This window comes from Megascapheus bottae, unplaced genomic scaffold (assembly GCF_031878675.1).
Source record: "Megascapheus bottae isolate mThoBot1 unplaced genomic scaffold, mThoBot2.hap1 HAP1_SCAFFOLD_50, whole genome shotgun sequence".
NCBI lineage: Eukaryota > Metazoa > Chordata > Mammalia > Rodentia > Geomyidae > Megascapheus > Megascapheus bottae.
In genome coordinates, this window is record NW_028327837.1 from 2,428,083 (window position 1) to 2,500,171 (window position 72,089).

General features: G+C 40.1%; 3 pseudogenes; 2 read left to right on the forward strand and 1 right to left on the reverse strand.

Annotated features, from left to right (window-relative positions):
• Window positions 1–33,989: 33,989 nt before the first annotated feature.
• On the forward strand, window positions 33,990–34,984 carry LOC150039070 (RWD domain-containing protein 3-like; annotated as a pseudogene).
• Window positions 34,985–35,558: 574 nt separating this feature from the next.
• On the forward strand, window positions 35,559–36,381 carry LOC150039071 (fibroblast growth factor 3 pseudogene; annotated as a pseudogene).
• Window positions 36,382–61,417: 25,036 nt separating this feature from the next.
• LOC150039072 (AP-1 complex subunit sigma-3 pseudogene) lies at window positions 61,418–61,791 on the reverse strand (annotated as a pseudogene).
• Between the last annotated feature and the right edge of the window lie 10,298 nt (window positions 61,792–72,089).

Genomic DNA, 72,089 nt, shown 5'->3' on the forward strand with positions numbered 1-72,089 from the left:
ATCTTCACTCACAAAGCCAACAGCTGCAAGAGAAAACCAACGGTGTAAATTCAGAAAGCAAAATATACAATGCTTGCCTCTGCAGAGAACTGCACCCATGGTCAATTCGTTCTTAGGAACTTAATGAATTCTCTGTCCCCATTTCCCTCACTCCTTCTCCTTTTTCCTTGGGCACACAATGGACCTGATGCACTGTCTGTGCTCTTCAATGAATTCAGAGAAGTGCTCGGATGATTCCCTCATTGTCAATAAGCAATTTGGGCATTTACATTTGAACTTACCTAAGCAGTCCAGACTTGAGACCTCAGTTAAGCCCTTTAAATCTGATTTTCAAGTTCCATTTACAGTGAATTGTGAATAGAGAACACATACACACATACACACTATATATACATATATATATACATATATATATATATATATATATATATATATATATATGGCATGCTGACTGCATCCCTGAGCAGGAATCAGTTGGAAATGCCACACTAGCAGACACACACACACACACACACACACACACACATGCACCTCAATGTCATTGGAGACACTAAACAAATACAGTTTTGCTTTAAGATTAGATAGACAATTGGATAAGCACAAATCAATTTTTTTAACTGTAATCTGATAATGTTCTTGGCTACAGGATCCTAAAGACAAACCAACATTGGGATTCCACAATTGAAGCTTCATCACCAGCATCAGAAGTCAGAGACCAGCTGCAAGTCTTATATCATCACTTAACAATAACAATACTCAATTTCTCCAGCATGTACAATCGACCATGAGATACTTCTGCAGACCGGATTCTACACCTAAGGTATGGAGTATAACCATAAGCCACAGTGATAGAAAAAATATTTAAGCCTAGAAGGCAGGTTTAAAATTTCTCTCTCCTGGACATAGATTCCTTGCCAACATAACACAATGTAACATAACATAGTATAAGGATGAAAATAACCTCTTACTTTCTGGAATTATCTCCTCTTCTTTGTCAAATAAGGATAGCTAGAACAAGATCTTAAACAGAAATGTATTTGAAGAAAAAGAAAAGAATTGTTCCTGGGGTAACAAATCTAAGCTGAGACTACCTCCAGCAACTGAAAATATTTCTCAGGCATAATGTATTTAATAATTTCAATTCCTCACATAAAATTGAGAATAACACAAAAAGATATTCAATATACATCACACCTGTTGGTGTAGTTCTTCATCCTATAATTTTATTGGAGGTAAAGTTTAGAGTAGATCAAAACCACATTCGAATGGACAGTCCCAGATGAAGAACCAAAGAATAACTCTTTTCAAGTCACCAAACACCCCTGAACTCCCGCAATCCTTCTGACCAAGAGTATGAAACTGATGACTATAAAAAACTGATATAATAAAAAACATGAAATATGTTGTATATGTTATTAGGTATCATTTCCATGACATTGTGAATATCACTTTTGTGAAATAATACTAGTAACAACAAAAAGCTAGAACAGCAATAAGAAAGAACTGTTTTATAGAGAAGGATCACTTCCCATCTACTCTGTTACCACAGGTTTATGGTATTGTCCACCAACAAGCCACCCAATAAGCATTTACTCTATCTCTACAACATATAGAACCTGTGTCAGGTCAGTACAGAAAATCTCCTTCCTCTATTGCCTCCAGAGAATTAAAGAAAACAGTCGTTATCTATTATAACAATCAAATAGATTAAATGCACAGGGAGAAGTAGGTATACTCTAATAGCTAGAATACCGAATCAAAATATCTAATCCCTTGGAAAGAAGACCATCAGAAAGATCCCATGAGATGTATAGCTCTAACTTGTAAGAAGCTTCTATTTCAAAGGATTTTTGTTAATATTGTTTCATATGCACTTCCAGAGAAAAATATCATTCTAGGTTGGAGAAAGGGTGAAAGAAGCTAACAGAGGTTTACGTGAGACTTTGTAATTCCTTTTACATGGCCGTTGTTTATTTGCTATAAACCCAAGCCTACATTTGTCAGATCTTGCTATGCTAGAATGGTATAATTACTGTGCAAAGCATCTCAGAGACCAGTGTCACACTTAATATTCCCATTAATTTTAAATGGTAGTCCTTGGTACATATGTGAGGCAATTGGTGTCATATTTTAATTAGGCTTGCCCAACACCATCTGAAATTAATAATAGCTTGAATTACCAGTGTAATTTATAAATTAACAGTGCTGCAGCATTAGGAAATAAATTAGTTCTGGACAGCTGTTTCTGGATGGAGCATCAGTGTCATAGCAGTGATTGGTAAGACCGTAGGTCTCCATAGGCTCTGTGGCACATCACCAAAGTAGAGAAATGAAAAGACATAGGGTTCTATTGGTCTCTCTTTCTTCTCCAGAACAAGTTCATGCATTTCGTCATTCTACCATCCAAGGATGCACTGTGGTCATCAGTGGTGAGCTCGCTCTGTAGATATTCAAAAGGAGAAGCAACTTGGGAGCTAGAGTCACCAGCTAAAATGCAAGCACATAGGTGTGCTCATAATTCACCAAATGGAAAACTCACCCAAGTTTCCTTCAGGGACACCAGTGAATGAATTCACTGGTAATGTAACCGAATTTTTGCCAAGGAATCTGTGAGGAAAGGAATATGAGTTTCTGTTGAACTAGATTTCTACTACCAGAAGGAGGGGATTTACATTCATGACCCTATGCAAAACATCAATGTGGCTGGATTCTCTACTACATCCCTTTAGGGCAAATGTACAATTATAAAGAAACCACAGTGACTTCATCACGCACCACATTCTGGTTACAATGGTTACTGAAGGGAAGAGTAATATGTGTAAATGACTAAATTGCTCTGTGATTTTTCAGTTGTAAATGTTGTTATTCTTGCCTATCTCTTAGCACACAGCTTTCTTCTACTAAAAGCATACATAAAGAAAGCAGAAATTAATAGGATACACAAGGAAATGTAAACTTTGAACCATCAGAATGAACTTCCTCTCAGTACCACTTACAATAAACATCTTGCCAACATCATTAATCTCAAATCTGAAGGGCTTGTGGTGTGTGTGTGTGTGTGTGTGTGTGTGTGTGTGTGTGTGTGTGTGTGTGTGTGTTGTTACTAAGGCTTGAAATCAGGTCCTGGACACTGAGCCTTCAGCTTTTTCACTCAAGGCTTGCTCTGTAACGCTTGAGCCACAGCTCCACTTCCAGCTTTTGGATGATTACTTGGAGAGAAGTGTCAGACTTTCCTTTTCTAGTTGGCCTCAAACTGCAATTCATAGATCTCAGCTTCTTTAGTTGCAAGAAATACAGTCATGAGTCACTGGATCCCAGCTAGAAATAGGGAAGTTTTAGAGTTAACAAATCAAGGACAGGTTTCATCTTACCACATCTGTGCTCTTCCTATGAAACGATCGACAATTTATCATCAGGATGAAGAACTTACAAAGAGTATTGGGAGGGGAGGAAACAGCTGACCTGATTATACTTTAGAAATTGCTCCAGGATTCTTATTAAGAGACACAAGTAGAGAAAAGGCATAGCACTTGATAAAGCTCAATGAAAAGAAACTCTTCACGGTCAATGGCTCCTCAGTTATAAGTCTGCTTTTTCTTCTTAAAAGGAAACACATCTTTGGGTGAAAATGACACTCATCTTCCTAAAATATCACCTCCTCTTTCTTCATGTTACACCTCTTCATTCACCATAAGCAGCTCTTCTTTTTTCTTTTTTTTGTAACATCAAGCACAGAATCCATCCCCTTATTATCAAAATCCTCTATAAATGATCCCCAATATGCATCCCAAGTTCATTTAACACCAGTGCTGTGAAGAAAGCAACAGGTCATTACTTTAAAGAGCCAAAATTTGAGACCCTATAATCTTGTCTCATGAAAGAGGAGTTACCTTAACTCTTCACACCATGCATTTCTTTATCTGCAGAACTCAGATTAATATCCTGTGATTGTAGTGTTGTCACTGACAAGAGACAGATAGGGAGAGGCAGTTGGTAGGTTTTCAGATGGTGTCGGTCAATTCAATTACAGTGATGGTAGCCACAGATACTGTAAAGTGGCTCATAAGTTCTGCTGTTTTAATGATGTTCCTCATAATGATTTTGATTCCATTTCACAAGTTGTTCTTATCTACCACAGTATCTTTCTCTAAGAAAATTAGAATTATGTTTCACTATTTTTCCCCTATTGTTGAGGGGGAGGGTTAGTGGGGCTTGAACTCAGGACCTGAGTGCTGTAGCTAAGTCTTTTTGTTAGACTGCTTCTCAGTCACAGTGCCACCTATAGCTTTTTTTTTTTCTGTGAGTCATGGGGCTTGAACTCAACCTGGGCACTGTCCCTGAGCTCTTCAACTATAGGCTAATGCCCCATTAATTGGAGATAAGAGTCTTTTATTCTTTTGTGAACCTTGATTCTCAGATCTCAGCCTCCTGAGTAGCTAGGATTACAGGCCTGAAGCACCACCCTTAGCTCCACTTATAGTTTTTAGATGATTAATGACAGATAAGAGTTTCATGGATTTTCCTGTCTGAGCTGGCTTTGAACCTTGATTCTCTAATCTGACTCCTGAATATCTAAAATTATAAATGTGAACCAGAGGTGCCTGGCTACATATTATCTTTAAAATCACAAAAGTACTAAAGTGAAGAGCATAATATTAAGAAACATTAATGGTTATAATTCTGACTTCATAGTTGGTACATTAAGCTATGTAAACACACAACATCAGTGCTTGTTTAAGGTTTTCATTACTGGAGGAATGATACGCTGGTATCTACTCACTCAGAATCTCCAGTGATGAGGAATTTTTGTGATCTTACCAGGAAATTCTTGTGTGTAGTCAAGTTTAGGGTCTAGTGATTTAGCTCAATCTTATTTTACTTGTGGGAATTAAAGCTTAGGAGAGCAGACTCTGGTCATAGATTTCTTAAAAGATTGACTCTGAATAGGTTACATTCACTTTTACAAAGTAAAGAGGCAGTGTTGCTCACTAGCTGTCATATGGCTCTACATTTCAGTTAATGTCACTTCTGATGACCATCTTGAGCATGTTATTCATTTCTGGCTGAAACAATATCCTTTTTGGCATGTGTTGATGGTTAATGACTGTAATCCTAGCTACTCAGGAGGCTGACATGAGAGGGTCATGGTTCAAAGCCAGAGCCAGGGCAGGAAAGTCCATAAGGCTCATATCTCCAAGAAACTTCCAGAACAAGCCAAGTAGAGCTGTGAATCCTGTGGTAGAGCACACTAGCTTTGAGTGAGAAAGCTCAGGGACAACACCCAGGCCCCGAGTTCAAACCCAGGACTGTCCTTGGGCTTCATCAAGGCTAGATCTCTACCACTTGAGCCTCAGAACCATTTCCAGCTTTTTCTATGTATGTGGAACCAAGGACTCAAACCTGGGTCTTAGTGCATGATAGGCAAGCACTTTACTACTAGGCCAAACTCCAGGCCCCCCTATTATTTTAACAGGCAATATCTGTATTTTTTGTGATGGTAAGAATTGAGCCCAGGATCTTGTACATGCTAGGCCAGCACTCTATCCTTGATCTATATCCCCAGAAAGACTTTCTTTAAATTTGTGATTAAAATCAAAGATTTACTGAATATCACAGTTTGTTTTTAATCTTGGGGACAATTATTTCCTCAGGGGAATGAAATTTTCATTTAAAAATGTAGATCAATGAGAATGTATGATTTATCTAACAGACATTGATTTTATGGCCAACTTTTCAAGAGCATGGGACTATTTTGTGAATGGAAGATGACAAACAAAACAATGAAATGAAACAAGCTGTTCATGTGATCACATCTGCCCCCCGAGCCTTATAGGAGTCCCTTATTGTCCATAGTGTTTAGCTCAGTGGCTTATGAGCAAAGGATGAAATAAACCAAGTTTCTGAGCTCATAGATGGGACATTGAAAATTTTTATCACTGAAAATAATAATAGCCCCAATGATCATTTTTATCATACCCAAGAATAAACTTGTCAGTAAAACAGCTGTAGCTATTAAAGAGGATGCAGATGTCTCTTTGCTTAATATTTTTCTGGCATATATACCAGCTGACATAAAAATCGATGGACCTCAGAAATTGAAAAATAAAATATGCAACATAGAATCCCAGAATCTGAAAGTTGGTAGAATATTGTGTGTGCGCACGCACGCAGTGTGTGATGTATGTGTATGACCTTTTATATTGCTTAGGCCTAGCACTCTAGCACTTCAACCACAGCTCCAGTTCTGGCTTTTTCTTGGGGTGGATGGTAATTAATTGGAAATTAGATTTTTATGGGTTTTCTTGGACTCTCCTGCCCAGGTTGTTTCTGATCCATATCCCCAAATCTCAGCCTCCTGAGTAGCTAGGGTTACTGGTATGAGCCACTGGCATCCAGGGGCTTTCATAAAAAATATGCTTTCATTGTAAAGGTAAAGCACAGAGTTAAATAAATGAGGTAACAAGTACATTTCTTTCAGAACAGCTACCTCTTCCCTCATATTCTCCCAGTTCCTTCCCTCGTGATTCCCTTGTCCTCAAGTTATATAGTTCATTTTCAACATAATGTCTAGCAAGTATCACTGTTGCATTAGTTCACTCTTTTTTTTGCATTTGTATTTTATTTTATTGTCGGGATAATGTGTAGAGGGACAACAGTTACATTCGTCAGGTAATAGATACATTGCTTCTCGAACCTTGATACCTCTTCTCATGTTTTTGTCCCACTTTCTCTCTCCCTACCCCCCATCATCTTTTTTTCTCCCTTCCCTTCCCTATTTCAAATAAACATATATACAATATACCAGGTAATAAAGTCAGATACAATAACCACACAAGATTAACAATAAAGGGAAAATGAGAAAAAAATAACTTCACATAGTACATTAAGAACATTAATCACAAACATAAACCTCTTGTTTCCATAACGTAGGGTTCATTTCATTTAGTCTCATCCTGTTGGTCATAGGGCTTGAACTCTGGAACTGAGCACTTGTCCTTGAGCTCTTCAGCTCAAGGCTAGTGCTCTACCTCTTGAAGCCACAGCACCATTTCTGGTTTTCTGGTAGTTAATTAGAGATAAAAAGTCTCCTAGATTTCCATGCCTGGGCCTAACTTTGAACTGTGATCCTCAGATCTCAGTCTATGGAGTAGCTAGGATTGCAGGCTAGTTTACTGTTTGTCACACCATTTCTGTGCTTCCCCTTACCCTCCTCAAAACAGATAAACTTTAATAAGACAAAACATACAGAAATCAATGGTGACAAAAAGTAAAATAATAGCAACAAATAAAAGCCTGTCTTCCTTTTTTAAGATTTAATTCAACTACTGTGTTAAGCAGTACCAGTCTATAACTAGACCAACACTGAAGCCATTGAGTCAGTCTCTGTATCTGCCTCTGATTTCCAGTCAGTTTGTATCCAGAAGAGTTTCAGGCACATGGTTTTCCAGATCAGATCAGATGGTTGCCCTTTTGCCTAGGGGATAACTGATGAGCATGTATCCTTCGGTATTTAAAATGGAGGAAGCATATGCTGGGATATGAGTGATAGAACAATGAGTAGAGGCATAATTATGGATTGCCTCAGGAGCCTGAGGTACTGTTTTGTGCTATAATGAAGAAAGAAATTAGAGTAAGAAACTAGAGACATTTGTACAAAAGGCTTTAGGGATGAAGAATATTGTAGGGATTTAGAATGAATGTCTGTCTGTGCACAGGGGAAGCCGTACTGCCAAGGGCTGGCACAGTGCTATAAGAAGATGACACAGATTTTGCCTGGTGCGGTTAAAGATGGGTCATGTCAGTCATGTGACCCACAGAACAATCACAAAACGTTTCCAACCCAAGAGTTAACAGACCCTAGAAAGAAAGAGTGCACATTTTCTCTCACATGTGACTGTTAGATGGAAATTCTGAACATAGCACACCATCTATAGGGTCATATGCACATCTACAAATACATAACTAAAGTACGGCATTTTCAGGAGAGGCTTGTAATAGTGTAACCCTTTCAATCAATTAACTTGTCCTTTAACAAAAGGAATGCCAGGAGATTCACACATGTGTTGCCAGATGGGGAACTATTCAAGGGCAGGAATGGGGGAGGCAGAAACATGGAACTCCTTTGAATAACTTATGATTTAATAAAATGACACCAGGAATCTGGAATATGTATTACCAGGAGGGCGAAGAGGGGGGGCAAATGAATGGAGAGAAGAAGGGAGCTCAAATGTAGTCATAATAGTCAATGCATATGTGAAAATGGAACTAAGACCTTAGGGGATGGGTGGGAGAACAATGAGAGTGATAACAGCAATTGAGATGCATGGTACTCATAACTTAATGCACTGAATTTGAACCTCTTTGTACAGCTATGGAGAGATGATTTTAACAATTTCTAGATAACTATCAATGGTAACATGTGTTTCTGCAACCTTCTACTGATGTTGAATTATCTACACATAACAGCTTCAGACAGTCTGACATGAGTCTGGAACAAAATGACTGAAGAGACTCTAAGTCCATATTCCTTGGCTGTATGTGATATTGTCACGCGTTCTCAATCTTACCCCTTTAGCCCGTGAAGTGAACTAGCTGACAGCTCACTTCTCCATGTGCCTGATTCTGTGTGAATTGACCACAGCATCACATCATCTCACACAGTTGCTGTGAGTCTCAAATGAGCAAACACATGTACACTTCTTCAGACACAACACCCCTCAAGAAATGCCAGCTATCGGGACTATCCATTTTACAGCACTGATCTAAGTTTAAGCACATTTCACTATTCATAAGATTTCGAGCAAGGAAATCTCAACCCAGAAATGAAAAGATAATGAGATCTTCACTTTGCTGGTAGCAAAGAATGTAATAATAATAAACTTTACAGAAGGATTCATCATATATCCTTTAATTACAAATTTCTACTGCTTTCCCTTAAAATGGCATTTGAGTTACAAGAATTATAATTTCTCCGGATCATTTCTTCTTAAAAGAGTAAATATAGTTGTGTAACATAAGAACTGCTTAGGATTCAAGAAACGGTCCTAACTTCACAAATAAGAATATAAGGTTACAGGGCCTGGAGTTTGGCCTAGTGGTAGAGTGCTAGCCTAGCATGTATGAAGACCCTGGTTCGATTCCTCAGCACTACATACATAGAAAAAAGCCAGAAGTGGTGTTGTGGATAAAGTGGTAGAGCTCTAACCTTGAGAAAACCCAAGGACAGTGCTCAGGCCCAGAGCCTAAGCCCAGGACTGACAAAAAAAAGAATATAAGGTTATACATGTTAAACATGCAAACTCATGCTTGCACACACATGCATATCCATCTGTCTATTTGTGTATGTGTGTACACAAATTTACTTTAAATACAAATAGCTGGGCTGGTAGAAAAAGAGAACTTCTGTCCTAATTTTAAAAAGATTTTTCATAGAAAATGTTCTGCAAAACCCAAACCTACTTTCCCCTATCGTAAACTGAAGTATCAGCTGATGAGATGATTATATTTCCCATCAATCACAGGGGTCATCTTTGAGAAATGAGGCAGGCTGAATTGTACTAAGTGATGGGCTTCCATTCTTCACATGGAGTCTTTCTGAAACAGGTTATTGTTGGTTATCTGTGAGCCAGGATGTAATATAATAGAATGTGCATGTAGAAATGTCTCTGAATGATTTCCCTCATGCCACTCTGAGTTTTCTATTTCCTTTGGAGTTCTCTTATGCCTAGGATTTCTCTTATCTCTCATTATTTACACAATACCCTTTCTTATTGGCTGTGTAGAAATTGGTGTCCATGCATCTTTTCCCAGCATTCTGGAAGCTGAAGCAGGAAGATTACAAATTCAAGACTACCATGGACTACAAAGTGAGACCCTGTCTCCAAAGAATAAAAGAATTAGTGGTGAATGAATTCTCCATATTTTCAGAACTTGTTGTGTTTTTTTTAATCACATCCTGCAACAGGATCACACTGTCAAAAATTGATCAGAATTCACTAGAACCTATGTCTAAGATACAAACGCAAACAAGTAATCTCCAAATGAACCAAATCAGCATGACTTTATCATAAAGCAAGAAACATAATTAGATAAAAAATAAACTGATGATAATAAAAATAAGATTATATAAACTGATGATATATCTCTATATATTTGTATAGATATAGATATTACACACTTAGAATATTCCTTGGTGTACATTAAACAAAACTTACATGGTAGGAACTGAATATATGCATTTTCTGTTTGAATAAGCATACATATATAAATATAATGTTTTATAGCTAAAAAGAAAAAAGGAAAGAATGCTCCCTTAATTATTTTTGATCAGGAAATATTCTGGCAATATTTACTACCTTCATAAAGAAAAGCTACTACAGTCATGAGATACTGTACTCCCTGTGCATTTCCTGGGCCAATGTCTTTTCTAATGGCAAGGCTCTGGTTTTTATTGGCCACTTGGGTCTGGGGGCTTGGTGCTTTACTGCTGGGGGCCTTTACAGGAGTGCCAGGGGCTCAGTTATGCACGAGGGCCTTCTATTATGAGTGATGATCTGAAAGTCAGAGAGCTCACAGCTGGATATTTGGAGTTCACAGCTTGATGTCTGGAACTCGGATATTTGCAGTTGTGCAGCTGATGGCTGCTAAAATAAAATAAATAAATAAAATCATCCTTTGATTTGTAAACTCAGCTAATTTGCTCTGAAAGACATTGATAGGGGATAAATATAGAAGCCCATGGTGTCACGTTACCTCAGACTCCTGGCATTTACTTCCTCTTCTTTGGATGATCTAGAGATATAAGCCAATTTTGAGTGACAAGGGATGTGAAGAATTGAATTGTGTGCTCATATTAATTTAAGGAAGATGCTCTGTTTACTTAAGATGCTCCTCAAGGGTGAGTACTCCCCTGTCCAGGTGGTGAATGTGCTCAGGTGAACTCCACATCCAGTACCTACCCTGACTCCCAGACCACAGGGAATTACATGACTTAGGAAGACAATGTGTAGAGCACCTATTCCTTATCTGATCATTGTAGAGTTGTAACTTGAGGGGCATGTGGGGGGGCGGGTATTCCCTCAGAGTCAATTCTACAGCTTATCACAAAGAGATACAAGATTCATACACACCTTGTTAGGGTCCTTTAGATCGTGCCCCAGTGGTGATCCAGGACCAAACCACGCCACTTCAGGACAAAGAAAGTCCTCAAGGATGTGGGCCACAGAGGGAGAAGAATGTAACCTCAGTGTTAAGTCACAGCCATATGTATGCTTTGTGAAGTCTCAGCCTTATGCATAATTCCTTGAATAGTTTGTGGAAGGTGGCAAGACATTTATAAACCATCCTTTAGATAGATAGACTTGTATACCTGGGGAATGTTCATTCATATCAAGAGAGAAAGACATGGATTATGTAAAACTCTCTCCATGCCCAAGGAGTCCCATGCCAATGATCCAGGGCCATTTTATACATGGAGAGGAGGGAAATGTGTCTGGTCTCCTTTCCTACTCTCAGAAGTAGAATTGAATACAAACTGTACTGAAGAGTCCCATTTATTGATTACCATTCCAAGCAGAATCTCCATGACATTGGACCTCTTGGGAAGGCAGAAAGAGCAAAGCTGGGATTAGGTCAAATGTACATTTAAGAAGGTCAAATGGATACAGTGCAGTAAAATTCTGAGAGAAGCGGGACCCTATAATGTCTTATCTATATTTGAGATAGAAATACCACCCATCGGGGCCAGGAGTTTGGCCTAGTGGTAGAGTGCTTGCCTAGCATGCACAAAGACCCGGGTTCGATTCCTCGGTACCACATACATAGAAAAAAGCTGGAAGTGGTGCTGAGGCTCAAGTGGTAGAGCTCTAGCCTTGAGAAAGTCCAAGGACAGTGCTCAGGCCCTGAGCTCAAGCCCAGGACTTGCAAAAAAAAAATACCACCCATGCATTTCTGGATGAGGACAATACATACCAGCCTATGTGCATCCAAGAAAAGATGGAGAAAGCATACAGAAGTATACATAGACAAGCAGGAGGGGTATAGAAGTATGGGCATCTAAATCCAGAAAGAAACACATACATGACAATTGATCAAAACATCTTGTATTTGTAAACTGCTGTGTTAAATGGACTCCATTGTACATCTACCTAAAGATAAAATTAATAGTACTTCAGGCCAAATTGTACCATTTTAAACCTGTGCATGACACAGTTCACCAGCTGCCAATCCCTTACTTCTCTGTTCTTAGTTCCATTGGACACAGGTGGAATTCTAACCACATGAGCACATGAGATATACTTTTTTTTAAAGGAAGCGTGTATGGAAAAGAAACTCTGATTTACTTTTATGAGATATACTATTAATGTCCCACTTGTATATCTCTTTATTCACAAAAATTCTATATGGATGCATACACATCTGGGTCACAGATAGAAAGCAACACATTCAAAACAAAAAAAGCACAATGGGGAATGATGGTATACACCTGTAATCCTAGCTCTTCACAAGACTAAGATCTTGAAGATTAAAGTTCTAATGTATTCCATGCACAAGACCACAAGACCCCATCTCCAATTATTCATCAAACAGAGTTATGGATTTAAGTGGTAGAATGCAGATGAGTAAGCTCAAGGGCCCGAGTTCAAACCATAGTAACTGTAAAACCAAGCCACATCAAAACAAAGCAAAACAACAGAACAAAAAACAATGAGACTTATAGTTAAAACAACAACAACAACAAAACCAAGGTAACCATGATGATCTTTCTGAACACTGATTGTGGCTATTTGGCTATTTTTCTTAAAAAATTAAGTACCCTTTAGTACATTGCTATCTCTCCATTCCCTCACTGTGAAACACTGCTATTCTTCTAATACTCATAGTCTGGGTTTAAGAATTATGCAAGACAGTTTCTGAAATGTGCAAATTATACAAAAAGAAATGTGCAAATATTTGGCTCATGGAAGATAACTAATGCTAGGGGAAAAACACCTGTGGAGGTTTTAATTAAGACATTTCATGAGATCCACTATTCTCCTTCCTCCATCTCCAATCCTCCCTTGGAAATTCTGTCGTTGCATTGCAAGTTAGAAGCCTACATTTCTTAATTTCCACTGTCTTATCTCAGTAAGGGCTGCTATAATCTGGGTCTATAACAGCTTGAAAAACTCTTATGTATGGTCTTTAAATACTACAGGCCAGATCCATTCTCCTGCTGACAAATTTGCTTTTTTTTTTCCACCTCCCAGTTTCTGCTGATCTCTGCTGGTGGTGGCTGTCAATATTCTCCTAACATGAAATGAAGCATCACCTCTGATGTCTGTCTTCTCCTTACTCTTCACCTTCAAATAACATATTCTTTATCCCGACCACCCCCCCTTAACCTTCCCATTGCACTTTTTTCCTTACCACTGTTAACTGTCTGGATTCAAGCTCTTATGATCTATTGTGGACTACTACAACAGCCTCTTCTTTGTGCTCCATTTCTCTGCTTTAGTTATTTCTTTTTATTGACCAAACAATTGCCAAATATAAAAACCAGTCTCCCCATGGCATAAATCCTCCCTCCATTTTATATTCCTCTTGGGTGGATATGCTGCATCAAAGATCCAGATCCACTCGTGGGGAATAGGCTTCCTTCAATACCAAATCCAGCCTTCCCATAAACCCCAGGTGCACAAGCAACAATCTTAAAATACTGGGTTGATTATTTATCTGTGACCCCGAAGCTTTTCCTCATTTGTCTGAAATTTGATATCAACATTTTCCCATTAAAATATATACACAGTCTTCAGAATTATGTGCAGTTAGGTGCTAGTGGTCATGCCTATAATCCTAGTTACTTAGGAGGCTCACATCTGAGGAATGAGGTTTAAAGATAGCTGAGATAGACAAATCTAAGAGACATTGATCTTCATTTAAGCAGCAAAAAGCCATATGTGGAGGCATGGTTCAAGTGTCAACCCATGTGAGTGTTTGAAGCACTGAGACAATCTGAAAACTGGGACACCTGTCTTGATCATCAAGCTCACCTAACTGTTCTTTGCACATTTGTTTTCTTGGTTTTTAATGTGTTAGTCACACAAAATTGCTGTGGACTACATTCAAAAATGGAAGTGATGATTCATGTAATTGTAATCACTCTGTATATCACTTTTACAATAACAATAAATTTAAAAAATAAAAATTTAAAAGTCGCTACTGGTCATTCTCACCTATAATCCTAGCTACTCAAGAGGCCGAGTTCTAAAGATCACATCTCAAAGCCAGCCTAAGAGGGATAGACCTTGAGACACTGTTCTCTACTCAGAAAAAATGGGAATTGGCACTATAGCTCATGACACTAGTCTTGAGCAGAAAGGAAGCTCAGGGACAGAGCACAGGACCAGAAAACAAAAACAAATGGCAAGGACGACAGAAAAAGAAGTGAATCTTTTTTATCCTATATATACAATGTTTACATCTGTGGTTAGCCCAGAGATGGCATCAAATGATTTTAAAGGGACAAACTGAATGGGTGAACAATGAATGAGCCAACTATGATTTTAAGAGCTAATGAAATTGCGATAATTGAGTATTTAGAACCTTCTTTGCTCACTCTTAATAAAACAGCAGGCATCTACTTTTTAAGATTTTTTTCATTCCTTGTATGTGCTTATGTACGTGTGTGTGCGTCTGTGTCTGTGTGTAATTAAGGTCTGGACACATGAAAAGAACTCTCAAAGTCTCCTGAGGTTAAATACTTTTACTCCGCATTTCCCAATGGTGTTTAAATAAAGCCTTCATCAAGCTAGGCCTGGAGTGATTAAGAAATTAAAAAAAAATAGCAGGTTTGGCTAGCTCCACAAATATCCTTAGCTGAAAGCTCTTGTGGCTCATGTCCCTGCTTCCCCCGGATGAGTTAGAATGCCATGTGTCCTAATCAGAAATGTCTCAGAGAGTTTCCATATGTCATCAACTGCCCTCCATCCAATTGAATGTTTCCTGACCAGGATCATCTTGGTGATTCAGCTCTGTCTACACGTAATTAGTAAGGGAACGATTACAGGGGGGAGGGGAATGTGATTAGGCTCATCACCTTCCTGAGACAAAAGTTTTTCTAACATGAAATAGACCGCTACAGAAGGGATAGCCTCAGCCAGGAATGCACACATTACACATGCTGTGAAATGTAGCACTGTGCAAGAAATTATGGCTGGAGGGGGGAGGCGTTCATAAGAGAATGGGGAAATACCTAACTGGGTCAAATAAGGCAATGTCATCCTGGAAGATCATTTTCACGCTGAGCACATCCAACACTTACCAAAATATGTTTGTACCTGACTTGTGCAGAGACCAAGGACATCTGAACTTCCAGGTATGTATTCCCATGACTTTCCTGTCCTTCCTTGCTTCTTAGGATCCAGGAGCTGAGTCTGTGCTGTGTTTTCCATTTTCTTCATTCTTAATCACTCTATTTAATTTTCATTAATGTCCATTTCTCATATATATATATATATATATATATTCAAACTCAGTAACTCTGCCTTTCCCACAATTCTAAGAGATGATATTAAGGACACATTTATTTGATTAGCACCCAAGGAGTGAACAAACAATTTTTACTAATGGATTTGAAGTTATTTTTTTTTTAATTTCAGTTAGCTTAGTTTAGCTTTGTTTTCTTTATTTACTTCTGTCCTAACTTTCAGCCTCAGGAGACCAATTGTTACATCTAAGATTTGACTGTCACTCACTGTGGTGCAATGGAGGAGTGGACAAAAGTGGATAAGAGCTCATGAGTCAGCCAAAGGAGATGGGAGGTCATAAGAGTGGAGAAGAAAAGAGAGGCGAGGAGAGAAGAGAGAATGATAAGCCAGAAATCAGAAAAGGCTTCAAAACCTACATGTCAGATAAAAGTAAAAGTCAAGGAGTGAGTGAAGTCAAATGGTGACTGAATGCAATGTTCAAGTTGCTTAAGTGAATCAGAAGCTTGCTCCCACGACTGTTCTCATGAAAGCTCAAAGTCATTGACAAGCCTCTGGACTCAATTAGCCATAATCACTCTTGAATAACACCTAAGAGGGCCTGCCTCAACATCACTGTAGCATCTTATAATGCCCTGAAGATTCTGGCACTGGATTGAATATTCTTCTCCAAGGGAGTGAATCTTTTGAATAGAGTCAGAAAACTATTTTAGGTTATATAGATCCATGTAGTTCAGTAGCAGCTACTGAATATTTTCAATACCCTACCTAAACAGACACAGAAAATAAAGAAGAGAAAGAATGTGTCTATATTTCAGTAAAGTTATGTGCACACTGAAATTTCATTTGCCTGTAACTCTAATATGTAATGTCTCAACAGACACTTATTACTGTTGAAGATTCAGTTCCAGGACCTCCTGAGGATAAAATTATGTATAGATTTCCAAATATCTTACGGAAATGGCATGTTATTTACATAAAATCTATGCAGGTTCTCTTGTATATTTTGTTTCTGATTAGCTGTATTAGTAGAACAATGAGTTTTCGTTGTTACATAACCACGTAAGTATAAAATGTGCTTTGATTCAAGTCATCCACTTTATTACTGTTCTTTATCCTCTATATTTTCTTAAATGATTTGTAGATTACTTATAATGGTTATACTTATTGTTTAGAGAATGATAAGACAATCTATGTGATGATTTATACAGGTAGTTTTATAAATGCTTTACATCATGGATGGTTGAATCTGGAGATAATGAACCTAAAGACACAGAAGGCTGACTACACTCTTTTTCTGACTGATATTTACCTATCCCAAAAAGTCAAAACTAATGCCTAGCTTACAAGTCATTGCACAAGCTGTAGTTCTCTAACTTTTGTTTCTTTATCTTCTCCAGTTCCTGGAAGATCTCTGACCCCCACAGTCAAGCTGGATATGAGTGTATAGTAAAAACAGCTTATGATCATGCTTTTTAAAGACTACATACCATTTATTTTTATTTTTTAGCACTTTTTCATATATTTATTATTGTAATTAATAGAAGGGTTACATGATATTTGCCAGATAGATGGTGCATTAATTCCCATACATTGATACTTGGTTTTGAATCAAACTTGTATATGCCATCTGTTTTAAATGCTACTATCTTTAGTCCATACCTTTCTAATTTGAAACAGTTTTTCATCTTTACATTTTTGTTCTTTGCTATCCAGCTGCCTATTCTTCCCCATTCCAAGACAGGCCTGGTTCCTGGCTTACCATTATTCTCAGTGAACTCATTGTCTGGAAGCATCAAACATCTGATTCCTATATCCTTGAACTCCTTATCTCCATGACTTTTCCTACTGCTTTCTTCACTGACTTTGTTCACATGTAGGGCCAGGCCCTGCTACAAACTGTGCTACCTCTACAGTCAAGAATCTGAGCATCTCATTCTACCCATGGTATTCTGTTTTTCCAGCATATTTGCTCTGATTGAATGACCTCAAATTCATAGACCCAACAATTTTTTATTGTATTTTTACCGTCAATCCTTCTGTTGTTGTTGTTGTTGTTGCTTTGTGGTGGTGGTGGTGGTAGTGGACCTGGTGGTGGTCTGCGTGTGTGTGTGTATATGTGTGTGTGTGTGTACGTGTATACACATGTATGTATGCCAGTACTACTAGAGCTTGAACTAAGAGCTTGACTTTTTGGTGATTAACTCGAGGTGCGCTGGTTACACCCTTTCCTAAGGCTGGAATCCAATTGCGATCCTCTATTCTCAGCCTTCCAAGTAGCTAGGTTACAGATGTGAGGTACTACCTTACCTCTCTTTTGGTAAATTCTACCTATTTTATCATTTCAATGTATAACAAGGAAACACCTTCAATCCTACTTCTGTTTCTTTGTTACTCTATGTAAAGAATTCTTGATCCTTCCTTCTGTTAAAAAGACAGGTTTTTGTGTTTTTTTTTTCAATTCAGTACATTCCTTTCCTTCTCATCTTTCTTAATGTCTCACTTTTTCAAACTTGGCATCCTACCAACCTCCTTGTTTCTCCTATCTGGACACCAGGATTTCTGGATTGGATCATCTCTGTGAATGTCCTTTTCTCCTCTGTCTGTCTCAACACTACTCTGTTTCACGATTCCAGTATTTCACAGCTGCTTCTCACCACCAAGCTTCTTGAAATGACTGTCAAAAATGTGCTATTTCAAATGATTAAGCCCATGTTCATAGTTCAACCACTACAACCTAGTACTATGTGTTCACACCTTTCCATTGGATCCATCCACATCAAGTTCAACAAATGACTTCTGAGTTGCCAAATGGATTGCATACACCTTAGTATTTTCTTTTCTTTTCTTTTTTTTTGGTGAGTTATGGGGCTTGAACTTGGCCCGGGCACTGTCCTGAGCTCTTCAGCACAAGGCTACCCTTGAGCCAAGCCCCACTTCCTATTTTCTAGAGGTTAATTGGAGATAAGGGTCTCAGGTCCTTTTGTGCTAGAGCTGGCTTTGAACCTTGATCCTCAGATCTCAGCCTCCTGAGTAGCTAGGATTACAGGCGTGAGCCACCACTCTAGGATATATCTTAGTATTTTCTTAAAAGAGTTCTCTGTAGCAATTTACAAAGTTGGCAACTAATTCCCTTAAGTGACCTTCTCTTAGCTTTGAATTTCAAAAATGTCCTAATTGTCATCTGCCTCTGTGGTTATTTCTTCAAAATTTTCCTATTTTGTCCAAGTTCTATATGTTGAGATTCTTCAGAGCTAAGTGCTAGATAGTCCTTTTTTTCAATGTTCAGTCATTTCCTAGGCATTATCATTTATTTTTTAGCTTTGAACATCCAGATATATGGCAGCAACTTTTACTTTTATTTCTCTACTACAATTAAACTCACATTCATATATGTAATGGCTGACACATCTTGTCAGTTGGATGCTTCAAAGTATCCTGATTTTGATTTGTTTAACACAGACATCTTGGTATTCCTCTTCAAACATTCTCCTTTGGTCATCTTCTTCTTTTTCTCTCTTCCTATCAATTCCATTGGTCAAGCAAAATCTGTGGGAATGACTCTTAATAACCCTTACCTTGCAATATCAAGTCCATTTTCCAAGAATAAGAAATTATACCTTTAAAGTAGATCTTGAATCTGTCCCACTTTTGCCTCCAGTTAAACTTATCTAGTCTTAATGGACTGCTGGAATATAACCTATTGAATTTCTAAATTAGAAACCTTGTTTATGGATACCTCTTTGGTTTATGCCATACCTACATTAAGTAGATATTGGCAAGAATGTTGTATGCAGCATGATTTAAGTTGGTATTGTTTCTGTATCATTTTGTTCTGTATCCTATTCCTTCATATATTTTCCATATTTTGATTTTTGACCTGATGGAAATACCTTACAAATCCTCATAAAGGTTATATTATCTTTGGTTCCCGATTTTGCTCCTACTATCACCCTGGACACACACACCTTTTGCTGTTGGTTGTGCCCTGGAAGTCACAGGTTAGATTTGATCTCTTAGGTGATCCCTCCACAGCATTCCTAGTCTTCCAGGAACAACAGTCAAAACCTACTCACTGTAAGTCTGAATTACTTGTGCTTTATTCTCTGCTAGCACTTACTGCATTGTATTGCAATGCTGTGGTCATTTATCTCCCTCTTCCAACTGAACAGCATTAAAAGCAGATCATATTTCTGCATTTGTGATATATGGTCCTCGCAGTATATAGTTGCTAAATGAATAAATTAATAATGAATAAAAGTAAAGTTGATAAAGTTTCCTGCTCTCCATAAATTTAGTTTCCTAAGTCAATATTAATTATTTGTCTATGCTTTTATAGGCAAGGATGATTAAAGCAATTAATTCAGTATTCAAATACATATTCAGAGCCCACAAAATAGAGAATAATATCTTCATTAAATCCTTGGTAACATATACACATACATATATAATATGTTTACATACACACACACACACACACACACACACACACACACGAATCTGGAGTGGGCTCTTCTGTTACTTCTAAGTCCCAGCTGTGATACCTGTGATTTAGCAATAGCAGGGAGTTGGGGGGCATCTGCTTACGGACACTACCCAGAGTTGCATGTGTATGGTGATATTAATAATTAAAAACCTAACTCGGTTCATTTGATTGTACTTATTGAAAATTCTCTGCAGGACTACTTGCAGTATCAGTTACAATGGAGCAAATACAACACTTTCCATTTTCTTACTCATTAAGACTGGGAAAAATACAAGAAGAAATTATCCCAAGGTTGTGAAAAACAGATGATAGCAGGCAGGTCAAGTAAGAAGTGAGATGAAAATGTGAAGAACAGGCCATATGACAGGAAGTTCATTAGTTATTTTTGAATATTTCTTCCTATCTTTTTGGGCTTAGGCATGGAGTAGCCAGAACCTTGAAACCATATATTAAAATGCCCAAAGAAACATACTCCAAGATTCATTTTCTGATTAACCTGATACTGAGAAAAGGGAAACTTTCCAGGCTAGATGCCAATGGCTTATGACTGTAATCCTAGCTACTCAGCAAGCTGAGATCTGAGGATCACAGTTTGAAAACAGCCCCAGCTGTAAAGCCCATGAGACTCTTTATCTTCAATAAACTACCCAGAAAAAAAGCTGGTAGTAGCTCTGTGGTTCAATTGGTAGAGTGCTAGTCTTGAGCAAAAGAAGATCATGTACAGTAATCAAACCCCAGGACCAGGTAAATAAAAAGGGGGAAGGGGCTTTTCAAGATGGTAAATGTTGGGAATGCTGTGTGTTTATATTTATTTTTTCCTTAGTTGAAGCCAAAAAGATGCCTCAAGCTTGAAAAGAAAATCCTTCTATATGAAGGCCTCCTTACTGTCAAAACTGTGCAGTTTACTACCTACCTTTTTTTTTTGACCGCAGTTCCTTAGAATTAGAGTCAATCATGAGAAATTAATGTCTTCAAAGTAGCAGGGGTTAGGGTAAGGGGATTAATAGAGTTCTTTGCTAAGCACAGAGAAGGTACAATTTAAAGTTCCATGTCATCTGAGGAGTGGGAGGAACCATAGACATAAATAAAGGTGTCCTAGAAAGGCATTTCCTATAGCTCATAGAAAGCCCAGAATTCACCTTTGAACATGTATGGAACTAACTCAAACATCTGGGCACACACTTGGAACACCGAACTCCAGTGCCAACCTGATCTGCTCCCACCCCCTACCCTCAGTATGCCCACTTGGAAACCACATGAAAGCTTGGAAGGTAGAGCCCTTAATTTTTTGACTGAGATGAGGGTCTCAATCTTTCCTAGGCAGACCTTGATTCTCTTGAATTCTGCCTCCTGAGTAGTTTGGATTATAGGTGAAAGCCACCACTCCAGGCCCCATTTGACTTTCTCTAAGGACTAATGAATCTTCACTGGATTTCTTCTGAGCCAGTCAGATGTTGTACTCAGAGCTGTGGACAGGACAAGAGACACACCTCTGCCTTCTTAGCATTCCCAGTCTCAGGGGAGAGAGAAATCATAGCAAGTCCACACCTAAGCACAGTGGTTTAGGATAGTTGTGAAAGCTGAGTAGGAAGAAGGGTTCTGATGGAGTTGATGGGGGACAGATAATGCACATAAATAGCCAGGGGAATCCCGTTCCAGGCAGAAGGAAAGGACAAGGCAAAGCATGCAGGTGTGACTACAACTGGGAAATTCCAGGGACTGATGAGATCCCCGTGGCCTCCACAATGTCTCTGTCTCCACAGTTCCCAGGGCTCTAGGGAATCTCTGCACAAGAACCTGACTGATTGGTCTAGAGGAGAGAAGGATTCTGGATTCTGCTCTTCAATCAGAGGGAGTCTAGTTGCCTATGAGAGGGGTGCACTGATGGAGAGGGAGACTTCCTCTTCTTTTGGTCAGGATTGGTTTCTTCTGATGAGAGTGGGGGTAAGGTGGGGAGGAGCCAGCCAGACCTTAGAGAGCCCTTGAGGAAGTGGCACATGTGAATGGATAAGAAAACCAAGGGTGGAAGGTGCCTTCAATCCACAGGGACAAGCCACTTCCTCCAGAAAGGACCATGGCTAGTAGGTTTTACTCAGACTCTGATGGTTTCTTAGTAAGTAACTGTACACAAGGATCTCCAGGCATTGGTCAATTTTCCCATTAATGGGAACACAAGGCCCCCAAGACTGAGGACAGCTGTCCAAATCCAATGATGCCTTCAGTACATAAAGGAATCAAAGATGGCTCCATTTTTTTCTAGTGTGTACGTGGTAGAGATGATAAGACAGCAACAAGAGCCAAGCTGGGCAAACTCCATGTCAAACCGTGAAATTTCTGCTACCAGGCAAGGAGATGAGTCAAATGGAGCTAAAGATCTGCTGGTTGACATCTATGAATGAAGACTGTATAGCCAGGAAATACAGCATGTTCACTATTCACTCACTCTGGAATGTTTCCTTTTTAGCTCAGATACCTCCCCAGGAAGACAAAGGGCCAGCATTACAATCTGACACACCTCCTTCCTTGCTGGTGTCCTGGGCTCCACTCTGCCTTGTCCTCTCAGTCCCATCCTGAAGGGAGCTTTTGTCTCCAGACAGGTTCCATGCATCCCCTCTCCCAACCTTTTAGAAGGATTGTTTCCCCCACAGAGAAGGAGCAAATTCAGAAAGCAAAAAGGCTAGTAGGCTTCTGGACAGTCAATAACACTGGTTAGTTTTTTTTTTACATTCATTCATCAGCTCTTAATTGGTGTCTGCTGAGTGTCAGACACCCAGCTAAAGGGTAATTAAAAGGCAAAATCACTTATTTTGTTTTTTACAAAGTTGATCATCTCTGGGGGGTGACTGATGAGTAAGAAGATACTGAGGATGTAATAAACACTTCCCAGAACCAATCAGATGGGGTGGGTGGGGGGCAGGGAACATTAGCAGGCCACCTGCTAATGGATATGGATTTGGGCTCAGTTCTAGGAGCCACATTGGACCTTCTCAAACCCTGGAATAGAAAAAACTTCCGAAGTGAAAGGCGAGGAACCGTGACAGCAGGACAGAACAATAAAGAGAGGCTGAGGGCAAGTTCTGGCAGCCCACCATTCCTTTAGGTTGACTGGAGACCAGTCTGCTCCAGGAAGAGAGGTAGAGGTCCAGCCAGGGGGCAGTGTTCAGGGCTTGGCATAGCCTGGCTCCATCCTGGTTCATACTAATAGGCAAGCCCAGAAATGGTGCGTGTCCCAAAAGTAGAAACAGGGCTGACTAAGCAAGAGATATCCATGGCATTAGTTCTAGTTATGGAGCCCGGGATTCCAAATATGGGCTCTGGTTCTTGCAGGAGGGATGAGATCTACATCTTGGAACCCAGCACAAGATGAGGATCCACACTGCAGCAAAGAAAGCCTATGGCACTTGCTCAGAATGGGCTTTGGGGACAGCAGACACAGCATGCCATGCAGATGAGCCAGGCAAAGTAGCATAGGGTCAGCACTTTCACCCAAGGTCTAACTGCGCAGATCTGTGGGTTATGGGAGCCTCAGAAGGACTGGCTAGAAACCTGGAGTGGTCAGGGAAGAGGCAGTAGCAGACACATTGTTTCTTGCTCCTCTCCAGTGTGGTCTGTCCCAGATCCTCTGTCTGATCTCATTACAACAGCGCATGAATGGAAATGGCCTCTCATCCACCAACAACTTTCTCAATGTCCTTGGCATATGTGATGCAGGGTAGCATGCAAGATAGCCACAGCAGGCATCTGCCCAGGGCAGAGATAAAGAGCCCTTCCCAGGCCCCATCTTCATCAGGCCATGAGGGCCAGCTTAGCCACAGCCCTACCCCTCTCTCAAAGCTGTGATTCCCCAGGGCAGCAGGTGAGAGGCCCTGTACCCCCAATAACTGGTTTATTTCAGGTCAAAAGCCTTTCCCTCCCAGTATCTCTGGTGTTCTCTTCGCAGCCTGGACCCTGGAAGGCCGTGGAAGGCCCTGGTTACATCCAACGCTCTCAGCACGTCCATTACTTTCGGCTCAGATCACCTTCCTATAAGCTGGTCTTGGATGGGTTGCTGGGTGTGTTCATCTAATCGGCCCTTTCCCCACCTCTGTAATTACTGTAATCTATAACAATAATTATAGTTCATTTTAGTTTAGTGCCACTTATCTAAATGGGGATTTGCAGTAGGAGATTGCCAATAGAAATAAACCCTTGGGCCAGGCAGTGGGGCGGGGGTGATGAGGGGGTGAATGGGCACACCTCCGAGGCCTTTGCTCCTCCATTGGCATGTTCTCTTCTGCCCTGGCATGTAGCATGCCTAAAGGTGGATGCGCCCTGAGCCACTGGGAAAGAGGAAAAGATGTCATATCCACTGGAAGGTTCAGTGACTTGCGTGGCAGCATCAGTTTGAACCCCAAACCCAAAGCAGAGGAGGCAAAAGCCCCTCCCCCTCATGCCTCCCTCCCCTCACCATAGCTATCTCCACTCCAGCAGTTGGGTGGTAACACTCTTTGAGAGCAGGTTGGACATCCTCTCAACATAGTTTTCAATGCCAAATGCAATCGCTGGCATATGGTAGGTGTCTAATGGGTGTTTGGGGAACACTATAAAATTGACCTACAAAGAGATCATGTCATTTTGTGTGGACATTGATTTAGGTACCTTGGTACACATGAATCAAGATTCTCTGCCTCTATAATTTAGGAACAGTATTTGCTTAGAAGAATGATCTATGTAAAAATCACGAGTCTTATACAGTATAATGTAGTTATATGTGTGCCAAGGTTATATGTGTGCATGACATCTATGTGTGTGTGCTTGCATGCACGTGCCCACATGTGCGTGTGCAGTATTTGGTACTGTGTATGTGCTCGTGTGTGTGTATACATGTGCCTTGTATCACATATGCTATGTGTGCATTGTATACTAGTTTGCAAGTTTGATTTTCTCAGTCATTTTGGGACCAGCCTTAAGGCAGTAGCTTATCTACAATGTAGAGAGCATCATGGTCTCTTGGAGATTGTTTGACTGAGGTTTACAGGCAGCACTGATGTGGAAGGAGAGCTAGAACTGCAATACAAGGAGGTGCTCCATTGATAATCACCTGGAACATTATCATGATTGCCCCAGATAACGTTTCACTTTTCTTCTCTCACAGAGTGCGCCCGTGCGCGCGCATGCGCGCGCGCGCATACACACACATACACACACACACACACACACACACACACACACACACACACAAAGTAGACATTTCCATATCCTACCTATCTCTCTATCTCTCTATTATGGGAGAACCCCATAATCTGGGACAGACAAACGAGTACTTCTGCTTGTGTCTGATCATTCCCTGCATAACTAACCCATGCAGCCCTAGAACTGGCACTGAAAGACTGCTGTGAATGTGTCCACTCAGGAGATAGAAGATGGCACATTGTCAAGTTCCTAGGCAGCCCTGAGCCCTCTGCTCTACTCTTGCTACTACTCTAAGTTCTGATCTCTAGAACAGTTTCCTTGGCCCGTATCTTCTGTTCTCTCTGGAGATCATTAGCCTCTAAAAACATGTATAAGGTAGACATACATGCTTATGGGCTTGTGGATTGGTTATATATTCAGAATATAATAGACAGAGACAGACACAAGTATACTACATATGCAAATAGATGAATCCTGAATTTTCTTTTCTTTTCCACCAGCATTGGGGCTTGAACTCATAGCCTGGTTTCTACCTCAACTTTATCTCAAAAGGGTCAAAAGCGTGCTGCTCTCCCATTTGAGCCACAGCTCTACTGCCTGTTTTTCGGAGGTTACTTGGAAATAAGAATCCCATAGACAGTTTTCTATTCAGGTTGGCTTTGAACTATGAATCTCAAATCTCAACCTTCTGAGTAGCTAGGATGATATGTGTCACTGGGCTCCCAGACTTTCATTTAAAAAAAAAATAAACCAGTCTTGGGGCTTGAACTCAGGGCCTGGGAACTGTGCCTGAGCTTCTTTTACTCAAGGCTAGCACTCTATCACTTGAGCCACAGAGACACTTCTGGCATTTTCCATTTATGTGGTACTAAGGAATTGAACCCATGGTTTCATGCATGGTAGGCAAGTTCTCTACCACTGAATCCACATTCCTAGCCCCCTACATTCTTGAATAGCTATCTGAGATGCTTCGAGCAGCTTAATCTGTATGCTATCTTCTTTGCTACAAATTCCATCAGTTCCTTTTCTATCAGAAACAACTTGTTTTGAAAATCTCCCAGGGTAGAGAGCAGGTATCTCCCAGCCCCCTCCTGGACCAACAGGAACTTCACACATCCATTGCTCCTGTTCCTCCAATGCCTTCCCTCTGCCCTAATGTCTGGGAACCTTCTGAACTTGAACAGCCAACCATTCACCATTCTTTGCTTGTGGGATTGTCCAGTCATTTTCCAAGCTGTTTCTTTCCAGGTGATGTTGGCAGATTTGGCTAAAGCAAACTTGTGTTGCCTGAGACTTTGTAATTATTTTCAGAGTAAAATGGCTGGGCCTGATTTCCTGTCACAATGCATCACAACCCAGCTTGTAGAGATCAAGGGGCCTCTGCTGGATCTTAGCCCCATCTGCTTCATGCTTCCTGGTTAGCCCATCTGCAGTTTCTACATCCACACACCACAGTATTTCTTCTCAACCAAAGATAGCAATCTAATGACATGGCAAGACTCTTCAGTGATCTGGTAGAGGAAGATCTGTTTTGAAGGATAAAATATCACTGGGTAGCTTCAATGATTAGAACAGAAGTGTTGCATCTGTCTTTCTCATCCCACCTTTCCAGAGGAACAGAACACAATTAAGACAATTACTGAGCTTATAGGACACCCAGTCCCTTCCAAATGTGGTACAAGTATACAAGGAATTCGATTGGGGGGATTCAGGGAGGCTTTGAATCATTAAGGACAGGTCAGTGAGCCCTTCCTGTGGGCAGAGTCCATGCTCCTTCAGCTGCATGTGGTATACAGTTTAGACCTCTACCTTACAGGTAGAGCCTCCCTCAACCTACCCTAGAAGCAAGTTTTCCTGTGTGTGTGTGTGTGTGTGTGTGTGTGTGTGTGTGTGTGTGTGTGTGTGTCTGTGTCTGTGTCTGTGTCTGTGTTTTGTGTCTCGTTGTGGGGCTTGAACTCAAGGTCTGGGCACTGTCCTGAGCTCTTTTGCTCAAGGCTTGTGCTCTATCACTTTGAACCACAGTTCCAACTCCAGTTTTCTAGTGGTTAATTGGAGATAAGGGTCTTATGGACTTTCTCATGTGGGTTGGCTTTGAACCATGATCCTCAGATCTCAGCTTCAGGAGAAATTGATGGCTGGTGATGTATTCCCTATATTAATTTCAATATGATGATAGATTTGCTTCTCCTTCAAACTTAAGATTCAGATAGAGAGAGAGAAAATTTAGCCAGAACTTTCTTATAAAGAAGAGCAACACTTTAGAAGAAGAAAAAATGGTGGTATTACAGATAGTGTTTTAAATTGTGACAATGAATTTGCCTATTCTCATAAAATTCCCCTGTAGTTATACAAGAGAGAATGATTTTTAATAGTCTAGTTCTGAGCGGGGTATGGTGGTATATTTTAGTTGTCCCAGAAACCTTGGAAACCTGAGATGGGAATATCAGTTGAGCCTAGCTGTTTCAAACAGTCTGGACAACACAGCCAGAGTGTAAAATACATGCACATACACACAACTGAGCCAGCAAGTGAGATATAGAGAGAGAGGGAGGAGATGGGGGAGAGAAAATATCATAATTCTTACTGTATTTGTGGGCTGTCTTTTTGAGTTGTTCAAAGTCAACTATAGTCTAACAATAGTAATAAAAACTCCAGAAAATTCATAAATTTTATTTCTTTAATTATTTCTTTTTGTATGGTGCTGAGGATCAATTGTGGAGCCTGTAGATGCAAGGTGAATGCTCTCATGCTGAGTTATACGTAATTTAAAGCTCCCATAATTTTTTTCTATTTTTTGGCAGTCCTGGAGGTTAGGACTTGAGCCCTGACCTTGGACTTTTCTCAAGGCTAGAGCTCTACCACTTGAGCCTCAGCACCTCTTCCAGCTTTTTCCTATGTGTGTGGTACTGAGGAATCAAACACCGGTCTTCCTTCATGCTAGGCAAGCACTCTACCACTAGGCCCAATTCCCAGCCCTCCCACAAATTTTTAGTTACTCACTACTCTGAGTAGGATGAGGATTACATCTAACACCTGCCTTTCACCTTGCCTATGTCCAGCTGTGGGCCTCACCAACCACTGACTGCCTCTTAGAGATAAATTCCATACTTGTTCATTTTCAAGACCAACCGTTGGATTCTGAGTGAAAATTTCCTAGCAGCTTGCTTACATTCGGACTTTTGGATGTGAAAAAATTCATGCATTGGAAAACCCATAGATAAACAGGAGTGTGATTAGCATAGGGAAGAACAGATTTCAATAAAATGAGGAAATAGATGAAATGGGATGTGTCAGAAGGCAAAGGATCCTTCCTGCTACAAAGGAAAAAGGGGGAGGGGCTGTGGAGGCTGCCCAAAGCCTATAGCTAACATTCAACTTCAAGAGGGGCATGCATTTGAATTGCTCAATAAAACTGAATGTAAGGGACCTGGAGCATGGCCTAATGGTAGAGTGCTTGCCTCCCATGCACAAATTCATGTGTTCTATTCCTTAGCACCACATACACAGAAAAAGCTGGAAGTGGTATTGTGGCTCAAGGGTAGGCCTTGAGAAAGACCAAGGATAGTGCCCAGGCCCTGAGTTCAAGCCCAGGACTGGCAAAAAAAAGGAATGTAAATTAGGCAGCATCCAAGAGAGAATGGGAACTCTATATGTCTTGGCTCAGTGATGGAGTAGGGAGAGATGTCCATGTGTGAAGTGCCCCTGTGGCTCAAGTGGCAGATCACTAGCCTTGAGCAAAATGTGTCCAAGGAGGCACCCAGGCTAGAGCTCTACCACTCTCTAGCTCTACTCCTGGGTCTTCGTGCATGCTAGGCAAGCACTCCACCACTAGGCCACAATTCTAACTCACCAAATAATGGATTTTATTATGATATTTCCACCCGTGCACAAGAGAACTGTGTTCTTATTCACATTCTCATCCTGGTTCCTATACACCTTCCTATCCTTCCCTCTGCTTAGGCCTTTTTTATTTGGATGTTTGATTACTTGTACATATGGGTCTAGACTCCAAATGTAAGAGAAAACATGTGGTGGTCACAAGTCTGACACATTTTCCTTGGCTTTTCTGATGTCCACTTCCTCTCATTTTCTTGGAACTAACACACTTTTATTCTCATAGATGACTGAACAATACTCCATTGTGTGTGTGTGTGTGTGTGTGTGTGTGTGTGTGTGTGTGTGTATTTTTTCCTCCCTCCGTTCATCTGTTGGCAGAAACTTGAGTGGCCACATAAATCTTTACTGTTATAATAGTGCCACAGTAAACATGAGTGTCCAGTTCTCAACAATACTGAATTTATACTGTCTGTGACGTGTTTCACTAATTAGGTAGGAAATTTGAACAGGTTCACCATACCTCTCTCATTTGGGAAGCTCCAACATTACGTTGTTGGAAGAGACATGTTGATTTCTCAGGAACCGTTCCGAATCCCAAACTGCTCTTCATAGGAGGAAATGGAATGAATCTCCTGCCCTCCAGTTTTGGCTTTTAAATATTAATTTTTTCCACTTTTTAAAACTTACAAAATAGTTCCTGTTGCTTCCTCCCTTCCTCCCTCCCTCCCTTCCTCCCTTCCTTCCTTCCTTCCTTCCTTCCTTCCTTCCTTCTTTCCTTCCTTCCTTCTGCCCTACTTCCCTCCCTCCCTCTCTCTTCTCTCCCTCCCCTCTTTTTCTCGCTCTTACTCTCTGACTCCTCCCTTTCTCTTTTGCTGTCAGTACTGGGACTTGAACTCACCGCTACTGGCTCTTACTTATGTCAGAGTTGGCCCTTCTCACTTGAGTTGTGTGTCTACTTCCGACTTGTTGGTGGTTACATTTAGACTTTCCTGCCTGGGCTGTCTTGAGCCATGATCCTGAGGTATCAGCCTCCTCAGTAGCTAGGATTTCCCTTGTAAGCCTCCAGCGATTGTTGATACCAGTGTGAGGGCCTGACAGTGGTATGTACTTTCACCAGCCCTCCTGACCTCCCATTTCACTTTGTGCTTTCTCTGCCTTCCTGTGAGCTCACTTGGACCATGTGAGAAAGTCCAGTTCTCCTCTTAGGTTGGGTTACTGTGGCTGAGATTGACGGTGTGGCAAGCTGGCCTAGAGGTGTCCTGTGCTGTTCTTCATCATTGCACTGAATGGTGTTGGGTCATCTGCTTGAGCACTGATATCTGTAGTTTCCCAAACCCCAATCCCACCGAGGTATGATATTGCTCTCCTATTAAAAGCAATCACTCATAACCCTAGCCACTGATGATGGTGTGAACGGAACCTGAATGTCAATTTAGACTGGAAAGTTTGAGGGTCCATCTCCAATTCATCAGCAAAATGCTGGACTGGAGTCATAATTTAAGTGGGAGAGTACCTGCTGTGAGCACAGAACTCTCTCTCTCTCTCTCTCTCTCTCTCTCTCTCTCTCTCTCTCTCCTCTCTCTCTCTCTCACACACACACACACACACACTCACTCACTCACGCAAACAAAAGAGGGAAGAAGGAAAGGTCTGGTGTGGTGGACTCCTCTGTGAGAGGCCTGTAGACATTCTGGTCAGCTTTCTCTGGGGATGAAGCACTGGAGATGACTGGTATCCCATGATGCCATCTTGCCTTCTCCATGCTGGGATCACTTGCTTAGCCCTCTCAGAAAGCACCATGTGATCTCCAAGTACACTGCTCATCTGTCTCTGACCACAACTCCTGGAGCTCACAGCATAGGTTTGATTTTCCTGAAAGGCCAGATCCATGATCCTTCCCCTGGGACTCAGAGAAGACATTTAATTATTTGCAAACCTCAAGTTTCTTCTATAAAATGAAGCTAATCATATCTCATACATTATAGAGATGATCTGAGAGATGAGATGAAATCAAACATTCTAAACATGTAGCTAGGTCCTAGATCTTGTATGCTCTGCCTCCCAAGTGCTGGTATAACAGACCTGTACAATCACACTTGCAACTAAGTTTTTCCTTTGCTTTCTTCACCTTCCAGGTACTGAACTCAGGACCTTGGGCATGTTCCTCTACCAATCCTCAGTACTGGGGTATTTTAGGAGGAAGGGAGGAAATTAGGTCACGGTGAGCATGCCCTTAAATGGCATAGTGGGGATGATAGTCTCTGTGTGCCCTCTCTCCCTCTCCCCCCCCCTCTCTCTGTCTCTCTCTGTCTCTCTCCCCACCCCCCAGCCACTGAGTTACACAGGCCTCCTCTTCTATCACATGTTCCAGTTGATATACATTGCTCAAAACAATATAGCCAAGAGATATGTTTGGATGAGGCAATGTAAACCTTTTCTTCTTTTCAGTGGATTGTCTCAACTATTTTGTAACAGACAGCTGACTCTCCAGGTGAAGTGAGATTTTCTTTGTATTGTGTAACCCAGGTACACAGTGATGAGAAACCCAAAGGAAAAACTCTGACTGTAAATCTGTCACATTTTCTGTTGATGCCATAGTTTTAGATGTTTAAATATTCATGTGTTTGGCAAATACATTAGAACCAGAGTGATAAATGGAACTGTATAGAAGGTTACCTGTGATGTTAAAAGGGTCCTCAGTGATTAACAACTGTGCATTAGTAATTCTGACGATGACATGCCGTTAAGTTTCATACTGTTTCTCTCTTCCCTCTTGTTCGACTATAACAGTAGGTCCATGGCATTAAAAAGAGCAGAGGAGAATGCAGATCAATAATGATTGGCTTACAGGGAATTGGAAGTCCAGAAACTATATATCTTTAACATTTGATTTTTCTTTTAGCAGGAAATGGGTTTATTATTTTAACTGTGTGGTAGCAGCTAAGATTTTCTAGTTTTTTTTTTTTTTGCCAATCCTAGGTCTTGAACTCAGGGCCTGAGCACTGCCCTTGGGTTTTTTCCTCAAGACTAGCATTCAACCACTTGAGCCACAGCACCACTTCTGGCTTTTTCTTATGTATGTGGTACAAGAGGAATCGAATCCGGGTCTTCATGCATGTTAAGCAAGCACTCTACCACTAAGCCAAACACCCAGCCGAGTTTATAGTTTTTAAAAACACATATATAGCCAGGTGCTGGTGGCTGCTGCTCCAATCCTAGCTACTCAGGAGGCTGCAGCTTGAACTCAGGGCCTGTGTACTGTCCTTGGGTTTTCTTAAGGCTAGAGGTCTACCACTTGAACCACAACACCACTTAGAGATTTTCTTTTTCTTTCTCTCTCTCTCTCTCTCTCTCTCTCTCTCTCTCTCTCTCTCTCTCTCTCTTTCTTTCCTTCCTTCTTTCTTTCCTTCTTTTGTGGTGTGTCATTAGACTTGAAGTCTGGGCCTGGGCATTGCCCCTGAGCTCTTTTTCAGCTCAAGGCTATCACCCTACCGCTTGAGCCTCAGCACCATTTCTGATTTTCTAGTTGTTAACTGGAGATAAGAGTCTCACGGACTTTACTGCCCCGGCTGGCTTTTATGTGCAATCCTTAGATCTCAGCCTCCCGAGTGGATGGTATTACAGCTGTGAGCCACTGTGCTGGGCTATTATGACTTTCTGTGTAGGTGGTACAAGGAATCAAAACTGGGGCCTTCGTGCATGCTAGGCAAGTACTCTACTAATAGTCCACATTCCTGGCCACACAAATCATTTTTATAGGGAAATCTTGGTTTTTGAATAGAAAGAAAAGATGTTATAGGATTTTCTAATCCAATGTTTCATTTATCATTGTTTGATGGATTTTTCCCAGTAGAATATTTCACTTGTGATGTTTTTCTGAACTTCATTGTGTTGATATAGTATGGCTTATTTTCTGTCTTCTTTCACCCATCATGATGCCATAAGCACTCAATGCATATGATAGTATTAATAACCCTATTAACGGCTAATATTTGTCAAGTGTTTCCTCTCTATGGATCAGGCAGTATTTAACTAGTCACATAATATGCTATAGCTTACAACAGCCAATGAGGTAAATCTATTACAAATGCCATATATCACACAATAATGGAAAGAAAAGTTTCAAGAACTTACCAAGTACTAGACAGAAGTGAGTAACAAAGCAGGGATTTGCACCCAGGCAACTTAAACCCAGACTCTAAGCCTCCTAGTTGCTGTAAATCCTGCTCAGCCCAATTATTCCTAAGCCATGCAGCTTCATAGAAGCCATGCAGTTCTCATAGAAGGCACTGAGGATTTTGGGGAATAGAATATTGTCCTATTAATCTTTACATATCCATAACTTAGTGAAATGTACAGCTCATATCAAGAATTTAGTACGTATTTTTCAAAAGTGAATTAATTTCTGATTTGGGCATAAAACATTGGGAAAACATCACAGAATGCTGTACTGACTCAATAAAATTTAAGTGGCGTCCACAGTATTTTCTACGATTTTTCTCACTCTACTAGTAACTTGCATTCCCCATCAAATAGTGGAATTAGGAAGTCCCATGCTGTGGTTCATGTGATAATCTACTAAGCAGGAGGCTGGGATATGGAGGATGAGAGATTCAAGGTCAGGCAGAAAGTTCTGTGAGTTTGTCTCCAAAGTGGCCAGCCAAAACTGGGATATATGGCTCAAGTATTAGAGTGTCAGCCAAGCAAGCAAGTCAAGAGAGCATGAGGTCCTGAGTTCAAACATTAATGAAATAGCCAGCAAAATTAGGATATATGGCTCAAGTATTAGAGTGTCAGCAAAGCAAGCAGGTCAAGAGAGCATGAGGTCCTGAGTTCAAACATTAATGAAATAGCCAGCAAAAATTAGGATATATGGCTCAAGTATTAGAGTGTCAGCAAAGCAAGCAGGTCAAGAGAGCATGAGGTCCTGAGTTCAAACATTAATGAAATACCCAGCAAAAATTAGGATATAGAGTGGCCGTGAGGCCGCGCTGCTCCCGGCCTGGTGACAGCGGCCACCGGAAGCGGACATGGCGGCGCTGGTGAGCGACGAGCTGGAGGCTTTGGCGGCGATTTTCTGCGGGCCCCACGAGTGGGAGGTGTTGAGCCGCTCAGGTGAAGACCCCGGGCCATCAGCCTCAGGTGTTCTCCCCGTGGCCAGGCCGGGGGCCCCGCCCCGCGCCCCTCCCCCCTGGCCCTGGCGCTCCGAGACCCAGGCTCCTTCCCTGAGGCCTTGAAACAGAATCCACACCAAGGCTGAAGGACTTGAGATGTGGATATACCCTGAGAGTCGGTATTCCAGTTACCTGTCACCTACCACTTGTGCCTGCCCAGGATCTCAGTTAACTCTGAACTCCTGACCAGGGCCCAGTGGGAGACTGGGAAGGACATGCTACTCGAGCAAGCAGAGACCCTCCTGTCAGAACCTATGGTTCAGGAGCTGGTCCTCTGGTGTCAGCAGAATCTCCGGCATATCCTCAACCAGCCAGAACCCAGAAAGGGCAGCAGCCAGGATGCTTTTGCAGTCAGCCCGACCATGGATGATGGATTGTGGCTGGCTCTTTTGCATCTAGATCCTATGAGAGCAAAGACTAAATACATCAGAACTGTGCAGAAATGGGCTTCTGATTTAAGGCTCACAGGAAGACGGATGTTCATGGGTAAAATAATACTGATTTTACTGCAAGGACACAGAAGCAACATCAAGGAGTACCTGATGCTGCAGAAAACCTCCAAAGTCGATGCGGACTCAAGTGGAAAGAAATGCAAAGAGAAAATGATTAGTGTACTATTGGAAACAAAAGTACAGACAGAACACACAAGGTTTCTGGCATTGGAAGTCAAAGAGTATTTAGTGTGGGATGACTTACAAAAGGAATTTGAAGCTGCAGGACTTCAGAAGGTTTTCCCCGAATTCGTGCTTGGGCTGGTGAAATAAAATGAATGACAGGAGTCTGGATCAAACAGCAGGGTTTTGTTGATGTTGTTGCCCTGGCTTGGTGGAGGGGCTATTGAAAGAATTATAAGGAGGCAATGTTAAGGTCTCTCTCAAGTACAGTCTTTCTCATTCTGGGACAAAAGCTGTGTTTCATAGAATATACGCAGGAAAATGCCTTCCATGTCCTAATTTTTGCCAGGGAAAACTGGGCTTAACAGATGGAACTTTATTTAAAAGATAAGAGATGAAAGCAAAAAAGCCTTTGTTTTTTTCATATATTTTTATTCTAATTAATAGAAGGGTTACATTATATTCGCCAGATAGAAGGTGCATTAATTCACATACATTGATACCCTTTCTTATGTCTTGGTCCCCATTTCCCTCCTCCCCCACCCCCACCCCTCATCTTGTTTTTCCCCCTTCCCTATCCAGTTTCAAATAACCAAATACAAATGTATCCAATATAGCTGCTTTTGCGCAGCAGCGGAAATTTCACCGCTCCAGGGCTCCTGGGGAAGAAATTAAAGTCAGTGTCTCCCTCTCCCCCCCCTCTCTCTCCTGCTCTCTCTCCCCCTCCCCTCCCCTCTGCCCATCCCCTCCCTGCGCCTTCCATGGGCACCGCGCAGGCCGGCAGCCGCCGCGTGGCGGGCGCGATGCCAGGATGGGCCTGATCTGGCTCCTGCTGCTCAGCCTGCTGGAGCCCGGCTGGCCCTCGGCGGCCCCGGGGGCGCGGCTGTGGCGCGATGCGGGCAGGCTCGGCGGCGGCGTGTACCAGCGCCTAGGCGGGGCGCCCCGGCGCCGCCAGCTCTACTGCACCACCCGGTACCACCTGCAGCTGCACCCGAGTGGCCGCGTGGACGGCAGCCTGGAGCACAGCGCCTCCAGCTTCCTGGAGATCACGGCGGTGGAGGTGGGGTCGTGGCCATCAAGGGGCTCTTCTCTGGACGGTACCTGGCCATGAACGAGAGAGGGCGGCTCCACGCTTCGGAGCACTGCAATGCCGAATGTGAGTTCCTAGAACGAATCCACGAGCTGGGCTACAACACCTACGCCTCCCGCCTGTACCTCTCGGTGCCCGGCGGGCCCGGGCCCGGTGCCACCCCAGTGCCCACAGGCTGTGGTACGTGGCCGTGAATGGCAAGGGCCGGCCACGCCGGGGCTTCCGGGCCCGCCGCACGCAGAAGTCCTCCCTCTTCCTGCCCCGTGTGCTGGACCCCAAGGACCACGAGAGGATGCGGCTACTCCACGGCGGCCCGCCACGGTGGCCACGGCGGCAGAGGCAGAGCCGGGGGTCACCGGGCCCACGCCAGGCGGTGCACCCCAGCCCGAGCCACCGCGGGCACCACACCTCGCACCTGGCCCTGACTGATTCTCCCGGCCACAGGCTTCCTCCTGCCCTCTGCAACCAGGCTGGATGGGACTCGAGGGGCCTCAGTTTCCCCACGTCCAGCGGTCGGTGTCGGCTGGCCGGAGGCTTTGTGTAACTGGGACATTAAAGTATTTTAGTATAAAAAAAAAGAAAAACAAATACATAAACTAAAACAACTATAAAGATCACCAGAGAAATATATCTCCTCCAAAATCAACTGTTTCCATAAGAGATTTTAAAGACAGTGAAATGGGTGATATTTGAAAGAACTTGCTCAGAAATCTAAATAAACGCTACGAAGACAACAGCTGAACAAAATGAAGTAATGAAGCCAACATAGCATAAAAAAATAAAAATCCAAGGAGGAAACAGATATTTTGAAGAGTCAAAATTTTAGAAAGGAAAATTTCAATAATCCAATTAATTCAATTAAACATATTGTGAACAGAATTAAAAGAAAGTGAGGATGGAGTATTAGAGATCAAAGATGAAGTAGCGCAATTAGATCAATCAGACAAACAACAAAAATAAGAAAATATAAACGTAACATGTAAAACTTGCCAGGTATGGTGGCTCACGTTTATAATCCTAGCTACTCAAGAGTTTGACGTTTGAGGATCGTGGTTCAAAGACAGCAGGTAGGAAACTCCATGAATCTCTTATCACTAGTTAACCATCAAAAAGTAGACATGGAGGTGTGACACAAATGGTAGAGCAGAACAGCTCAAGGACAGCACCCAGGCCCTGAGTTCAAGCCCTAACACTGGTGCAAACAAACAAACAAACAGACAGACAAATAAACAACAAAAGGAAACCCATGAATCATGGGTCTGGAAAAAAAGTACAAACTAAAAACACAGGAAACGAACTCCATAAAAAAGACAGTAGTGAACGCTTTAAGTCTGGATGACCTGAGTCATCCAGGTCCACTCGGAGGCCTTCAGGATACCAACAGGCAAGATCAGCAAAAGGACTAGACTATATTTGAAGCACTGGATATGCAAAAAAGAAAATATGAAAACTGTAAGAGAAAAATGGAGAGAAGCAAGGGAAGGCCACTTCATATTCATAAAAAGAAAGATCTCTTAATAAGAGATAACAATTTTAACATATATGCCTCTCATGTTGATGCATCCAAACTTATGAAGCAAACAGTACTGCATTTGCCAGTGCAGATGGAGTCCAACATAATGTGAGTGGGGTGCTGTGAGACCTCAAACTCCAATAGGCAGGATATCCAGACCATTATTGGACCTCAAAACCATGAACCAAGAAACATCAGAATGGAATGGCACTGTCGACCAAATGGACTTAAGAAACCATTGCACACTACTTTATCATCCGCATGATACAGTCATCCCGGAAATCCATGGAACTTTTTTCAAAGTAGATAGTGTTTTAGGATAGTAAGCAAATACTAATAAATAGATGAGAACAGAAATAATTTACTTTCTTCTTCCTGATAACAATGCAATAAAACTTGAAGTCAACTGCAAAAAAAGCTACAGAAAATATTCAAGTGCATGGAGACTGAGCACATATGATTCAATGGCCAGAAGAATTAGGAAGGAAATCAAGAAATCTTTAGAATCTAATGAACATGAAAGCATAACTCACAAGAGCCTCTGGTATAATTCAAAGGAAGTGCGAGGGGAAATGTTTCTAGCTATGATGCTAGAATCATTAAGACATACATAAAGGTGACTATGTAAATAAAGGGTGATTTCAAGGAAAGAACTTAATGATACACCTGAACATGGCAGGAAAATTAGGAGGCAGAAAGCAATGATGATTGGGGAGACATGAATGAAAGCAGGATAGACTAAAAATAGAAAGAATTAACGGAATAAAACTTGTAATGAAAAGATAACTAATATCGACAAAGCCCTAGATAAAAACTAACCAAAATAAGGAAGAAAAAGACCCAAAATGGAAAAAACTGCAAGTAAAAATGGAGATGTCACAGTGAATACCAGTGTACTTTGAAGACTATGTTCTAATAAATTGAAAAATAGAGAAAAATTTGATAAATTTCTAGATGCTGTTGACTCTCCAAGGCTAAACCAACTAGATGGAGAACCATTTAAACAGAGCGAGAGCAATAAAGTTGAAATCGTAATACTCTTCAACATATAAAGTCACAGGATTAGATCCACTCAGTACTATTTTCAATATTGAATACTGGCATAGTCTTTGAACTCTTGCTGGCACAATAAGTTGGCTATGTCCTGGAGAACCTTCAGAATTCAGTCCTCAAGCTGACTATCTGAAACATCAACAATTTTTCTTATACTTCACAGTTTGGTGCCAAGTCAGACAACTCTTTTTTTTTTTTTGCAGGGGCGGGGGAGAATTCATGGAGGTCACTTGATGGTGGTTAGGAGGTTTTGTTGGAACATGGGCTGATCTGGACAATCTAAGACAACTTCACTTGTATATGAATCCTCCTTTGGTCTCACTGAGTCTTGTATTCTACTCCATTCATCTTTGGGTCTAGTTTTGTGCCAATACAAGCTGTTTTTTTTCTTCTTATTATAGCTCTGTAATAGAGGTTGAGGTCTGGGATTATAAACCCACAAGCACTGCTTTTTTGCTTAGAGTTTCTTTGGCTATTTCACATCTTTTTTGTTCCATATGAAGGTTTGGATTGTCTTCTTTATCATTTTAGGTGCCTTGAGACAATAAAGGTAAGAGGCAGTGCCCAGTTCCTGAGTTCAAGTCTCAAGAAGAGCAAGAAAGAACTTAGCCACTGTTAATGGGTATTACACTTCCTGGTGGCTTTCACCTGGATTCCCCTGAGGAGATCTAGCCAATTCTTTATGGTGGACAGCATCGTGCTTATGTTTAGCTAGTGCCCTTCATCCAAAACTAAATCAATCAGTAATGGCCTCAAGAGCTTGGTCCTCCATAATGTCTCCTACTGTGCTGAGTCCAGTGATTGTTACCCACAGACCTATGACAGTGAGTCCACATCTGTCCTTCAGTGTGCCATTCCATCTATGAGCATGCACTTGACCTTCTAAAAAGCATAATTCTTGACAGTATGGTGAAATGAAAGCCACATGGAATATAAGAATATCCTTGAATAGTGTGTGAACTGAAATTTCCCAGTGTGCAACTTTGCAGTGCACATGTTGTTTAGGGAGACAGTCACATTTCAGAGTATTAGAATACAGCTTCATGTATTAGAAAAATGGAGGAGAATGGAAACAGAATAGGCTGGACTCAATCATCAACAGAACGGGGCATGAATTGTAGAATAGCAAGGGGCAGAGATCTACCCACAGGACTAGAGGTTGAGCAAGGGACTGGGTTTGGGGTAGGCCTTTATAGGGCTTAAAAAGGGAGCAAACATTAAAAGAGGGGTAATGGTCTGTTGGAGGTACAGGGTGATGTGCTTGTCCAGGCCCCCAGTGGAATTTTCCACCTGTAGTGTGGGGGACATTATCCCCTGGGGACCTAGGTCAGAATCACCTGCCTGCAGACAAGCACCTGAGCATGTGCCTGGTGCCTTGCTTGACCAGGAGGAATTGAACAGCACTCAATCCTTCACCAAGCTCTGTGAGATCACCTCAACCTCCAGTCCCATTTTTTTGTGCCAGACCTGGGCCTTGAACTCAGGGCCTGGGCACTGTCCTTGGGCTTTCTCAGGGCTAGAGCTCTACCACTTAAACCACTGCACTATTTCTGACTTTTTGCTATGTATGTGGTACCAAGGAATCAAACACCGGTCTTCGTGCATGCTAGGCAAGCATTCTACCAGTAGGCCAAACTGCCAGCCCCCTCCAGACCCACTTTCTGGTAGAGATGTTAGTGCAACCTCAATGTAGTGAAACTAAATTGAACCCTTGCTTAGTGGAAGGAGGACAGGCCCTTCCTTCATTAGAGTACAGAAGGTTGGCAGCCTTTGCCGTGCATACATAAAATCCACTGAGCATCCTGCCAGCTTCCCAGGTCAAAACACATGAAAGAGCACTGTCTTTGTAACAGTAGAGATGAAAGAAGAAAATCATGACCAGAGTATGGAACAAGAATTTTAATAGAGTGTGACAATTCAAACCTTACAGTTCCTTTCGAAACATCTCCCCAGGATAATTCATGAGCACTGTCCGTTTTGGCATGTGTCCACATATTCACTCAAGAACTGGGACACACATCAGGGCCCACACTCCTGAAATTCCAATCTTCAATGGTCTGCAGTGTTTGGAGTGCTGCTCTATGAAACAGTGATGGGATTGGCTTGACCTTGACACCATTAATGGGGCAATGAGTTTCCTCTACATGTGGGTAAGAATGAGATCTAGCAGCGGCATTTTGCTCAACACCAGAGCTCTGCAGTGTGTGGTTTCCATCACGTGGTGAGTCTGATTCCAGCCTGATGTCAGAGGCTTGGATTTTGGTGTAGCCTAACTAAGAGTGGAAAGGCTGAGGGTAGGGAATTGTCCTTTGATGAAATTTTGAAGGCCATGGAGGATGAGTAAGAGAAAGAGTATTAAGTCCATATATTTTAGTTATGTTTAAAATTATTTTAATGTTTTATAAAAATTAACTCTGCTTGTGGTAGTTATAATAATTGTATAAACAAGTGTAGATAGACCAATTGAGGTTAAGTATTGTTTGTGGGGTAGGTAGGTGTTTACTTCAAGGAATAGTTTAAGTAGAACTCCAGCTTTGGGAGTTGGCGGTAGGATGAAAAAGTCTTTTCCTTGAGTTCGCTCTAAGGGGATTTTATACCTCTTTGTAGGTTTACAAGACCTAAGTATTGGAATTATACTATTAGAGCGATCTTCATTTGAGTAATTTATTTTCAATTAAGCCTGCTAGTGGTATAAGAATTAAAATAATGATGAAATATATGATTGAGGCTGTTTGACCAATAATAATAAATGGGGGCTCAACGGGTTGCCCTCCAATCCATGTGAGTAAAAATAGGTCTGCCACTAGGGTTCAGAATAGGAATTGGCTTAGTGGGCGGAATAGAAGGCTTCGTTGGTTTGATGTATGAAGGTAGGGAAGAAGGGCTAGGACTAAAATTGATAAGACTAGGGCTACAACACCTCCTAGTTTATTGGGAATAGATCGTAGGATAGCGTAGTCAAATAAGAAGTATCATTCAGGTTTGATATGTGGTGGGGTGTTGAGAGGATTAGCGGGTATATAGTTGTCTGGGTCTCCTAGTTTGTCTGGGAGGTACAACACTAAGGTCATGAAAAATATAATCAGTAATAGTGCTCCTAAGAAGTCTTTGGTTGAGTAGTAGGGGTAGAATGGGATTTTGGCACAGTCTGATGGGATGCCTAGTGGATTATTTGATCCTGTTTCATGAAGAAATAGGAGGTGGACTGTGGCTAGGGCTGCAATGATAAAAGGGAGGATAAAGTGAAATGCAAAGAATCGTGTAAGGGTTGCTTTATCTACTGAAAACCCACCTCAAATCCATTCTACTAGGTCTTGACCGATATAAGGGATTGCTGATAGGAGGTTGGTAATAACGGTGGCTCCTCAAAATGATATTTGTCCTCATGGTAAGACGTAGCCAACAAATGCGGTGGCTATAGATAAGAATAGGAGCAAGATGCCAACATTTCATGTTTCCTTATAAAGGTAGGAGCCGTAGTAAATGCCACGTCCAATATGGATGTATAGGCAGATAAAAAATAGTGAAGCTCCATTTGCATGTATATATCGGATTAGTCAACCATAACTTACATCTCGGCAGATATGGGTTACTGATGAAAAAGCTGTTAGAGTATCTGATGTATAGTGTATGGCTAGGAATAGGCCAGTTGAGATTTGTAGGATTAAGCATATGCCTAACAGAGAGCCGAAGTTTCATCAGCCTGAGATATTAGGTGGGGTGGGTAGGTCAATGAAAGCGTGATTTACGATTTTAAATAATGGGTGAGACTTGCGTATAATTGTCATTAGTTTCTATAGTTGAATAACAACGGTGATTTTTCATGTCACTAGTCTTGGCTAATATCCATGTAGAAATTATGAATTACTTGAGTAATTTTCTTTTAATAGTTATAGTTCTTGGAATTGTTGTGGTGGCAGCTAAGCCATCACCAATTTATGCAGGGCTTGGTTTGATTGTTAATGGGGGTGCTGGGTGTGGTGTGGTTTTATATTATGGTTGTTCTTATATAGGTTTAATAGTATGTCTTATTTATCTAGGTGGAATACTTGTAGTCTTTGGATACACTACTGCTTTGGCTACAGAGGAATATCCTGAGATATGAAGTTCTAATTCTTGAATGTGGTTTTTGTTATTTTCTGGTATTGTTCTAGAAATTATTTTGATTGTGCTTTTTATAGAATCTGATGGGTTGAAATATTTGTCTTCTTTTGTAGTAGGGTTAGATTTGCTGGGTGTTGAAGGTGAGGAGATTCTGGTTGTTCGTGAGGATTCTATTGGGGTTGGGAGTATGTATAATCTGGGAAATTGACTCTTAATTATTTCAGGTTGATCTTTACTTGTAGGGGTTTTTATTATTATTGAGATTACTCGTGGAGTTAGATGATAACTAACATTAAGATAATTATAGATAGTATAAAGGATAAAAAGTATAGTTTAATTAGTCCATTTATGTTTGAGGTAGCTGATGATATTGAGGTTTGTGTTGATTCGATATTTTTAGGTAAAATTTTTTCGAGTCACATAAGATCTAGTAATGATGTTGCAATTTTTTGGTTGAATTTTAGAATAATTGTAGTCATATATCGGTGAATGATTAGTGGAAAATATCCTAGTATAATTGAAAAATTAAATTTATAGTTGTTAGGATATATTTTTATATAACGAGTTATTAGGTTTAGTTCTATGGCTACTATAACACCTATTACTGTGATTAGAATAGCTGTTAATTTAATTGTCAGTGGTATTGTTATATTTTGAGTGTTTATTGGTTGGATATAACCAGATAAAATAAACCCTGCGAAGATACTTCCTAATAATAGACGTTGGATTGGAAAAGTAAGTTTTTTGTTATTTTCATTTATGTACATGATTGTTGTAGACCGTGGTTGATTTGATAGAACGTAGTAGATTAGTCGTGTGCTATAGGCTGCTGTTAGGGATGTGGCTACCAAAGTTGTAATTATTGCTCATGAGTTAGTATAGGAGGTATTTATTGACTCAATGATTAAGTCTTTTGAATAAAATCCGGATAAAAATGGTACTCCTGTGAGGGCTAAATTTCCAATTACAATGGCTGATGATGTGATTGGTATAGATTTTGAAATTCCTCCTATCTTACGAATATCTTGTTCATCGTTTAGGTTGTGAATGATAGATCCAGCGCATATAAATAATATTGCTTTAAAGAAAGCGTGGGTGCAGATGTGGAAAAATGCTAGGTTGGGTTGATTAATTCCTAATGTAACTATTATTAGACCTAATTGGCTTGAAGTTGAGAAAGCGATAATTTTTTTGATATCATTTTGTGTGAGTGCACAAATGGCTGTAAATAGTGTTGTTATTGCTCCAGTGCACAGAATAATCGATAGTATTGTAGCGTTGTTTGATAGTAGTGGATGAAATCGGATAAGTAAGAATACCCCTGCTACAACTATGGTGCTTGAGTGTAGTAATGCTGATACTGGGGTAGGCCCTTCTATAGCGGCAGGTAGTCAGGGATGTAGGCCGAATTGAGCTGACTTTCCGATTGCGGCAATGATTAGTCCTAGTAGAGGTAGATTAGATGTTAGTTTTATAGAAAGGATTTGTTGAAAATCTCAGGAGTTGAAGTTTTTGTAAAATCATGCTATGGCAATAACTAGTCCAATATCTCCAATACGGTTATAAATAATAGCTTGTATAGCTGATGTATTGGCGTCTGTTCGTCCGTATCATCACCCAATAAGCAGAAAAGACATGATTCCTACTCCTTCTCATCCGATAAATAATTGGAATATATTGTTTGCGGTAACTAGGATCAGTATGGTGATTAAGAATATACTTAGATAGTCTATAAATCGATCAAGATACGGGTCATGTTTTATATATCAATGTGAGAATTCTATAATTGACCATGTTACATATAATGCTACAGGTATAAATATGATTGAGTAAAAGTCCATTTTGAAGCTTATGTTGATGCTGATAGTGTGGATGGTAATTCATTGTCAGTTTAAGATAATAATTTCTTTGTTAAGGTTGAGATAGATTGTTAATGGAATTAGACTTAGGATAAATGCTCATTTTACAGTTAATATGTTGCTTGTATTTGGTTTATTGAGTGCTAGTAGGTTAAATATAAATGGTTTTAGAAGAATAATAAAGATAAATATATAGGAGAAAATTATTATATTTATTACTTTTGTTTGGAGTTGCACCAATTTTTTGGTTCCTAAGACCAACGGATTACTGTTATCCTAAAAAAGTAAAAAAGCCATATTTTTATATATGGGGCTAAAGAATTAGCAGTTCTTAGCTATTACTTTTTCGGTAATTAAAAGGGTTTAATCTTTATCTGTAGATTCACAATCTAGTGTTTTTATAAACTATAATTACAAAATGTTGGACCTAGGATTAGTTCTGGTTTTAGTATAAGTATAACTATGGGAAGCAGGTGAAAAGCAATTAAGGAGTGTTCTCGGGTATGGGTAGGTTTTAGGTTCATAAGGTGATCAGGTAGTTTTCCTCGTTGAGTCGAGATGAGTATATACAATGTATAGGCTGCTGTGATTAGTATATTCAGTCCCGTTAATATAATGGTTGTTGTGGCTCATTTGAAAGTTGAGATAATAATAAATAATTCTCCAATTAAATTGATAGTGGGTGGTAGGGCTAGGTTTGTTAGTGAGATTAAAAATCATCACATAGCTATTAACGGTAGGATAGATTGTAAACCTCGAACTAATAGCATAGTTCGGCTATGTACGCGTTCATAATTAGTGTTGGCTAGGCAGAATAGGGCTGATGATGTTAATCCGTGTGCAATTATTATAGCGGTAGCTCCTATGTAGCTTCAAGGGGTTTGGATTATAATGGCTAAGATAACCAGGGCTATGTGGCTGACAGATGAGTAAGCAATCAGTGATTTTAGGTCCGTTTGTCGTAAACAAACTGAACTAGTTATCAATATACTTCATAATGATAAGAGGATAAATGGAAAAATTATTTTTTCTGAGTTTGGACTGATAAAGAGTGATAAGCGTATTATGCCATAGCTGCCTAATTTTAGGAGGATTGCTGCAAGTACTATGGAGCCTGCAATTGGTGCTTCAACATGGGCTTTTGGAAGTCATAGGTGTAACCCATAAAGTGGTATTTTTACTATGAAAGCTATTATACATGCTAGTCATAGCAAGTTGTTTGTTCATTCAGGAACATTAGTTTTAATAATATACTGTAGAGAGCATAAATTTAAGGTACCTTCTATTTTGTATAAGCAGATTAGGGCAATCAATAGGGGAATGGAACCTAGTAGTGTATAAAATAAGAAATATGAGCCCACTTTTAGTCGTTCAGTTTGATTACCTCATCGTGTAATGATAATCACTGTGGGAATAAGGGTGGCCTCAAATAAGATATAGAATATGATTAATTCCGTAGCTGAGAAGGTTATAATTAGGAGGGCTTGTAAAATAATTAATAAGGTGATATAAGTTTTTTTCCATAGGGGTGATTCTTTGGATAAATGATTTTGGCTGGCTATAAGTATTAATGGAGTTAGTCAGTAGGTGAGAATTATTAAAGGTATAGATAGTATATCTGAGAAGAATATTAGAGAGAAATATATGGTTGGATACGGGGAGATAAGGTTAATAATAGCCCCTATTGTGATAATTAGGCTGTATGATGTTGAGTAGATTCAGATTATTTTATTGTTAGATAATCAGATTATTGGGATAATTATTAGTAATGGGATGATGATTTTTAGCATTGTAGGAGATTTAGATTTTGTACATAATCTGAGCCATAATTTATAGATACTTTGACTGGTAAAGACAATCCGATAGCTGCCTCACATGCTCCTAAGACTAGTAAAATGATTGGGAATACAAATGAGTAAGTGTAGTGATTTAATGTTGTTTCTACACATATTAATATACATAAGGTTAACATTATTCCCTCTAGGCACAAGAGAGGAGATATTAAGTGTGATCGAAAAATTATTATTCCAGTTATTGAAATAGAGAATATTAGGTAAAGATTTAATATTGTTGGTGGCATATGATGGTCATGAGCTTAATCATAATCTAATGAGTCGAAATCAGTTATTTTATTTAAACTAACCATCATATTCATCTCATTCTAGGCCTTTATTGCTTCATTCATATGCTAGACCTAGTGCTAGAATAGTAATTAAAGTTAATGCTAGCATTATTATTGACTGTGTGTCTTGATATTGGAAGGCTCATGGAATGGGTAATAATAGAGCAATTTCTAGGTCAAAAAGTAGGAAAGTAATAGCCACTAGGAAAAATTTTATGGAGAAAGGGAGATGTGCGGAGTTTATAGGATCAAACCCACATTCACAGGGATGTACTTTTTCTGAATAAATATTCATTTGAGGCACTCAAAAAGCTACTAAGACTAGAATTAGTGAAATGGTGAAATTTAGTGTTAGTGATAAAATTAGGTTAATTACTTTTTCTTGGAATATAACCAAATCCTTTTGATTGGAAGTCAAATGTACTGATATACTAAAAAAGTAAGATCCTCATCAATAAACTGATACATAAAGGAATAATCACACTACATCTACAAAATGTCAATATCAAGCAGCGGCTTCAAATCCGAAGTGATGAGTAGATGTAAAATGATATTGGATTTGACGCAATAAGCACACTAATAAGAATGTTATTCCAATTATAACATGAAGGCCGTGGAAGCCTGTAGCCATGAAAAAGGTAGATCCGTACACTCCGTCGGCAATAGTAAAAGGAGTTTCTAGGTATTCAGATCCTTGGAGTGCAGTGAAATAAGTGCCTAATAAAATTGTGATTGTTAGCGCTTGGATTATGTTACCTCGGTTGCCTTCTATAAGGCTGTGATGGGCTCATGTAATAGATACCCCTGATGCTAGTAATACAGATGTGTTCAGGAGTGGTACATCTAGAGGATTTAGTGGTAGGATTCCGGTAGGGGGTCAGCATCCCCCTAGTTCGGGTGTTGGTGCCAGACTAGAGTGATAAAATGCTCAAAAGAATCCTGCAAAAAAGAAGATTTCTGAGATAATAAACAGAACTATGCCGTAGCGTAAGCCTTTTTGAACAACTGGGGTGTGGTGGCCTTGAAATGTCCCTTCTCGGATAATATCTCGTCATCATTGATATATAGTTAAAGTATTGGTAAGTAATCCGATAGCTAGTAAGATATAGGAGTTGTAGTGGAATCACATAATTAGGCCTGACGTAAGTAAAAGGGCAGACAGGGCTCCTGTTAATGGTCAAGGACTTGGGTTTACTATATGGAAAGCATGGGATTGGTGTGTCATTAAGTATTGTCTTGTAGATAAAGACTTACTAGCAGAGTGAATACATATGCTTGAATTAGAGCTACAGCAAATTCAAGGACTGTTAATAAAACCAAAATAATAAAGGTTAGTATTGAACCAACTGGAGAGATAGAGAAAACTACTATTGAGGCACCCCAATGAGGTGAATTAACAAATGTCCTGCCGTGATATTAGCTGTTAATCGAATTGCCAGGGCTATTGGTTGAATAAATAGACTAATAGTTTCAATAATAATTAATATTGGGATTAGGGGGATAGGGGTACCTTGTGGTAGAAAATGGGCTAGGGATGATTTAGTTTTATATCGAAAGCCTAAAATTACAGTGCCGGTTCATAATGGAATTGCTATAGATAGATTTATTGATGGTTGAGTTGTTGGAGTAAAGGAATGAGGGAGTAAGCCTAGTAGGTTTGTTGATGCAATAAATATAATCAGGGTAATTAACATCAGGGTCCAATTTTGACCTTTGGGATTATGTGTCATTATTATTTGTTTAATAATATTATTTATCAACCCATGCTTGAATAGTAGATAATCGGTTGGAGATCAGTCGATTTGTTGAAGGGTAGAATAATATTGGTAATATGATAATTAGGATTACTAGTGGTAATCCTATTAATGAAGGGGTAGTGAAAGAGGCAAATAAATTTTCGTTCATTTTGTTTCTCAAGGGGGTTTAAATATAGTTGACTCTATTTTTTTAGAGGTGGGATTATTAAAGAAGATGTTATTTTTAATTTTTATTTGAAAGATAATAAAGAGGGAAATTATAGTCCCTAGAATGGTTATGAATCATGGGGATGTGTCCAGCTGAGGCATGTCACTACGGGATATATCATATCCAGTCTTTAACTTAAAAGGTTAATGCTGAGTTTAGCTTCGTAGTGGTGACTATGACATACTTGATGTTCATGCCTCAAAATATTTTAGGGGTACCATTTCTAGAACGATAGGCATGAAGCTATGATTTGAGCCACAAATTTCTGAACATTGTCCATAAAATAACCCAGGTCGTGATGAGGTTAAAGTGGCTTGATTTAGTCGCCCAGGGATAGCATCAGTTTTTAGGCCTAGTGAAGGTACTGCTCATGAATGAAGTACATCTTCTGATGAGATTAATATACGAATAGGTAGTTCAATTGGTAGAACTACTCGATTGTCTACTTCTAGTAATCGCAGCTCTCCTGGCTTTAAATCTGAAGTAGCAATTATATATGAATCAAATATCAAATCTTCATAATCAGTGTATTCATAACTTCAATATCATTGATGACCTATAGTTTTCACGGTTAAGTAGGGATCATTAATTTCATCCATTATATATAAAATCCGTAATGAAGGCAATGCAATTATGATGAGGATGATGGCGGGTAATACGGTTCAGATCGTCTCTACTTCTTGAGCATCCATTGTACTAGTATGTGTTAACTTAGTAGTTAATATTAGTGAAATAATATATAAAACTAGTGTACTAATAAGGAATACGATTATTAGAGTATGATCATGAAAGTCAGTTAACTCCTCTATGATAGGGGAAGTAGCATCTTGAAGTCCTAGTTGTATTGGGTACGCCATTAAGATACACGGGAAATTAACCTGTAATTTAACTTTGACAAAGTTATGTTATTATTTAACTAGTATCTAATAGAGAAAGACATATAGGTATATGGGACTGGCTTGAAACTAGTTTTAGGGGTTTCAATTCCTTCCTTTCTTATATTAGGAGGATTTAATAAACACTGGCTCCTCAAATGTGTGGAAAGGTGGAGGACACCCATGGATTCATTCTAAATTAGTAGCTACTATTTCTACTGACTTAACTTCTCGTTTGGAAGCTAGTGCTTCTCAGATTATAAAGATTATTAAGATGACCGCTGTTAATGAGATGAATGAGCCTGTTGAAGATACAGTATTTCATGTAGTGTAGGCATCTGGGTAATCTGAATATCGCCGTGGTATACCCGCGAGTCCAAGAAAATGTTGAGGGAAGAATGTTAGGTTTACTCCAACAAATATTACTGTAAAATGGATTTTTGCTCATGTGTCACTTAGAGTATATCCTGCAAATAATGGGAATCAGTGGACAAATCCTCCTATGATAGCAAAAACAGCTCCCATAGAAAGAACATAATGGAAATGGGCTACTACATAGTACGTGTCATGTAGTACAATGTCTAGTGAAGAATTAGATAGGACAATTCCTGTTAAGCCTCCAACTGTGAAGAGAAAAATAAAGCCTAAAGCTCATAGTATAGCTGGTGATCATTTAATATTTCCTCCATGAAGAGTAGCCAATCAGCTAAAAACCTTTACACCAGTAGGGATAGCAATGATTATAGTGGCGGATGTGAAGTAGGCTCGAGTATCTACATCTATTCCGACTGTAAATATATGATGAGCCCATACAATAAAGCCTAGGAAACCAATTGATATTATGGCTCAAACCATTCCTATATATCCAAAAGGTTCTTTTTTTCCTGAGTAGTAGGTTACGATATGGGAAATTATACCAAAGCCTGGGAGAATTAAAATATAAACCTCAGGGTGCCCAAAAAATCAGAAAAGATGTTGATAAAGAATAGGGTCTCCACCGCCAGCAGGATCAAAAAAGGTTGTATTTAGATTTCGGTCAGTTAATAGTATAGTAATGCCTGCAGCTAATACTGGTAAGGATAGAAGTAACAGGACTGCAGTAATTAATACTGATCATACGAAGAGTGGTGTTTGATATTGTGTAATTGCCGGCGGTTTTATATTAATGATAGTGGTAATGAAATTAATGGCCCCTAAGATGGAAGATACCCCTGCCAGGTGAAGTGAGAAGATAGTTAGATCAACGGAGGCACCTGCGTGTGCTAAATTTCCAGCTAAAGGTGGATATACTGTTCATCCAGTACCAGCCCCTGCTTCTACCATGGATGAGGCTAGTAAAAGTAAAAAGGAAGGTGGTAGTAGCCAAAAACTTATATTATTTATCCGCGGGAACGCTATATCAGGGGCTCCAATTATTAATGGCACTAATCAGTTACCAAACCCTCCAATTATAATTGGTATCACTATAAAGAAAATTATAACAAAAGCATGGGCTGTAACAACGACATTATAAATTTGATCATCTCCTAGTAACGTTCCGGGTTGACCAAGTTCTGCTCGAATTAAGATACTTAGGCCTGTACCTACTATGCCAGCTCAAGCACCGAAGATCATGTATAAGGTTCCGATGTCTTTATGGTTAGTGGAGAATAATCAACGATTAATGAACATAGGTAAGATGGCTGAGTAAGCATTAGACTGTAAATCTAATCACAGAGGTGCAAGCCCTCTTTTTACCAGTAGCCCTGAGGTGATGAAATCACATTGAATTGCAAATTCAAAGGAGCAGCTCAATCCTGCCTGGGGCTTCTCCCGCCTTTTCTTTTTTTTTTTTTAGGCGGGAGAAGTAGATTGAAGCCAGTTGATTAAGGCAGTTAGCTGTTAACTAATTCGTTGTAGGTTTGATTCCTATCAATCTAGGAAAGACTTAGCTTAGTTAAAGTGACTGATTTGCACTCAGTAGATATAGGTATTATGGCCTGTAGTCTTTAGTTTTATCAGGGATTAGACTTGAATTATCTTCTTAGGGCTTTGAAGGCTCTTGGTCTTGTATAACCTAAATCCCTATAGGATTGAGTAAATTAGGGGGGCTAAAGGTAATGAAAAAGAGGAAATTATTAGGAGAGTTGGGACTATGGTTAACTTTTTTTGGTTTTTAACAGATCATTTTAGTTTATTTGTATTTGTTATGGGAAATATAGTTATTGATGTTGAGTAAATTAGTCGAACATAGAAAAATAAGTTTAGTAGAGCTATTATGGCTATTAATAAGGCTGGGATTGTCATATTATTAAATACTATTTCTTGAATAATATATCATTTAGGTAAGAATCCTGTTAATGGTGGTAATCCTCCTAGTGACAGAAGAGAAATTAATAGTGTTAGTGTAGTAAGTGGGTGAGTGTTTCATGTGGATGTTAGTGAGGCTATTGTCAGTGCTAATAAATACTTTAGTGAGATGAATACTGTGATTGTTAATATGATGTAAATAAGTAGGTTAAATAACATAGCTGATGGGTTGTAGACAGTTGCTGCTAGTATTCAGCCTATATGGGCGATTGAAGAATAAGCTATGATTTTTCGTAATTGGGTTTGGTTGAGTCCTCCTCAGCCTCCAATTAGAATAGATGATAATGCTATAATTATTATTAAATTTACGCTGAAATATGGAGATAATTGATAGACAATTGCTATAGGAGCTAATTTTTGTCATGTTAATATGATTAGTCCTGGTAGTAGTGGAATGCCTTGTGTGACTTCTGGAACTCATAGGTGGAAGGGGACTAGTCCCAGTTTTATGGCTAGTGATACTAGCATAATATGGTTTGTAATATTGTTCTGTATATTAAGTGCGTTTCATTGGCCTGATGTGTTCAGGTTGTTGAGGATGGCTAATATAAATAATATAGATGCTGTTGATTGGACTAGAAAATATTTTGTAGCTGCTTCGGTAGATCGATAGCTTATGTTATAGTTTATTAATGGAATTATTGCTAGTATATTTAGTTCTAATCCTATTCACATAAGGATTCAATTAGAGCTTGTAATAGTAATTAGGGTTCCTATAACTAGGGTAATTGAGATTAGGATAAGTGATAGTGGTTTTATTAGTAAGGGAAGGGTTAATTTACCAACATATTTGGGGTATGGGCCCAATAGCTTTATTAGCTTACCTTACTAGAATTTAGTGTAATTGGTAGCACTAAGAAATTTGAATTCTTAAGTCAGGTTCAATTCCTGTAATTCTAGAAATAAGAGGAGTTCAACCTCTATTATTTACTCTATCAAAGTAACTCTTTTATCAGACATATTTCTATAGTATAGGTGGAATGCTTACTGTAATGATTGGAACTGATACATGTCATATACATAGAGATAGTGTCAGGGGTAGAAAATTTTTTCATAGTAGGTGTATAAGTTGATCGTACCGGAATCGTGGGTATGATGCGCGGATCCATAGGAAAGTAAGTGTTAATAGTATGGTTTTTATGATGAATGTACTGGTGATGATTTCTGGTTCTGTTGGGTAGTATATTGGACCTAGAAATAACATTGTAGTAATAACATTCATAAGGATAATGTTTATATACTCGGCTATAAAGAATAATGCAAATGGTCCAGCTGCATATTCTACATTGAAGCCTGATACTAGTTCTGATTCACCTTCAGTGAGATCAAATGGGGCTCGATTGGTTTCAGCTAATGTTGAGATAAATCATATTATGGCTAAAGGTCATGCTGGTATAATTATTCATATGTTTTCTTGGGCTGAAGATAATGAAATTATTGAAAATGAGCCGCTTATTAGTATAACTGATAGTAGAATGATAGCTAAGCTTACCTCATATGAGATGGTCTGGGCTACAGCACGTAGGGCACCTATTAGGGCGTATTTTGAGTTTGATGCTCAACCTGACCATAGGATTGAATAGACTGCTATACCTGATATGGCTAAGATAAATAAGAGTCCTATGTTTATGTTTACAAGTGGCTGTGGTATAGGAAGTGGGATTCATAGTGTTAATGCTAGAGATAGTGCTAAGATAGGGGCTATTATGTAAAGTAGTAGGGATGATGTGGCTGGTCGAGATGGTTCTTTGATAAATAATTTTATAGCATCAGCAAATGGTTGTAAGATTCCGTATGGTCCAACTACATTTGGTCCTTTTCGTAGTTGTATATAACCTAATAGTTTACGCTCTACTAGTGTTAGAAATGCTATGGCTAGGAGGATCGGTAGAATTAGGCTTAGAAAGTTAATTAAAAACACATATTAGGGAGAGGATTTGAACCTCTGGTAGTAAGGTCTTAAATCTTATACATTTACCGGACTCTGCCACCCTAACTGTAACCTTTCCTTGGTTAATATTTGGCTTTGTATTCCATATTGATAGAATATCATATGTATTTTATTAAGGCACTTATGGCTAAGTAGGCCTTGTTTTTCTGGTCCTTTCGTACTGGGAAAAACGTTTAAATAGATAGAAACCGACCTGGATTTCTCCGGTCTGAACTCAGATCACGTAGGACTTTAATCGTTGAGCAAACGAACCCTTAATAGCTTCTGCACCATTAGGATGTCCTGATCCAACATCGAGGTCGTAAACCTTATTATCGATATGGACTCTCCAATAAGATTGCGCTGTTATCCCTAGGGTAACTTGGTCCATCGATCAGTTTTCTGGATCAAATAAGACTTGTGTGTATTGTTGACTTGTAAGTCTAGAAAATAGTCTTTCGGAGGTTTTTTTGTGCTCCGAGGTCACCCCAACCAAAATTTTTTACTCTGTTATTTGTTATTTATTGTCTCATGTTTGATTTATTTATTAACTGTAAAGAGTTATAAATTTAAGCTCCATAGGGTCTTCTCGTCTTATTTTTAGATTTTCGCCTCTTCACGAAAAGGTCAATTTCATTGATTAGATGGGAGAGACAGTTAAACCCTCCTCACGCCATTCATACAAGTCCCTAATTAAAGAACAAGTGATTATGCTTCCTTTGCACGGTCAGAATACCGCGGCCGTTTAACTCATGTCACTGGGCAGGCAGTGCCTCTAATACTTTTTATGCTAGAGGTGATGTTTTTGGTAAACAGGCGGGGTTTTTGTTTGCCGAGTTCCTTTCTCATCTGTTAATCTTTCCTTAGTGGCACTCCAGTGTAGGGTTAACACTTTATATGATAATAAGTTTATAGTTGTGGATTGTGTAATATTCTGTGTTAACTATCAGTGATATATTCGTTCTGATATAAGCTTGTGCCAGGAGACTTGTCAGTCTTATTACTCATATTAACAGTATCACATCTAGGTTTTGCTAGATTAGCCCAATTATTATTTTTGGGAGATTCTATATTATTTACTTAATATTGAATAGTTTAAGTGGTTGAGCTTCAACGCTCTCTTAATTGATGGCTGCCTTTAAGCCTACTGTGGTAATATTAGATGTATTCTCTCCAAATAAGGTTGTACCCTTTATTTAAAAAGCTGTACCTTTTTAAATTAACGTTAAAACTTACATTAGGTTTATTTATACGGGTGGTATGTTTTAAGCAGAACTAAAATTCATTAATGGGCAACCAGCTATCACCAGGCTCGATAGGTCTTTCACCACGACCTACAAATCTTCTCACTATTTTGCTACATAGATGAGTTGGCTCTATAATTGCTGTTCATAGGTAGCTCGTCTGGTTTCGGGGTTAGTGGCTATAACTCTTTTTGTCACTTAGTTTCTGGTTAACTCATTATGCAAAAGTTACAAGGTTTAATCTTTGCTTTTCTATACTTTTTTAAATCTTTCATTTTTCCCTTGCGGTACTTTCTCTATGGCTCCTATTGTCAGTTATTTTCTATCGCCTATACTAATAATTTCAGCTCCTAAATGTTTTAGATTAGGTAAGTAAGTATTGATATAATATATGATATATAGGGCTATGAATATAGTTCAAAGCATTCATAGGTCTGAATTCTTCTGAGTGTAAGTCAGGTGCTTTAATATAAGCTAGGCTTTGATTATTCCAAGCGCACTTTCCAGTACGCTTACCTTGTTACGACTTGTCTCCTCTAGTCTCATACTTGCTTATAATTAATTATTAGTGAGCTGTACGTGATATTGAGGAGGGTGACGGGCGGTGTGTACGTGCTTCATTGCTCTATTCAATTGAACACTCTATTTTCAATTTACTACTAAATCCTCCTTCATTCCCTATGTTTCAGAGGGAATTCCGTGATGTTCTGTTTCCAGAAAATGTAGCCCATTACTCTCCACTTCATTGGCTACCCCTTGACCTAACTTTTTTATTAATCTATAATGATTATGCCTACTAATATTCCTTTTCAGGGTTAGCTGAGGATGGCGGTATATAGGCTGAATTAGCAAGAAGTGGTAAGGTGGATCGGGGTTTATCGATTACGGAACAGGCTCCTCTAGGTGGTTATAAAGCACCGCCAAGTCCTTTGAGTTTCTAGCAGTTGCTTGTAGTCCTCAGGCGAATAAATTTGTTATTGACTTATTTATGTTTATGGCTATACATAGTGGGGTATCTAATCCCAGTTTGTTTTATAGCTTTAGTGCTGCAATTTGATAAGATTACTTTCGTTATTGACTTTCGCTTTAATTAATGCTTTTTACAGCTGAATTAGACTTTAATCTTATTTAGGTAATAGTTTTAGCACTCTTTACGCCGTTATACATTAACTCGGGTCAATCGTATGACCGCGGTGGCTGGCACGAAATTTACCAACCCTAAATCAGTATTACTTAGTCAAACTTTCGTTCATTGCTTAATTTTTATCACTGCTGTATCCCGTGGGGGTGTGGTTAGACGTGGTGTTTTTAGCTACTAGTTATTAGTCTACTTGATCCCTGCTCCTTTCTCTCTTAAACGCAGAAAATTTGGGGCATAACTCACCGGATTACGGATATTCGCATGTGTAAGTATACTGACAGCTAACATAAAGGCCAGGACCAAACCTTTTATATGTCTATGGAATAGATACTATTCTTCTAGGCATTTTCAGTGCCTTGCTTTACCTATAAGCTACATAAACTATTGGTAAATATACCTAGGTAAGCTTAAGTTTAGTATGAATTCTGGCAACAGAGATTCTCATATATTCATATTTTTTCTAAGGTTTTAAAAATTTATTAGGACGAGTCAGTCAAGTTATGGACTGACCTCCTAAGGTGCGTATCAAGTCGTCTTGTTTTTGGGGTTTGGCAAGAAAATGATAAGATATGCGGGGGGGGGGGGTAGGGGGGGTTGTTGTATAGAAAGCTTTTTTAAAAATTTTTATAATATTTAGGTAAAATTTTATAATAAATTTATAATAAATAATTAAAATAAAAATTTATAATAAATAATTAAAATAAAAATTTATAATAAATAATTAAAATAAAAATTTATAATAAATAATTACTATGTCTTTCAAGCATTAATGAAAATACACCTGTTGGTTAATATGCGAGCGCGTAATATTAGTTAAAAAGTCCAGCTACAATTGAGTTGCAGGATACCAAGCCTTTGACGGCTTAGCTGAGTGATTGCATCCCCAAAATTAAAAAAATACCAAAGGCATGACAGATCAGTTATGTTGATCATGGGCTGATTAGGCATTAATCCATCGAGATGTCTTATTTAAGAGGAACGAGTGGACTGCTTAGTTTCCATGTCCCGCCCCGGACCCTGCCGCCATGTTGGGTCGGCGCGTGACACCGCCTCGCAGTCGACGCCCTGAGCTCAGCGGAGCAGGAGGCCCAAGGAAGAGCTGGAAGCGCGAGGGGGCCTAGGCCGGAAGGCGCTGGAGGCATGGGGCACCGCACAAGTCCTGGTGAGCAGAGCCCTGTGCAGGTAGCCACAGACCCCGCCCCGCCCCCGCCGAGGGCGCAAGGGGCGTGGCCCGGGGAAGGGGCGTGGTCTGGGAGTCGCGGGGTGGGGGAGCCCGGGAATTCCCTCCTCCCGAAGTCAGGCGTCCAGGGCCGGCTCCGCAGTCGTCCCTGCAGCCTGCCGCCCTGCGCCCCACGCCTCGCGCTCCCACGCCTCGGAGGCGGTCCGGGTGGAGGAGGGAGAGCGGGAGGGCCTCGGCGGGCGTCTGCTCCGCCCGCTGCCCCCTCTCGGTCCGGGCCAGAGCCATGGCCACAGCAACCCCTGCGAGCGCGGCAGGAGGGCAGGTAAGGACCCCAGCGCGGCCCCGCGGGCGGGGACAGCCAACCCTGCTCCAGGCGGCGCTAGGCCAGGGCGCCCTACTCCGGGAAGGCGACTCTGAGATCGCCGCTCTCCACCGGCCCGGACTCGGGAAGGTGGGGAGAAACTTCTCCCCTCCCCGGCCCGGCGGGCATGTGTCTTCTGCCTGCGCTCCCTGCTCGCCTCGGCCGCGGTCCCCGCCCCACCCCGTGCTTCCCGGTCCCCGCCCGGGTCCTCTGGGGCGTCGTGTGCCCACCCCGCCCCCGACAAGGTGTGCGTGTGGGTGGGGAGGGAGGTTGGGTGGGCAATGTGTGGTGTGAGTGGGGGGCGTTGAACCTTCATTCGGATCCCTGAGCCCGATCAGGGGTCGCGGGGAGCGGCTCCTTTCTGCCCTGGAGAGTGGACGGAGGTCCACGGGCCTCCCGGCTCAGGGGGCCTCGGAGCCGGGCTGGGAGGACCTGGGCGGGGGGACGAGCGGGGGTGGGGGGAGCTCGAGCTGCCCGGGTTTGATAGAAAACCGCCACCTGTGTCAAGTGTTCCTTTGTTTTTCCTGGGGGTGGGGAGATCCGCCCTTCCGCGGCCACTCCAGCAGCACCGGGCCGCTCCGACGGTGTCGTCCACATGGGTCAAGGAAATTTTGTGTTAAAAGTGTGTGTGTGTGTTTTCTTCTTGGTAATCGCTTCCAGCTTTTGCTTTATTGGGAAGAGGTGTTGTAAGGAGCTCCTGGAAAATCGTGTCTGGTGTGGAGGGATTGCTTTAGTGTGTGTGTTGTGAGTGGAGTGGATGCGGCAGTTCAGCCTGGGTTATTTTCTCAAAATTCATGGAACCAGTCATGGAATGACGTGCAGTCTGGTCACCTTGTAAGTGGCTCAGTGAAAAGTCTTCTGGTAGCACTGAAGCTAGCACATGCATGCTGTTTTAGTTCGTCTGCTGATGGGGAGGTTGTCATAGGTAATTTCAAGAATGTAGGCCGTGGTCATATAGACGTGCATGGTTGTGCTCCAAGTGTTTATACCATTCACTTCCTAAGAGTTAAATTACACACTTAGGAAAATACTGCTCAATGTGGGCACGTGACTGCATTTGCGAGAAAATACGTATTAAATCTAGGATATCAACCAACACAGTGCCTTGGCACACAGCAGACAGGAACCATTTTGATTGGAATAGATAATAAAGGAATGTCTTGAACTAGAAGCCAGGGTTCTTCTGTTCTTCACATACATTCGTACATTATACTTTGAGACAAAGTTACATTTCACCAAGGCCAAGTTTTTAAAAAAAAATTATGTGCGAACCCTGCCATATCAACATTTAGTTTTATCAGAATTTTTAGACACTAGCTGAACCTCAGTGAAAAATTGATATGCTTGTTGAGGACACAGAGGGTCCTAAATTTAGAAAAAAAATAAAACCCCAACCAATTGGTTTTGGTCACAATCTTAAACACAAGACTGTTCATATACATGTTTCCAGGATAAAAGATAAAGGGCTCCTAAAATATGTACTTAGTTATAACTACCGTAATGTTATAATAGCTTTAATTTTCCAGTTAGTTTTGCTGCCTTCATAAACCACAAAATGGACTCCTTTCTGTTTGCCCGAAAGTGAATTTACAGCTTTTATCTGTCTTCCTGGGATAGGTGGAATTTGTCTTATGGTTAGAGTATATATAATATTAATACATTGTTGGGGGAAAATGTCTAGTTCAGGAATCCTGAAACTGAAAAAAAAATCAGTGTTTATATAAATGAATTTGTATCTTATTATATGTAGTAGTAAAAGAATAAATATACTAAAAGAAAAGCAGTGACTGAGTAAGATACTTATTACCAATCCAACTTGTTTATTCATGGTTCATTTTCGTGGATCTTAAGTTATACATACTTTTTATATGAGTAATTTTTTTCCTTAAAAATATAATTAGCTCTTACGTTGGGCACTGGTGGTGTAAGCCTTTGGTCCTAGCTAGTCAGAAGGATGAGACCTGAGGATCAGAGTTCAAAGCCAGCCAAGGCAGGAAATTCTGAGCAGACTCTTATCTCCAGTTAACCAGTAAAAGCAAGAAGTGGAGGTATGGTTCAAAAGGTAGAACACTAGTCTTGAGTGAAAAAGCCAAGTGAGACCTTGCCCTGAATTCAAGCCCTAGCAAAAAAAAAAAAAAACCCACACAAATATATTTAGGTCTTAATCTAGTCAATCAGTTCCGTGGTCATCCCTTATTAGTCCAGTTAAGAAAGAAGCCGGGGCCGGGAGTTTGGCCTAGTGGTTAAAGTGCTTACCTAGCACGCATGAAGACCCAGGTTCAATTCCTTGGTACCACATACATAGAAAAAAGCCGGAAGTGGTGCTGAGGCTCAAGGGGTAGAGCTCTAGCCTTGAGAAAGTCCAAGGACAGTGCTCAGGCCCTGAGCTCAAGCCCAGGACTGGCAAAAAAAAAAAGAAGCCTAGTAAAACATTTTGAAAAGCATTGTTAAGATTTGCTGTCTAGGAATATACATCTGTCTGTTAAGAGATACAATTTCAATGAAATTATGCCTTTATAAGTTAAATATTTGCTGTCTTGGAATGCAAACTTGGGTGGCAAGACTACATTAAGAAAAAAAATCTGCAGGAAACTTATTTCATTAAAAGGTTAGGAAGGAGAAGGCTGTGATTGCTATCTTGTTTCTGAAGTGGCAGGGTGTTTTTTGTTTTTCCACCGTTTGTTTTTTAACCTAGTTGTGGTGCACTGGAGTTGGCCTTTGTGTAATGCATTAAGCCGAATACCTCTTATGTGTGCTTTTGTGTATCTGGGCTTTATTTTAGGTGGAAGTTTTCTTTAAAGAATGTGTGTAATGTATATAAGATACTTGGATTAAGAACTATGTGTTTGGTGATTGGATTTAGAACTTTGGTGGGGCTTTACTTTGCCTTAGGGGTAGACTTAAAAAAAATGGTTGGAGTGGGGTAATGTATTGAGGGGTTACAGTTACGCCCGGCAGGTAGTGGGTATATTACTTTTTGAATTTTGATACCTCTTCTCATACTTTTCTCCCTCTTTTGCTCCCCAAACCCCTCCAAGTCATCCTGTTTTTCCCCCTTTCTTTCCTATTTCAAATGCATACAGTAACAACAGGTAGGGTTAGGTTTATTTAATCTTAATTTTTATATACCATTTAGTGTGTATAATTGCCTTGAAAATGCTATGTACTCACTTCCAAATGTATAATAGAGAATTTCAGACAAGATATTTGCAATAAAGTTCTGGGTTCTTTTAGGATGATAATTCTTTGACTATTTTGAGAGTAGACACTAGGTTTACTTACTTTAAATGTAAGTGAAAAATAAAATAAATACTGTTGTGTTGTCAAATACCCTGTTTTTCAGAAAACTGGTCAATATATCAACACGGCATTTTGGCATCACGGGAGAAATTTTTTTTTACTTTGGTCCACTTTTAGTTTTCTAGAGCAGAATGCTTTTAGACCAATAAATCCAGCCTTACATTTGACATTTGACATTGATTGTTAGGAAATTCTGTGAAAAATAAGTTGTCATTACTTAAATTTTATGAAAGTGTATATCAGCGCAAGGAAGATATACATCTTCCTTCAAGGGATATGTTTCAGAAGGAAGCAAATTAAGTCATCATATACAGTATACTATAGACATAGACATTTCAAATATACTATATTAGCCAACGTGAACATTTGCTAGTTAACTAAGAATCCGTTTCTTTAAGTTACTTGTGGCATGGCTCTGCACTGGATACAAAACAATGAGGATTTAAAATTCAGCACTTGCAGCACTCGGAGTCTTCAAGTCGGTTAAACTGTAGGTTGTCGGTTAAACTGTAGGTTTGTTCATGGATTCTTCCATTGTCATTTGAGCTTCTCTTCTCAACCAGCTGCTGTCCCTAGTGGAGACACTAGGAATTGCATCCTCTACACTGTCTTCCCTCTCTCCTCTTTCTCTCTCTCTCCTCCTGTAACAGGTCAGACTCTTCAATGGCTTTGACAGCTATTTTCTTGGATGTTTCCTGAATTTCTCCACCTATTATAAACTCATCAAGGATAAAATATGCCTTTTCAAAATTAAAGATGATACCCAGCTCGCAGACCTTTTATAAACAAGTTTGAGCTCCTTCCAGTCAATGAAACTGCTTGTTCGATGACCTCGAGAGAGAATAATCTGAACAATTTCCCGGGTTATTTTTTTCCTCTCTTTGTCAGGGAGAGTGGTGTACCACTTCTGTAGCCGTAATTTCCCTTGTCGACTGAACAGCAAGATGAAATGTATCATGGTGTCCCAGACCCGCCGCCACCTGCACCCCGAGATCCGCGAGCGCCCAAGCCCGCTCGGGTACCAGGTGAGGCGCCCGCCTCACCTGTAATATCTCCTGTTTGAGTATAAAGTAAACCTGATGCCTTTAATGCCTTTCCTAAATGTTTGGTTTGTAAAACTTGAAATATTATTAGCAGTTAAGAGTTCCTGTATATTGCTGAACTTTTAAAAATATTTACAGAGATCAGAGACAATGTATCTCGTATGAATGTCCTAAATTCATTTGTATGTTTGGAATTGGAAGAAAGAAGAATAACCAAAGATGGTAGAGGAGATAGATATTCAGTAGTTTTGATGTCTTAAAAGCTGCTAGCTAGGCTGGGATGGAAAAATTTTAAACCTTTGAATATAAAGACATTCTTATGGGGTTATATTTTCTATAAATTATTTACCCAGGTTTTCAGACATCAGAAATGATGTCTGTGACATCTCTTACTATAATACAATTCAGTGGTAGGGATTCATAACAATGGCAGCGATTATTATTGCTACCATTATTTAAAGACAATCTCTTCTATTCCAAGCAATCTTAGTTATAGTTACTTGAGAAAGTTTCACATGCTTTTGAATGTAAATCTAATATGTTTTGTTTCTTACTTTGGGCATTGATTACTTTGGCAGGAAGTACATGTTTCTTTTATCTTCCTGCCCTTCCTACCCCCAAAGACATTATTATTGCTGCTAGACATTATCATTGTGAATCTGTGTCACCTTTATACTGCAGATTATGCATTACCAGGTATTAATGTAATCAGAGATATTATGAGGAATTAGTCATGGCAGTTGTCCTGGTGCTTCATCATGTCTTTCCATGATTCTTGCACATGAGTTTCGAGGTATTGTGTCACTCGAGTGGCCTGGTCAGGGACGGGACCTTCTAGGGTTTCCTAGGACAAGTGCATGCGTGGCTTGGGGGCTCTGGGGAGAACTCATGTGGCAGACTCTTAGAGGATACAATGGAAAATGATAGCGTTGCTCCTACTCAGAAGATATTTAGGAGGAAAATGCTAAGCCAAGAGGAGACATTGACCAATTCCAATTGATTTGAAGGAAATAATTCAGATAGTATATGAAGTAATCACTAGGCTTTGAATTTCTAATAGTTACTCAAATGAATGATTTAGAAGTATAATTATGGCCCCGGATAGAAATTTAATCAAATTTGTTTAGATGTTCTTCAGTTGTATATTTAACTTGTGTGGGTGTGTATGTGTGAGTGAGTGTATGAGAGTGAGTGTGTGTGTGTGTGTGTGTGTGTGTGTGTGTGTGATCTGAGGTTCGAACTGGAGGCCTCATACTTCCCAGGCAGATGTTCTACCACTAAGCCATGGCTCCAGTTCCTTTAACTTAAAAGACTTGGTAAAACTTACTTTTCATAACAATTCATGTTGTGTAAGTTTTTATGATTCTATTTTTGGATAAAAGTATTTTCATACCTCATTAAATGCTTTACAAATATTCTTGATAATTCCTATTTGACACTTGGCTATGCACAGGGGTTCTCAGATGTGCTGGGAGTCACCTACAGAAGATGATCATCTTCACGTGGCACACTGGGGTAAATTCTGAGGGGCTTAGGGATACACTTTATATGGGCTGTGGTGAAAGTAATTATCATGTTTCTTTATATTATATAATTATAAGAAGATTGCCAAGTGAAAAGATAATATTCAATTTGCATAAAATTTTCAAATAAAATATTTTTAAAATTCCAAAAAAAAGAGATGAATACTTCCTTGAAACAAAATTTCTAAGGACAGTTTCATTTTCTTCATGTGTGTGTTTATTTGATTTACATTTCTCTTTCACAGCATAATGAAATTCTACTCTTGTACCCATTTGGAGAGGATGGTGGTGGATGAAATTAAGCAACTATTGGTAAGTATCTACAACGACGACTAGAGTTTACTTCACTGCAGTGTTTATTATAATTGAATGATGATAATTAATATCAATTTCATACAGACTAGTGAAGGAATGATTTCCTAACTCCTCATCATTGGGAATGCATTCTGTGTAACTTATCTTTAGGTGATAGGTGGGTGATGTAAAAGGGCTGCCCTGAGTATTGAGAATGACATAGATGCACGCACTCTCTATGATTTGGAAGGCAGGTGGCTTGCAGGTTTGCAAGTGTTGTGGTTAAAAATGTCCTGTGCTCTTCCCCTTCCACCGTCGGGTTTCTTGGGAGCATCGAGGGATACCCTTGGGTGGCTGGGTGGGTGAGGGCACTGACAGATACTATTTGTATTTCTAAAAGAGACTCACACTTCTTGCTTATTCTGATTATAGGCTTCACCTTGTTCTTCTTAGCCCTAGAAAAAAAAGGAAATCAAATTAGGTTAAAGATAATGAAGCAGACTTTAAGGGACACATTTTGTACTTGCTTTTCCTAGGCTTGATAGGTATATTTATACTTTTATTTCTCATTAAATGAAAAATTTTGCTCTTGAGATAAAGAATTAATGTGTACAATCTGAATTTGACTTCAAATTGTGATAACTATAACTCGAATTACAAAAAAATGAAACAATTCTCTACTTTGTTTAATTGTTTGATCTTTATAAAATAAGTAGTGGCATGAACAAGTATACTTTTCATCCTTTATCATCTTGCTTTGATAAAACTTTGGAATAACATGATTTTATATAATCATTTATGTTTACATTTTACATTAGAGGTGAGTTTTTTAAAAAACCATATTTTCCTTCATGTTGTCCTAGATTTTCTGTACATGGTTAGAGAATATGTTCAAAATACAGTTGCAATATCTACCTATTATCTACTATGTATACAATATATGTGTGTATATGGATTCGAGTAGGTAATTGTCGTGTGTGTGTGTAGTTCAAATTTAGGATCTTGGGAGCTATCTCTAAGCTTTTTGCTCAAAGCTAGCCCTCTCCCACAGCTCTATTTCTGGATTTTTGGTGGTTAATTGGAGATAAGAGACTCAAGGGCTTTCTTGTCCAGGCTAGCTTTGAATGGTGATACTCAGATCTCAGCCTCCTGGATAGCTAGATTAGGCTTGAGACACCAGTGCCCAGCTGAAATTGTCTTTTTCTGTTCATCAGCTGGTTAGAACTGACCCTCCCCCCTCTACTTTCTAAAAAGGCATAATTGTGCCAACGGATTTTGAAAATAAACTGCCCGGTACATTATGTGATTCATGTAAGTATACCACCAGATGGATCCAAAAGATTGAGTCATATTGCCTAGCCTTCTGAATAGGCATATTGATCACATTATCTGCCAGCATTTTTGTATCCTTGCAAATGTTCTGCATTGAATTACCTGGTTATGCTTCATGAGATTTAAAAGTGTGTTTACTAATTTTCATGCTTCTTAAAAGCTGTTCAAATTCTTGCCTCTCATCTCCAGTTGAATAGTCAGATCAACCAAAAAGGTGACCTTTTAATTACAATATACCTTTTAAATAAAGGTATATTTACCTTTGTTAAAAAGTAAATTGTTATTGTAAAGGTGGTATCCAGCTATATAAGCCAGGTCAAGAGTACATTTCTTCCTGGACAGAGTCACCCTGTCTCTTACAGTTTTTCCTTCCCATTCCCATCCATAAGGTGTATATTTTGCTTTCAACATAGTTGTAAAGTATTTTTTCCAGTTCTGGGCTTTGAACTCAGGGCTGTAATGTATTTTTTGCCAGTTCTGGGCCTTGAACTCAGGGCCTGAGCACTGTCCTTGGGTTTTCTCAAGGATAACGCTCTACCACTTGAGCCATAGCACCACTTCTGGCTTTTTTCTATGTATGTGATACTGAGGAATCAAACATTAATCTTTGTCCATGCTAGACAAGCACTCTACCACTACGTCAAACTCCCAGCTGCAATATATATATATATATTTTTTTTTTTAATCAAAGAAAGAATTCAAGTTGGGTGCCAGTGGCTCATGCCTGTAATCCTGGCTACTCATAAGGCTGAGATCAGAGAATAACCATTGAAATCCAGCCTGGGAATGAAAGTCCATAACACTATTATCTCTAACCCACAAAAAAGCTGGAAATGGCTCGAATAATAGAATGTCAACCTTGAGCCTAAACCTCAAACTCCCAGCTGTAATATATATATATATATGTATATATATATGCATAAATTAACACTATAATAGAATGCCAACTTTGTGCCTAAAACTCAGGGATAGCATCCAGGCTCCCCTGAGTTCAAGTCCCAGGACTGGCAAAAGAGTAATAATAATAATAATTCAGATCATATGTAGAGGAGAAACACTTCATATAGGGGAATTTCTAATAGGAGGTATTTCTGGCGTCAATGCCTTTAGCTTTACAACAAAGTAGAATTTGAATAGTTCCCATTTGATTGACTTCTGTTGATCCACAGATTACTGTATTTAGTAGAGTTCCATTTCCATTTAAAACCAAAACCCAAATGTGTCTTATATTGTCTGTGAACTACAATTAAATAGGACAACCCAGGAAATGATATAGAATTTCCTGGCTTGAGATCTGTGGAAGTTGTTGATGAAAGCGACAGATAAGACTCATAATTTTGAAAATAATGGCTTCAACCTTCTATAAAAATGAATTATTTATAAGCAATTCCTCAGTCCAGATTTGACAGTTCGTTGACTGTGTGAACACACAAAAAATCAACCTTGAGCTTTGTGACTTTGGACTTTGGCTTGATTTTATCCAGGGGTGACATTTTTTCAGCTATAGTCTTTTCATAAATGTTTTTGTTCAATGGCAACTACTTTGTACAACTACTTAAAGATAATGATGATGATGATGATGATGATAATAATAATAATAGTAATAATAAAACAAAAGCATCCTGTACTTTCCAGCAGCATCTTCATGACCACAACCTGTGGCTGGGGCAGGCCTCACATGCGGCCTGGCCTGCGGTGGATGCTGGGTAAATGCTCCAGTAACTCTGTGAAGTCTTTCCTCAGCAGTAGCTGAGGTTCAGTATTGCAGGGCAAAGGCAGAGAGAAAGAAGGACCCGCCGCCTACAATTCTTACACTAGGAGAGTCAGATTCATGATTCTTAGCTCTGGATTCCTGATTTTGATAGTTTCTTCCCAAGAGAAGATATCAACAAGTAGCCAGCTGGCCTAGTGTGACCAAAAACCATTCCAAGTGTTATTTTCAATAACCTTGATATGAGTCCCTGTGGTTTCCTTCAGATACATTGTCTTTCCTGCCTTCTAATACATAGCTCCTCTATCAGTTATAGCTTCATTTTTAAAGTCTGTATAAAAACCTTCTGCTCTGCCTCTGTAGACCTGGCAAACTCCTGTGTTCTGTCCTTGGTCCCTTTGTTTCTGTGTGAATACCCTGTTTGTCTGCTCCTCACTAGGCAGTGGAGTTCTGTAGCCAGGGCAACAAATGTTGGGTCATTGTGGTTAAGAGAGGAGTGCTGTGGTCCAGTGTTTTGTGAGATTCTTGTTGGGTTTTTGCCTGTGATCTATCTCGTAGGTAAACAATATTCACTGGTTAACAGGTTCTACTGGAGTTTTTGTTTCTCTGTCCAAGAAGTCTGGCTCCTTTTTCAAGTTACACTTGAACTGCAGAGTCTGGTTTTAAGTTTATTGGGGATGCTTTCTTTTACCCTTCTTCCTATCACCCTGATCTGGTTAGTGTGTCCACTGTGACACCCCGAGTTGCTTCCTAGTCATTTTTTTTGATAATTAACTGACATATTAATTTTTATTTTAAAAAGCTAGTATTTCCTGAAAGATCTAAATGCAGCTGGATTTCTTTGATTACTAGAGTTGACTTTGGTCCAACATTAGGAAGGATTTTCCTGAATACAGAAACAAGACTGGAGAGGAAAGACTGTTTCTGAGCCTGGGCCCTGGCCCTCTCATGCTTGCCACTTAGTGCTCAAAAGTGAACAGATGTGCAAGATTGCCTCAGCTCCTGGCCTTTCCTCCCTCCTGTTAGAAACTCTGGACAGGAGGGGAGCATGGTCTAGTGCTAGAGTGCTTGCCTAGCACGCACAAAGTTTGATTCCTTAGTACCACATACAAAGCCAAGGAGGTGGTGCTGTGTCTCAAATGGTAGAGTGCTAGCCTTGAGAAAGTCCAAGTACAGTGCCCAAACCCGGGAGTTCAAGCCCCAGGACTGGCAAAAACAACAACAAAAAAAGCACACATCTCCAGTGTCAGGAATGAATAGACACACAAGAGATACAAATTTTGTCAAGCAATTTGCAATGCCTCACTCTACCCAGAGCTAAGCAGGCACACTGGGCAGAGCAGTTTAGTAGGTTTTTATCCCAGTCCAAACTGTCCCTTGTCAAGGAGTTAGGCTCACATTCTAAATATAACTGATTACCAACGTTAGATTGTTTTTTTAAAAGGTTTACAATTTTTTTTTCATCACAGCTGGCTGAAAGCAGAACTGGGAACAGAGTGGCTGGCAGATACAGTGAGAGAGGTTGATGAAGTCAGCAGAAAGCTCCCATTTAAAAGGGGGAGGTCTGGGGCACATGGCTGACACCTGTAATCCTAGCTACTCTGGAGGCTGAGATCTGAGGATCAAGGTTCAAAGCCACCCCAGGCACAAAAGGAGCTGAGACTCTTATTTCCAACTAACCTCTAGAAAACAAGTGGTGCTTGGCTCAAGGGTAGGATGGTAGCCTTGAGCTGAAGAGCTCAGGGACACCTCCGACCCAGACCCAGGGGGAGGGTGGTAGCCTTGAGCTGAAAAGAGCTCAGGGACAGTTCCCAGGCACAGTTCAAGCCAGGTGACCCACAGAAAAAAAAGGGGGGGCACGTGAGTTTGGCCTAGTGATAGAGTGCTTGCCTAGCATGCACAAAGACCAGGGTTCAATTCCTCGGTACCACATACGTAGAAAAAAGCTAGACGTGGTGCTGTGGCTCAAGTGGTAGAGCTCTAGCCTTGAGAAAGTCCAAAAACAGGTTCAGGCCCTGAGCTCAAGCCCAGGACTGGCCAAAAAAAAATGTGTGTGTGGGGGGACTTAATTCCATTGATAAAGATTATTCTAACAAGCAACACACTTGGCAGTTGCAGTTTTATTCTTTGAATTCCTTCGATAAATATTTATCTCCCTAATTTGGCGAGTGGGTCACAGCAGCACAGCTGATAATTGCAATTTCACTCTTTTAACTCCTTCGACACAAGATTTGCATTCCTCACATGGCTGCTGGTCATAAACAGCACAGAAATAAGTCTTTAAAAAGCAAATAATAGAGGGGGGAAGGGAAATGGGGACCATGACATGTGAAAGGGTTTCAATGTGTGGGAATTAATGCACCATTTATCTGGCAAATATCATGTAACCCTTCTATTAATTACAATAAAAATATATTTTAAAAAAGCAAATAATACCAAAAAATATCAATATACAATACAAAAGCATTTCAGTTTGACAGAAAAGACTACTTTTTCCTCACACTCCTCTCCCTCACCCTCAGAAAAGGCTGGTGTAGGTGCGGTGGCTCATGCCTGTAATCCTAACTACTCAGGAGGCTGAGATCTGAGGATTAAGGTTCAAAGCCAGCCTGGGCACAAAAGAACCTGAGACACTTATCTCCAATTAACATCTAGAAAAATGGAAGTGAGGCTTGGCTCAAGGGTAGGGTGGTAGCTTTGAGCTGAAGAGCTCAGGGACAGTGCCCAGGCCAGATCAAGCCCCATGACCCACCAAAAAAAAAAAAAAAAGGGCTGGAATCTTATCTCTCACCACCAGGTGGCAGTGCTGATCTCACCTCAGCTCCTGCAGCCCCTAAATAACCTGACCTATGGAAATCAGCTCTGAAAACAGGGATGCGGGCACTGCCTTCATAAAAGTAGACAGTCAGTAGACCTCCTAGAGAGAAACAAGCAGACGTTTGGAAGGGAAGAAAACCCTGAATCATGGTTATGCAGTTGGGGAGTGGCGGGGGGAGACAGCAGCACTTAACTACCTTGTGAAAATACAGTGAAGCATATGAAAAGTGAGGGTGAATTTTTTTCTCTATTTAATAAAGATGAGGAGAAAAGGCATGTAGCTGAAGGTAGATGGTGGTCAGGTATCTTTTTTGGTCCAAGAAGACAACTTAGCCAGGGTTATTAGAAAGGTAAGAGAGCAAATAAAACTATGGGAAATAGACATGGGCTCTACAGCTCACCTTCCCCTCCTCCTCCTTGCTCTCAATTCTACATCTCTAGTACAGAAGAATCTTCTGTATCCAGACACAAATTCAAGGAGATCCTTTTCCTCCACAGCCAGGCAACAAAAAAAGGACTAATTTCTGAGAAGCCAAGGAATTGAACCTGTGTCTTCCTGCATGCTAGGCAAGCACTCTACCACTAGGCCACACTCCGGCCCCTTCCTAGTAACTTTTTTTTTTCATATCCTTTTATCCTGGTTTATTTTCTTAATTTGAGAATGGGCATCTAATTTTTAATCATCAAGGTACATTTTAAAAACATTTATTGTTGGAGTAATGTATAGAGGGGTTACAGTTACATTCGTCAGGTGGTGGGTGCATTTCTTCTCACACATTGATACTCCTTCTTATGTTTTTGTCCCTGTTTCCAACCCTCCTCTCATCAAGGTACATGTTAAAAGAGAAAAACTTTAGATCATTGCTGAAGATAATTCTCTAGCAAGGGATTTTTTTCCCTTCTCATATGAGACAATGGACTTGTCAGGGTGGTTCGGTTTCTTGTAACACTTTTCAACTTCATTCCCTTTTGCTCAAAGTTTTATGCAATGGCAGTCTGGTAATTTTATATTTCATTGTGTATTATTGGATTTACTTTCAGCCTCTCTCAACATATACAATAACTTGAGAGTAAACTTCTGGGCTGAGTTGCATGTTGGGATGAATGTCAATCAATACCATGGTTTGTCTATCTAAATTGGTCAATGACAGGTCAACTAAAGTTCATGGCATCGTCTTTTGAATATAAGTTGGTAGGCCAACTTTCCTCCAAAGTCCAGTCAAGAGCTGGTTAATGTTATTTCCAGGCTGTGTAAAATGACTGATTGAATTTCTTATTTCAGTAAGCAGATGCTTTCTAGAGCACTACATGTGCTGAGACAGGTATGCTTACTCTGCTCCAGGAAGAAAAAGTCCTCCCAACTTCCCTCATGTACTTCTTCGTATGGTTCTAATAACTTTGAAGGTGAGACCTGTCATTGCAATTTAATTTTGTTTGGGGTAGCTCATTAGCATCATTTTTTATTGTAATTAGTAAAAGGGTTACATGATATTTGCCAGATAGAAGGTGCATTAATTCACATACCTTGATACCCTTTCACATGTCTTGGTACCCGTTTCCCTCCCCCCCACACCCCCCACCCGTCTTGGTTTTCCCCCCTTCCCTATCAAATTTCAAATATCCAAATACAAATAAATTCAATATATCAGATAACAAAGTGAGATACTATACCAATATGAGATAACCAAGGGACAGCAAAGGGGATGAGAGACAACATAGTACATTAAGGACAACAATCATTCATTATATGGCTTTTGTTTCACTATCCTGGAGGTCCTTTCAATTAGCTTCACATTATATGTCCTTATGTATCGAGATTTTGCTCTATTGCAGATCTCTTCTAGTAGAGCCCAAGGTTTCTACTGATTATGACGAATGAGGGAAACCATTGAGCCTAAGTTCCTTTGAGTCTGGCTTACTTCACTTAATAGGATTTTTTCTAAGTCTTTCCATTTCCTAACAAATGGGGCAATGTCATTCTTTCTGACAGCAGCATAGAATTCCATTGTGTACAAATACCACAACTTGTTGATGCACTCATCAACTGAGGGACATCTAGGTTGGTTCCATATCTTTGCTATGGTGAATAGTGCTGCAATGAACATTGTTGTGCTGGTGGGTTTAGTATGTCCTTGTTTCTGGGTGGTTGGGTAAATGCCAAGTAGTGGAATTGCTGGGTCATAGGGGAGTTCTATGTTTAGCCTTTTGAGGCACTGCCACACTGCTTTCCATAGTGGTTGAACGAGTTTGCACTCCCATCAACAGTGTAGTAGTGATCCCTCCTGGCCACATCCCCTCCAGCATCTGTTGTCATTCGTTTTCCTGATCCTGGCCATTCTAGCTGGAGTGAGGTGGAATCTTAGAGTTGTTTTGATTTGCATTTCTTTTATGACCAGAGATGTTGAGCATTTCTTCATGTGTCTATAGGCCATTTTTGTTTCTTCTTCAGAGAAGATTCTCTTTAAGTCTTTGGCCCATTTTTTAATGGGATGGTTGTTACTTTGGAGGTTAGTTTTGGAGTGATTCAATTTTTTGA